The sequence below is a fragment of the Peromyscus eremicus genome, chromosome 6 (genome assembly GCF_949786415.1).
Source record: "Peromyscus eremicus chromosome 6, PerEre_H2_v1, whole genome shotgun sequence".
Classification (NCBI taxonomy): domain Eukaryota; kingdom Metazoa; phylum Chordata; class Mammalia; order Rodentia; family Cricetidae; genus Peromyscus; species Peromyscus eremicus.
In genome coordinates this window covers 18,786,436-18,858,524 of record NC_081421.1, presented here as the reverse complement: position 1 = coordinate 18,858,524, position 72,089 = coordinate 18,786,436, and the positions used below count along the sequence as shown (strand labels likewise).

Sequence of the window (72,089 nt, the reverse complement as noted above, 5' to 3'; positions counted from 1 at the left end):
ACAAATTTGTAAACTTCTCTTTAGTTTGCAGAACACAACTAGACCCAAGGACCCTGAGAGTTCAGGGCTCAGAGTGTGATGGGAAAAGCCATACATTTTTGCATTAGGGACATGTAGATGAATTTCTAAATGGTCTTATTAAATAAAAAACACAGAGCCAGATATAGGGGTAAAAACCTGAGAGATCAGGAAAATAAGGAAAGCCACAGCTAACTTTACCTCACCAACTCTGCAGGTTCTAAACAAAACTTACTTCCTGTCTACCCACACCTATATGCCTTGCTGTTCTGCCATCTGATTTGCTCTCTCTGTCTAGCTACATCACTTCCTCTTCCTGCCCAGCTCTGTCACTCCTGTCTGTCTGTACAGACCTCCAGACCTCCGTGGTTAATTAGTGTTGGAATTTAAGGCATGTACCACCACACACTGGGCTCTGTTTCCAGTGTGGCCTTGAACTCACAGAGATCCAGACAGATTACTGCCTGCCAAGTGATAGGATCAAAGGTGTTGCTACCATTGCCTGACTTCTTTGTTTACTTATAATGGCTATCCCTATTCCTACGATCTCTGGGCAAGCTTTATTTATTAAAGCACAAGTAAAATATCACCATATTTCAGCACAAATAAAATATCACCACAGGGACTCTCCTGTTTTTGTTTTGTTTGAGTATTCACAGGCATCCATGGTATTTTACCTGAGTCATACTTACACATCTTTCCTCCGGTACAATGTCAGTTTCCCCCTTCTTTACCTAATAAACCAGGATAGGGATCAAAAAGGCTATGTCCCATGTCCTTTGTGACTGCAGAGCTACAGTTTAAATTACAATGTAAGAATTTATTTTATATCTTACATATATAAGATACTGGCATCTCAGAAGTTTTTATTTCAATTAGTCTATGTTCAGTCAAGGAGACTGGTCTCATGCACCTCCACATGTTATTCTTCAAACTTAAAAAGAAGCTCCTAAGCAAATGCTTCTGGTAGCCCTCACCAGCTTCCCAGAGGTTGCCATTCCTTCCTGCTAAATTTCAAGTTAAGATGAATTGATTTTGGCAGTAATTGGTAAAGCTGAGAGCATCTTTAGTTGCTGGGGTTTCAGTTTCCTCTTCTGTATGGTGAAATGAAAGATTGCTCCATAGTCCAGAAAACCACTCATGTGCATTGAGTCTGTGGCAAGTAAAATATACACACAAATTTGGAATATAAAACACAAGCTTTAAAGAATGAATGGATATCATTTACTCACAAGATATCACACTGACTGGGGGTTGGTTTTGCCCCTAAGGAAGGGAAATCGCTTATTTTTCTGATGTTTTGAGCTCTTTCTGCCTACCAGAATCTATGTAAAATGTTTTCATCTGCTTACTCACCTTTCACAAAGTTCAAAAGCACATCTAAGAACTTTAATAACTTATCTGGAGATGTTAATTGCTGAACAAGCTCTCTCTCTTGCAGGCCTTGCTTATACTCCCCCTTTTTCTTTGGCATCCTAGCACTGCTTTTTTCCATGATGTTAAATGGTCCACTTTTTTATTTCCAATTATTGAATGTATTTAATTATAAAATATGGTCAGAAAGTAGAGAGGTAGCAGAAAAGGCTGAGTCACTATATAATTTTTAGACTATTATATAATATGCATAAATATATGTGATATATAACACATATATACATATACACATATAAGTACATTCCAAATCCTCAGAAAATTTCACTGATTTAATAACTTTTTGTTTTAGGAAATGGCTGTGTGCCAAGCATCCAAGCCATAAACAACAGAATTATTATAACATCACAGAAAAGTTTGTTAACAATAAATATTTTGTTAGAATAAATTTTTTCAATAAATGGGTGAAGTATTTTGATTTTCTCAACAGTAATATAGTCATTATTGAATGTTTATTACATGTTAGGCATAATATAAGAAATCTGAGCAGCAGAGAACTATTAAACTGCCATTTTTTAGAAGTAACATAATGACCAAATTTAGTATATAGTTTCAGATAAATATTAAACTTAACTAAATTAAAAGATTTTCACAAAATATTGTCTATAAATATCCAATAGTAATGTAGTAGCTTCTCTGAGAGTGGCTAGGTGTAGGCTTCATTCTTTTGTCCTTGTAGAAAAATAGCACAGCTGATGGTAGGGATGGGTTGTAACATTATGCTTGAATTACACTTTGAATATTTTTTTTCAGTCACTTCCATACTATCTGTTCTGGAGTTTGATAAATTCACAAGTATTCTAAACAAAAATTAGATGCTAACTTACATATTTCACTGATTTCTGAGTTAGAGTAATTTAGAAGTTCACATTGAGAGCAACAACGTGGATAGTAGCTAGGGTAAAACATACAAACATAAAAAAATGTTCTGAAATATTAATAGACAGTGTGTGTGTGTGTGTGTGTGTGTGTGTGTGTGTGTGTGTGTGTTACCCTTCCAAGTATAAATTTTCAGAAAATTAGGATATAGCCAATGAAATGTCACAATTTCTGGTTGGTTTGGGATTCCAACTATATATTTTTCCTTGTTAGCAAGTACTCTTTTGCAGAAGCAAAACAGTCAGAAAACAGAGTCAGTAAAATACAAAAGAACAGTTTCATTATCCTTAGAGAACAATTAATTCACCAAGCATAATTACAGCAATGATATAACTAAGAAACCCTTCAGTATTCTCAATATTCAAGATTTTTATGATAATAACATGACTGGGCTTCAGCCTATATCCAAGGCCTATGGGATCCAACTACAGAACTCATATTATGCATATTTAATTCACTGTCTTGCTTTTTACCCAGTTTTATATTATACTGAACAGTTTTCTATGTCCTTTTTTTCATGGTTATTTTTTAATTTATTACATTCATGCATTTTTTGTTATTTATTTACTTAGGGGGTCAGGAGGATACTTATGCCATGGTATACACAGGGAGATCAGAGAACAACTTGGAGATTCATGTCTGCCCTTCTACCATGTTTGTCCCAGGGATCTGACTTAGGTATCACTCTTGGCAACACTTTGTTTATCACTTTGCCAGCCCTATTCTTTTCACTTTTAACAGTGCATCTTCACTTATAATCACATTTAATAATTATTTAGAACATTTCAGTAGACATTATACTAAACCTTTACAACTTCCTTTTAAAGTAAATTTTAAAATCCTGCACTAGGTAGATTCCCATCAAGAAACTATTTACCCTAGGGACCAACAAACACTATTTTAGCTTTACAGAAGTGTAGAGAGGGAAATAAAAACAAATAAATGGCAATAAATGCCCAGAAACTAACAGTCATGGGAATTATCACCACTATTGGGATTGAAGACATAAAGGGAAGAAATGTTGGTTCTTGAATGCATCAAAAAATAGATCACAGTAAGAGAGCTCCCCAGAGGGTTAGAGTGACAAATATATGTAACTATTTCTAAAGACTCAGTACTTAAGCAAGGACGAAGTCATTGAAGAAGACCCTAGCTTCTCCTTTTGGGTATTCTGCCTTTATGACAATCAGCCAAAAGTTTGAGACACCAGAAATTACTCAAGACAATGCAGCCTCCCATTGGACAAACTAACCCAAAAGTTAAACAAGAGTAAGTAATGCTTCAACTGCTCTGAACTCACAAAGGACAGAGAAGAACAAAACATGGCAGAGCTGCCCTGGACTTCCCTTTTGGACCAGAGGTGAGTGTCCGGGCTCAGTCTAGACCCCATCCCTGGGCACCAGCCACTCCGGGGAAGACCTGCCCAACTTGGCCCCAGGTTCTGACCACTGGGCAGTTTCCCTTCTAGTCATACTGGGAAGGCTCCCCTTCTCCAAGACCCCTGGCAGACCCAGCAATCTCCATGCCCTGCCCCCATGCCCATCAGCCCAAAACCCCAGTCACTTCCTGAGACTTAAAGACCGGCCCCCAGCTCCCATCCTGCCCTTGACTTCCCTTCTGGACAAGAGCTCCCATCCTGCCCCAGACTTCCTGTCTGGACAAGAGCTCCCATCCTGCCCCAGACTTCCCATTTGGACAAAAGAGCTCCCATCTGGAAAAAAGAGAGAGACTCCCTGAATCTGTCAGCTCTGTCTGAACCACTTGTGCTGATAAGACCAAGAATGAACCACAAGGAGATGCGCAGATATCAAGGCAGAAGTACATACAACAAAATGAAGAGCAATACAGCATCACCAGAACCTAGCCCTCCTCCAACATATAGACCTGAACATCAAAAATTGGAAGAAGCAGAAAAAAACAGCCTTATGAATAACATCATGAAGAAGGTAGAGGCTTGTATACAGGAAAAGACAAAAAAATGGGAAGAACACTATAAAAAACTAGAGGAAAGGACAAATAAAGTAGAAGAAAACAATAAAGTCCTGGAAGAAAACAATAAAGCCCTGAAAGAAAATCATGAAAAAACAATAAAACAAATGAAGGAAACAGTCCAAGACCTGAAAAGGGAAATAGAAAAAATGAAGAAGACATAAACAGAGGGAATGCTGGAAATAGAAAATCTAAGTAAATGATCGGGAACTTCAGATGCAAGTATAACCAACAGAATGCAAGACATGTAAGAGAGGATCTCTGGCATTGAAGATACGGTAGAAGAAATAGGTTCATCAGTCAAAGAAAACACTAAAGCCAACAAAGTCATGAACCAAAATGTCCAAGAAATTTGGGACACCATGAAAAGACCAAACCTACAAATAATAGGGATAGAAGAAGGAGAAGAATACCAACTCAAAGTCACAGAAAATATATTCAACAAGATCATAGAAGAAAACTTTCCTAACTTAAAAAAGGAAATGCCTATGAAGATACAAGAAGCCTATAGAACACCAAACAGACTAGACCCTCAAAACAAGTCCCCACACCACATAATAATTAAACAACTAAACGAATATAATAAAGAATATTAAGAGCAGCAAATGAAAAAGGCCAAGTGACTTTTTTAAAGGCAAACCCATCAGAATAACACCTGATTTCTCAATGGAGACTTTGAAAGCCAGAAGGATCTGGACAGATGTAATGCAAACACTAAGAGACCATGGATGCCAGCCTAGACTAATATACCCATCAAAACTTTCAATCATCATAGATGGAGTGAACAAGACATTCCAAGACAAAGCCAGATTTAAACAATACTTATCCACAAACCCAGCCCTACAGAAAGCACTAAAAGGAAAATTCCAACCTAAGGAAGTCAGATACACCTTCGAAAACACAGGCAATAGGTAAAGCCACAGCAGTAAACCCCAATGAAGAGAAGTACACAAACATTACCACCAAAAATAACAGGAATGAACAATCACTGGACATTAATATCCCTCAATATCAATGGACTTAATTCACCTATAAAAAGACATAGGCTTACAGAATGGATATGAAAGCAGGACCCGTCTTTCTGCTGCATACAAGAAACACATCTCAAATTCAAAGATAGACACTACCTAAAAATAAAAGGCGGGGAAAAGACTTTCCAATCAAATGGTCTTAAGAAACAAGCGGGTGTAGCCAACCTGATATCCAGCAAAATAGACTTCAAACTAAAATCAATCAAAAGAGATCAAGAAGGGCATTACATACTCACCACAGGAAAGATGAAGTTTCAATTCTGAACATTTAGGCCCCAAACACAAGGGCACCCACATATGTAAAAGAAACATTACTAAAGCTTAAACCACATATAAAGCCCCACACATTAATAGTGGGAGACCTCAACACCCCACTTTCACCACTGGACAGATCTCCCAAATCAAAACTTAACAGAGAAATAAAGGACTTAACTGATGTCATGACTCAAATGAACTTAATCAATATCTGCAGAACATTCCATCCTAACAAAAAAGAATATACCTTCTTCTCAGCACCCCATGAAACCTTCTCTAAAATCGACCACATACTTGGCCACAAAACAAATCTCAACAGATACAAAACAATTGGAATAACCTCCTGTGCTCTATCAGACCACCATGGTCTAAAGTTAGATTTCAACAACAACAAAAACTGCAGAAAACCTACAATCTCATGGAAACTGAATAATACTCAACTGAATCACCAATGGGTTAAGGAAGAAATAAAGAAAGAAATTAAAGACTTCCTAGAAATCAGCGAAAATGAAGACACCACATACCCAAACCTATGGGACACTATGAAATCAGTGTTAAGAGGGAAATTCATAGCACTAAATGACCACATAAAGACGTTGGAGAAATCTCACACTAGTAACTTAACAGCACACCTGAAAGCTCTAGAACAAGAAGAAGCAAAGTCTCCCAGGAAAAATAGATGCCAGGAAATTATCAAAGTGAGAGCTGAAATCAATAAAATAGAAACAAAGAGAACAATACAAAAAATTAATGAAACAAAGAGTTGGTTCTTTGAGAAAATCAACAAGATAGACAAGCCCTTATCCAAACTCACCAAAAGACAGAGAGATCATCCAAATCAACAAAATCAGAAATGAAAAGGGGGACATAACAACATACATTGAGGAAATCCAGAGAATCATCAGGTCATACTTCAAAAATCTCTACTCCACAAAACTGGAAAACTTAAAAGAAATGGATACCTTTCTGGATAGGTACCACATACCTAAGTTAAATCAAGACCAGATAAACTACTTAAATAGTCCAATAACTTCTAAGGAAAAAGAAACAGTCATTAAAAGTCTCCCAAACAAAAAAAGCCCAGGACCAGATAGTTTCAGTGCAGAATTCTACCAGATCTTCAAAGAAGAGTTAATACCAATACTCTCTAAATTGTTCCACACAATAGAAACAGAAGGAACATTACCAAACTCCTTCTATGAGGCTACATTTACCCTGATTCCTAAACCAAACAAGGATACAACAAAGAAAGAGAACTACAGACCAATCTCCCTCATGAACATTGATACAAAAATACTCAATAAAATACTGGCAAACAGACTCCAAGAACACATCAAAACAATTATCCACCATGATCAAGTAGGCTTCATCCCAGGGATGCAAGGGTGGTTCAACATACAAAAGTCCATCAATATAATACACCATATAAACAAACTCAAAGAAAAAAAAAACATATGATCATCTCACTAGATGCAGAAAGAGCCTTTGACAAAATCCAACACCCCTTCATGATAAAGGTCTTGGAGCGATCAGGAATACAGGAAACATACCTAAATATAACAAAGGCAATTTACAGCAAGCCAATAGCCAACATCAAATTAAATGGAGAGAAACTCAAAGCAATTCCACTAAAATCAGGAACGAGGCAAGGCTGTCCGCTCTCCCCATACTTATTCAATATAGTACTTGAAGTTCTAGCCAGAGCAATAAGACAACATAAGGAGATTAAGGGGATATAAATTGGAAAGGTAGAAGTCAAGCTTTCCCTATTTGCAGATGACATGATAGTATACTTGAGTGACCCCAAAGATTCCACCAAGGAACTGATACAGCTTATAAACACCTTCAGCAACATAGCAGAATACAAGATCAACTCAAAAAAATCAGTAGCCCTCCTATATACAATGGACAAAGAAGCTGAGAAGAAAATCAGAGATACATCACCCTTTAAAATAGCCACAAATGACATTAAATACCTTGGGGTAACACTAACCAAACAAGTGAAAGACCTATATGACAAGAACTTTAAGTCCTGGAAAAAAAAAATTGAAGAAGCTGTCAGAAAATGGAAAGAACTCCCATGCTCATGGATAGGCAGGACTAACATAGTAAAAATGGCAATCTTACCAAAAGCAATCTACAAATTCAATGCAATCCCCATCAAAATACCAACACAATTCTTCACAGACCTGGAAAGAATAATACTCAACTTCATATGGAAAAACAAAAAACCCAGGATAGCCAAAAGAATCCTGTACAATAAAACAGCCTCTGGAGGCATCACAATCCCTGACCTCAAGCTCTACTATAGAGCTACAGTAATAAAAACAGCTTGGTACTGGCATAAAACTGACATGTGGACCAATGGAATCAAATTGAAGACCCTGACATTAATCTGCACACCTATGAAGATATAATTTTTGACAAAGAAGCCAAAAGTGCACAATGGAAAAAAGAAAGCATCTTCAACAGATGGTGCTGGCATAACTGGATGTCAACATGTAGAAGGCTGCAAATAGATCCATATCTATCACCGTGCACAAAACTTAAGTCCAAGTGGATCAAGGACCTCAACATAAATCCAGCTACTCTGAACCTGCTAGAAGAGAAAGTGGGAAGTAGTCTTGAACACATTGGCATAGATCACTTCTTAAATAGAACACCAGTAGCACAGACACTGAGAGAAACAATCAATCAATGGGACCTCTTAAAACTGAGAAGCTTTTGTAGAGCAAAGATACGGTCAACAAGGCAAAGTGACAGCCTGCAGAATGGGAAAAGGTCTTCACCAACCCCACATCTGACAGAAGACTGATATCCAGACTATATAAGGAACTCAAGAAATTAGACATCAAAATGCCCAACAGTCCAATTAAGAAATGGGCTATAGAACTAAACAGAGAATTCTCAACAAAGGAAACTCAAATGGCTGAAAGACATCCCTAGTCATCAGGGAAATGCAAATCAAAACAACTCTGAGATACCACCTTACACCTGTCAGAATGGCTAAGATCAAAAACACTGAAGACACCTTATGCTGGAGAGGATGTGGAGCTAGGGGAACTTTCCTCCACTGCTGGTGGGAATGCAAGCTTGTACAACCACTTTGGAAATCAATATGGCACTTTCTTAGAAAATTGGGAATCAATCTCCCCCAAGATCCAGCTATACCACTCTTGGGCATATACCCAAGAAGTGCTCAATCATACCACAAGAGCACTTGTTCAGCTATGCTCATATCAGCATTGTTTGTAATAGCCAGAACATGGAAACAACCTAGATGACCTTCAACTGAAGAATGGATAAACAAAATGTGATACATATACACAATGGAATACTACTCAGCAGAGAAAAACAATGACATCATGAGGTTTGCAAGCAAATGGATGGACCTAGAAAAAATTATCCTGAGTGAGGTAACCCAGACTCAGAAAGACAAACATGGTATGTACTCACTCAAAGGAGGATACTAGATGTGGAACAAAGATGACTGGACTGTTACTCACATCACCAGGGAGGCTACCTGGAAAACAGGACCCCAAGAAAGACACGGAGATGGCCCAATGATGGAGAAATGGAAGAGATCTACATGAACAGCCTGGACATGAGTGGGGGTAATGAAGGGTGAGGGTCGAGGGAAAGAGAGCTTGGGGGAGCAGGAGATCCTAGCTGGATCAAGAACAAAGAGGGAGAACAAGGAATAGGAGACCATGGTAAATGAAGACCACATGAGAATAGGAAGAAGCAAAGTGCTAGAGAGGCCCACAGAAATCCACAAAGATACCTCCACAATAGACTGCTGGCAATGGTCGAGAGACAGCCCGAACTGACCTGCTCTGGTGATGGGATGGCCAAACACCCTAATTGTCGTGCTAGAAACCCCATCCAACGACTGAGGGATCTGGATGCAGAGATCCATGGCTAGACCCCGGGTGGAGCTCTGGGAGTCCAATTAGTGAGAAAGAGGAGGGTTTGTTTATATGAACAAGAATTGTTGAGACCAAGGTTGGATAAAGCACAGAGACAAATAGCCAAACGAATGGAAACACATGAACTATGAACCAATGGCTGAGGGGTCCCCAACTGGATCAGGCCCTCTGAATGGGTGAGACAGTTGATTGGCTTGATCTGTTTGGGAAACATCCAGGCAGTGGGACTGGGTCCTGTGCTCATTGCATGAGTTGGCTGTTTGAAACCTGGGGCCTATGCAGGGTCGCTTGGCTCGGCCTGGGTGGAGGGGACTGGACCTGCCTGGACTGAGTCTACTAGGTTGATCTCAGTCTGTGGGGGAGGCTTTGCCCTGGAGGAGGTGGGAATGGGGGGTGGGGGGGCAACTGAGGGGGGCGGGAGCGGGGAGAACAAGGGAATCTGTGGCTGACCCTTTGTATCAGATGGTGGGTTAGTGGACCCAGTCTGGTGACATGCTTCCAGGTCCTAGGAGATACTTCTGTGAGTCCTAACTGCCAGCCAGGACCGTCTTCCTGAAAACGAACCTCCACTTTTCCTTCAGAGTTTCGGATGCCCTGAGTTAATTTGAGAAAGTACCAGAAGTGGTTTGAGAATGTGAGGGTGAATAAATTTTAGATAGTGCTGTTTTTAAAAATAAATAAAATTGTGTGTATGATGATTCTGAAAATACTTCCAATATCACCTTTTCTAATTACTGCCTTTAATGTTGCTGAGTAAAGAAAGTTTGGAGTAAAAAAAAAAAATAGCTATGTGAAATAGTGTCATGAATTAAAGAAATCTCCATGAAAATGAAAATAAATTTAACTCTTGCTAGTGTAATTAAAAAAAAAAACACTGTTTCAGGAAAACTTGCTCTTCAGAAGACAACTTTATCCCAATTCTGCCTCCACCACTGGACTCTAAGTAGCATGTATTCGCTGATCTTAGCATATCTCCCAAGTAGCTGTTGCTCAAAGATTGCTAATAAGTGCTTTTGTCCCTGTCCTTCTTTTCTTAAAAACAGGTTATTTTCTCATGCAATATGTCCTGATTATAGTACCCCTCCCTCTGTTCTTCCCAGTTCCTGCTTACATCCCCTCCCAGCTGAATCCACTTCTTTTCTATCTCTCATTAGAAAAGAGCAGGCTTCTAAAAGAAAACAACAAAATAAAATATAATAAGATAAAACAAAAACCATCAGATTGAAGTTGGGCAAGGCAATCCAACAGAAAGAAAAGAGCCCAAGAGATGGTATAAGAATCAGAGATCCACTTGTTCACAGATTCAGTATCCCATAAAAAGACACTAAAATCAAAGCTGTAATATATTCACCGAGGACCTGGTGCAGACCCTGTGCATGCTGCTTCAGTATCGATGAGTTCAGATGAGCTTTGCTCAGTTGATTTAGAGGACTTTGTTTTTCTGTTTCCTCCATCCCCTCTGGATCTAACACTCTTTCTGCATCCTCTTCTGTGGGGTTCTCTGAGCTCTGAGGGGAAGGATTTGATGGAGACATCCCATTAGAGCTGAATGTTCTCTTTCTGTATAATGTCTGGCTATGGGTCTCTATATTTGTTTTCATCTGCTGCAGAAGGATGCATCTCTGATGATGGCTGACTAAGGCACTGATATGTGAGTATAGCAGAATATCATTGGGAGTAATTTTATTACTACTTTCTAAAAAATTTTAAAGACCAGTAGTATTTGGTTTTACCCTAGATTGTTGGGTTATCTAGTTTCTGGTTGTTGGTCACTCAAGCAGTGTTAGGTATGTGTTCCATTTCATGGAGTAAGGCTTAAATCAAATCAGACATTGGTTGGCTGATCTCACAAGCTTTGTGCCACTATTTCCTAGCTATTTTTCAGGCAGGACAGATTGTAGATCAAAGGGTTTGTGTCTGGGTTGGTGTTTATATTTCTCTTCTGGAAGCCTGCAAAGTACCTTCCCAAACCAAAGACACTAGAATGTAATGATGGTTTTAAGTAAGCACTAGCTCCATCTCTCCGTGTTCAATGAGTGGTGTGGGTGTGGTCTTCAGCAGTGGGTCCTCACTGTCAGTGTCTGGAGAACAACCTATTGTTTTGGCAACAGCTTAGGTTGTTTAGGGATTTCCATGAAATCCCTTTGGACAGCGACTCCACTGGATACAACCCAATCCTGGTACTGAAAGCTTCCTTCTGTAACATGAGATGTCCAGTTGGGACTCAGTCTCCTTCATTATTTAGAGAGTTCTTTAGGATTGCCTTCATACATATTGGGAAGTTTCCTCTGAACTAGATTTCCATACCATCCTTCAAATGCTGCTCAATTCTAGCTGTCTCTACCCACATTTACTCCCTCACACCCTCTCAACTCCCTCTCCCCACTTGATACTTCCCTTCCCATCTTCCCAACCCCAATATATCCAAAATATCTATTCTTTTTCACCCTCATAGGGAGCTCCATGTGTCCCTCTAGTTCCTTCCTCCACATTTAACCTCTTTGGGTCTAAGGATTGTAGCTCATTTATCAAAGTAAATATGTACCATATTTATCTTTCTGAATCTGGGTTACCTCACTCAGGATGATGTTTTTCTACTTCCATCCATTTGACTGCAAATTTCATGATGTCATTTTTTAACAGTTGAGTAACACTTTATTGTGTTAATGTACCACATTTTCTTAATCATCTATTCTGGTGAAGGACATCTAAGTTGTTTTCAAGTCCTACTTATTATGAATAGAGCAGCAGTGAACATGATTGAGCAAGTGTCCTTTTGGAAGGATGAAGCATCATGTGGGTATGTATCCAAGATGGTATAGCTGGATCTTGAGGTAGATCAACCCCCATCATTCTGAGGAACCACCACACTGATTTCCATAGCGGCTGTACAAGTTTGCTCTCCGGCCAACAATAGAGGAATGTTTCTCTTGCTTCACGTCCTTATCAGCATGAGCTGTCACTTGTATTATTGATTCAGACAGGTGTAAGATGGAATCTCAGAGTAGTTTTGATTTGCAATTCCCTGATGGCTAAGGATTTTGACCATTTCTTTAAGTGCTTCTCTGCCTTTCGAGTTTCCTGTGCTGAGAATTCTCTGTTTAGGTCTGTATTCCATTTTAAATTTGCATTATTTAGCTTTTTGTTACCTAGTTTCTTGAGTTCTTTATATATTTTGGATATTAGCGCTCTATTGAATTTGGAGTTTGTAAAAATCTTTTCCAATTCTTTAGTCTGTTGCTTTGTCCAAATGACTGTGTCCTTTGCCATACAGAAGCTTCTCAATTTCATAAGGCCACATTTATTAATTGTTGATCTTACTGCATGTGCTAATGGTATTCTGTTCAGGAAGTCTTCTCCTGTGCTAATGAGTTTAAAGTCATTTCCCACTTTGTCATGTTCAGGGTATACAGTTTTATGTTGAGGTCTTTGATCCATCTGGAGTTGAGTTTTATACAGGGTGATAAGTATGGACCTAGTTGCATTCTTCAACATGCACCCACCCAGTTTGACCAGCACCATTTCTTGAAGATTCTGTCTTTTTCCAGTGTGTACTTCTAGATTCCTGATTTTAAAAAAAGGTGTCCATAGGTGTGTGGACTTTTATCATAAAGGCATGGTGGATTGTGATTAGGGCTTTTTCTGCATCTAATAAGATGATCGTGTGGGGTTTTTTTTCTTTCAGTTTGTTTGTATGGTGGATTAAATTTATTGATTTTTGTATATTGAACCATCTCTTCATCTCTGGGATGAAGCCTACTTGATCATTTATGGTAGATAATCTTTTTGATGTGTTCTTGGATTTGGTTCACATGTATTTAAGGAGTATTTTGAATCTATGTTCATAAAGGAAATTGGTCTGTAAGGCTCTTAACTTCATTGAGTCTGTGGGGTTTGGGTTTCAGAGTAACTATGACTTCATAAAATAAATTTGACAATGTTCTTTTTGTTTCAGTTTTGTGGAATAATTAACTCTTCTTTGAAAGTTGAGTAGAATTCTATTCTAAAACCATCTACCCCTGAACTTATTTTTAATTAAGGAATTTTTTATTCATTTTACATACCAACCACAGATTTCCCTCTCTTTCCTCTTCCCACTCCTGCAGCCTCCCCACCTACAACCCGCTCCCCATTTCCTCCTCCAATAAGGTATGGCTTCCCATGGGGAGTCAACAGAGCCTGGTACGTTCAGCAGAGGGAGGTCCAATTTGACCCCCTGCATCAAGGCTGTGCAAGGTGTCCTACCGTAGGTAGTGGGCTCCAAAAAGCCAGGTCATGCACCAACCCCTGGGCTTGCTTGCTTATTTATTTATTTATTTATTTATTTATTTATTTATTTAGGTTTTGTTTTTCAAGACAGGGTTTTTCTGTGCAGCCCTAGCTGTCCAGGAATTCACTCTGTAGACCAGTCTGGCCTCAAACTCAGATCTACCTGCCTCTGCCTCCCATGTGCTGGGACTAAAGGCATGTGCCACCACTGCCTTATCTATTGACTACTTCCATTTCACTAGAGGTTATAGGTCAGTTTCAATTGCTTATGTGATCTTGATTTAACTTTGATGAGTGGAACTTATTGAGAAAATTATCCATTTCTTTTGGTTTTCCAATTTGATGGAATATAAGATTTTAAAATATAGTCTTATGATGCTCTGGATTTCTTCTGTTGTTAACGTCTTCCTTTTCATTTCTGATTTTGTTAACTTAGATATTCTTTCTTAGCTTTTTAGTTAATTTGGATAAGAGTTTGCCAGTATTATTAATTTTCTCAAAGAAATTACTCTTTGTTTCATTGATTTTTTTTGTTTATATTATATTATATTATATTGGGTTTTTTGTTTGTTTATTTGTTTCTAGTTTATTGATTTAAGTTCTGAGTTTTATTATTTCTTGCTGACTACTTCTTTTAGGTGTAATTTCTTTGTTGTTGTTGTTGTTGTTCTAGAGCAGTAATTCCCAACCTGTGGGTCATATATAAAATATCATGCATATCATATACATTATGATTCATAACAGTAGCAAAAAAAACAATTATAAAGTTGCAACAAAATAATTTTATGGATGGGGGTCACCACAACATGAGAAACTGTATTTTTTTTAAGATTTATTTATTTATTATGTATCCAGTGTTCTGTCTGCATGTATGTCTGGAGGCCAGAAGAGGGCACCAGCCCCGGGTGGAGCTCTGGGAGTCCAATTAGTAAGAAAGAGGAGGGTTTATATGAGCAAGAATTGTTGAGACCAAGGTTGGATAAAGCACAGGGACAAATAGCCAAACGAATGGAAACACATGAACTATGAACCAATGGCTGAGGGGTCCCCAACTGGATCAGGCCCTCTGAATGGGTGAGACAGTTGATTGGCTTGATCTGTTTGGGAAGCATCCAGGCAGTGGGACTGGGTCCTGTGCTCATTGCATGAGTTGGCTGTTTGAAACCTGGGGCCTATGCGGGTTCGCTTGGCTCGGCCTGGACCTGCCTGGACTGAGTCTACCAGGTTAATCTCAGTCCTCAGGGGAGGCTTTGCCCTGGAGGAGGTGGGAATAGAGGGTGGGCTGGGGGGAAGGTGAGGGGGGCAGGAGAGGGGAGAACAAAGGAATTCATGGCTGATATATAGAACTGAACTGTATTGCAAAATAAAAAAAATTTTAAAAAAAATGAAAGAAATGTTTAAAAAAAAAAGAGGGCACCAGATCTTGTTACAGATGGTTGTGAACCACTATGTGGTTGCTGGAAATTGAACTCAGGACCTCTGAAAGAACAGCCAGTGCTCTTAACCTCTGAGCCATCTCTCCAGCCCAAGGAACTGTATTAAAGTGTCACAGCAGTAGGAAGGTTAAGAATCTCTGTTCTAGAGCTTTCAGGTGTGCTATTAAGTTGCTAGTATGAGATCTCTCCAGTATATTCATGTAGTCACTTAGTGGTATGAACTTGCTTCTTATAACCACTTTCACTGTGTCCTATAAGTTTTGGGTATGCTGTGTATTCATTTTCATTTCAATTCTATAAAGTCTTTAATTTCTTTCTTAACTTCTATATTGACCCATTTTTCATTCTTTAGAGAGTTTTTCAGTTGATAGTTCTTTTCAACCTAACCAAACATAGCAGCCTATGAAGGCAATCTTTGTGAAAAACTCTAGGATGAAATTTTAGATGATGTCCTGAAAAGATGACAGCTGATAGCAATCTAGGGCCTGCATATAAGTATATTGTTTACTTTTTTTTCTTAAAAAATTTTTATTACTTGTTTTAGAATTTCCTATAGCGTAGTTTTATCCTGTTCATTTCAACTCTATCTGCTAACTTACCCCAGATCTGTCCCTACCACTCCATCCCCCAACTTTGTAATTCTCTCTCTGTCTTTAAATTAATAATCTATTGACTTCAATTTGTGTTGACCATATACTTCTTGGGGTGGGGCATTCACTGGAGCTTATTAGACCTATCAGGAGCCACAGCCTTAAAGAAGACTGGTTCTCTATCTCCAGAAGCCATTGTTCCTCAGTATTTATGTTTTTAAAAACATATATATAATTTATGTTAAGAGCTCAAAACAACAAGAAGGGTCTGAAAGGAGTTATACTGTGGAGTCAAGGTAAAATTCTAAATGAACTTTATTTGCCAGGGGCTTCCTCTAAATGAACAGAGCTCAGGTTGCTGCAAATATCTAAAAAGACATGCCTTTCACTGGTCAGCAAAGAACTGACTTAGAAACAAAATGGTGAAATCTACAGAGAAATTTGTTAAACAGTGGCATCATCAAGGTGTCCAGATACCAAAACCACTGTCCTAATTGGCCTAATATCATGGATAAAGCATAATTGTGTGAATAATCTGTTGTTTGGAAGAGGATACCTTCCAAAATTGAACCAGTGTGAGAAACAAAGTAGAAAATATTTGGGATGTATCACTCAGTGGAGACACCTGGTCCTCTTTATCATTCCTCATCAAATATAGTCCAAACATAATTTTGTAAATGTCACCCATTTTTGTAAAGTTTTTAAGTTGGAAGTCTGTTAGTTTTATTACCTGGGTGAAAATATGCATGTTTCACCATCCTGAATCCTTTCCCATCATACCCCTTCCTTCAGTGCTTAAGCTCATTATACATTCTTCTATGAATGTAAGTTCCTGTGCTCAGAGCACATTCTTATTCAATGATTATCAATAGTTCTGCCCTTAGGTTTCCAACATGTGAGGCAGCTCTCCTCCTGACAATTAAAATTTTATAGTATTTTTCATTATTTCCTATTATCAATAAAATTTTTTAGTGATTAAGTGTAATGACTTGTCTATTGTGAAAATATGACATTAATTCAGTTCTAAAGGGACTGAGCCATCATTTACTTAAGTTATGTCTAAACACAAAACAACATTAATTCCTGTTAGTTTTCTCCTCTTTCCTCATGAATATTTAATATTTTAAAAAATAGTTAACTCATAGATAAAGCGAATATAACTTGGAAAAAGACAATTTAGTATCTTAGCTTCTTTCAAGCTTTTGTGGATATTATTATGTTTACCATCCTATTGGACAGTACTAAAAATACCTTATATTCTGGTCAATTAAATGTCCATACTTTATACATGAAGTTGACAAAAATAGTGGAAATCCTGCCTAATCACCTGTGACATTTAGAATTTCATTTTTTAAAGAGGTTACCTTTATAAAATATAGAAAAATCAAAGTGTAAAGTGGTTATTTACTTACTCTTTAAGATATTTGCTTCTGACAGCACAACATTGTTAAACTGCTATATTAATAAGACTAAGAATATGCCCAGTCAGGTGTATTCAGTAGTGCTACGCTTTGTTTGCTTGTTTGATTTTTTGTCCAACTTCTCTCTCCTCTACATTCTTGTAAAACTTTTGGAAAAGTATATTGAATAAGATTTCCTTTTCTCCAAATGCTTTTCAGATTTTAGAATTTTCATCTCAGGCTTTGGACTATTGTTTGTACAAATGAGATGTAATAGAGAAGAGACTCAGTTCTGAACAGGAAATTAAACTGATTCATGCATGTTTTATACATATAGCCAGAATGTAGCTCTGGACAATACTTTATAAGTAATCTTGGGCATAATGCAAAGTTTCTTGGTGTGGATTTTCCACTATCATATTATATCAGCGCTTATAAAATATTGAGTTTAGACTGTTTCAGGTTCTGGATTTTTCACATTAAGGGTGTTTGACCTGTACTAGAAAAGTCCAGCTTGAGCCCTGCAGCCAATCCATCGCAATAGTAATGATGGCATTGTGCTGCCAGCCACAGGAATACGAAGTAGGAATTCAGCTAATATTGGCAAACCTATTACCTGGAAAAAGTTATGGACTTTTCCAGAAAAGAAGCAAGACTTAAGAAGTCTTGGTGATATTGGCTTTTGAATGTATTGGCTGTATCCTGCAATGAATTTCTTGTGTGCTATTGGAGTTTCCCCCCATTCGACTTTTCCTTCAAGAACTTATAATAGTATGATTGATCATGAATTGGTCACAACTCTCCTTATATATTTGAGGTAATTGAATAAATTTCTCCAGTTGTGTTTATTCTTCATTAGCTTACATCAGGCCAGGGCCATTCTCTGGACAAAAGTATTTCAACAACGATACCTTTTTTATCTAAGGATAAGCTGCACATAAATAAGAATTAGCTCATCTCACTTACAGATGAGAGAAAATAACTACTAACAAGTAAATCCTCTTTACCTTCATCTCTGTTTATTTACACAAGATCCTAATTTAAGAGATTTACGGCTCACAATTCTCGGATGATTTTTTAGCCATCTGCTAGTTACTGAGTTAAGGTAGTTACTTCCCACTGACCCAAGGAGATTTCTGACCAAGGCCAGGCAGATGATAGCTGACAAGCTTTGTTTCTTGTGCAAATTAAGATTTTTATCCTCTCCCTTTTATCTCAGCCAGGTGCTATTCCAAGATTTCCTCCTTAGCTATTACTCAAAGGGAAAAGGGCTTTTACTAACCAAATGCTACATGCTAGGATGTAGATTGCCTAGCAACTGAGCATACATCTCCCACCCTTCCAGAAAGTAGCTGCAGCTGGGAAAAACAGAGAAAAAAGCAGTGCTGAAAACAGTTTTACTTTTCTAGTGACTTACTGACATTTAGAGACCACTAACATTCTACCTAGCCACTTCTAGATTATAGTTTGAGCACATAAATTACTTTTTAGAATTCCCTAATTGATCTTAGCCTTTAGTTGACCTTACCAGAGAACTCCCCTTTACTCACTCCTCCTTTTGGGTTATAATTGGAAGTTGACAATTATTTATGTGTGGATCCTTATCACCTCTCTCAGTGACCCTGAAAACTTCAAGCCTCGAATTGCATAGCCAAAGAAATACTGCTTGTGTATATACTGGTTCCCTTACAACAGGGGAATGGATTTAGAAGAACAAAGATGAGGATGAAGATGAAAAGAACTAGATAGAGATTGAGAGAACAGCAGAAGGGGCTGAGACCAGAAGGGACTGAGAGGAGCTAAGTATGAGAACAGAAAAGAAACTGTGTAGATAGAATTGATTTAGAAGAATAAAGTAAATGGACTAAAGAACTCAGTGTGCTTATATTCATTTAATATCCCTCAGATCAGTATCATAGCTGCTTGTAGTTTCTGTTCCGGACCCTGGTAGAAATCTCCTCAGGGCAGGCACCTGTGGAGAATTCATTAGCATTGATTTCTTGGAATGACTCCTTCCCATCTGCTTGTTTCTGATGGAATCAAACCTCACTCTCCTGGGAGATTTCAGCTAACACAGTATTAAGTCTCTGGGAAAGTTCAAGTCCAGGAAACTATAATCATATTTCAAATTAACTTGAAACTGAGTTCAGGCGTAGGATCAATGAAATTAATTAATTAAGTCAGTAAGTACATTTTACAAGATTAAGATTTCCCAAATCTTTACAAACACAGGGGCATTCCCTATTTTCATTCACAGTCTCTAGATTTTGGCTGTTACTCACTTCTAGCTTCTGTACAAAGGATTTATGGATGATAAATGATTCTAAATCTGTGGCACTCTGAGGCAACCCTCCTGAAGGGTCTAGCTGAAAAACTGAGCCAACAACTAAGTGAATGCCTAGGGGAAGATGTAGAGTTAGATAATGTTTTGTCTCTTGCCCCACAAACCTGTGCTTAGATTACTCTGTATTCCTGGACTACTCCTCCAGCCCACCCCTCCTGCAAAAACCACCTCTTTTCCCATGACTTAGCACAGCACCAAATATAAAGATGTCCAGTAAATATCTTTCAAATAAACAATACAGGAGGGACACGTGAAAGCAATATTCACAGGAATGTATGGCATAAATAAAAATATTTTAAGTGTAAACATTAGTGGAGAGAGGGATGTCACACAAGATAACATACATACATATTTTTATAAGATGAACAAAATTTGGAAATCAAACTGTAGGGGAGAATCATGGCAAGACACACATACATATGTGTGTATGTGTATATATACATGTATATACATTTATATATGAATATATACATAAATATGTGTATGTGTCATAAATATGTATAGGTGTTTATATTCCTGAAAACCCAGACTTTAGTAGACCCCCATACCTTAGCACAACTGACTCCATGATGGAAGTACCATCCAGGCCATAGAACTCAGCATGTAGATAGTACCACCTCCCAAAGCTAAAACAAAGGATTAATCCATCAAAGTCCATAGTTCTGGGAAAGTTTCTAAATCTTGCTTTTGCCCTCTTTAGTTCTGCTTCTGGCTAACTGTTCTTGTTAACTGAAGTATGTCAATCCAGTATGTCAACAGAGAATATGGGTTTTGTGTTTAAAAGCTCACCCTAAAAAAGGCTCAATGCTACACTGGATTCCTAATCTTGCAAAGTAGTCACTGGCCAGTTAATAAAGATGTTCTATAGGTTTATACCTATGATTAAGCAGTCTTCCCTGGTGAATATCTTACATCAAGCATATCATTACTTTCTAGTTTTCCTCAAACTACCATACCCAAAGGTACCCTCATGCCCTGGGCAACACCCTCCAACTATGCTCTTTACCCTGGATCATCTATCCTCTTCTCTTGGCCTCCTCCACTATTTCACAGCTCCTTTGCTTGCTGTGTTCTTACTACCTGTTGCCTGTTGTCTCTCCCCTCTCTGTTTATGCTTCTCTGCATTTTACATCCAGGACAATGTGTCCCCTGATTGCATCACACTGTCTTTGCACAGCCCGGCTTCTTAGAATGTGGGTTTTTGCAGCTTCATCACATTTCTCTGATTCCAGTGTTCTCACAGCTTTGGATCTCATTTCTGTTCACATTAATCATGAAAAAGTGGCAAGTCTTTAAAAGTTATTGAAACCCATTAACAACCCCTCAACAATCTCAGGTAAAACTCAACAGTCCGTCCCAGAGGGAAAAAAGTCTTACCACCTCCACCACTGCTGGGCGTGGTGGCACACATCTTTAATCCCAGCATTTGGGAGGCAGAGGCAGGCAGATCTCTGTGAAATTGAAGCCAACCTGGTATACAAATCCAGTTCCAAGACAGCCAGGGCTGTTACACAGAGAACTCCTGTCTCGAAAAACCAAAGAAAAGAAAGTTTTAGCACCTACCATACCCCCACACACACTACCTACCACATCACACACACACACACACACACACACACACACACAGGCACACGTACACCATCTACCACACCATACACAATGCTCACACCATATACACATATCACAGCATGTCACATACACAACCTACAACATCATATAACATACGCATCACCTACTATATCACATACACACTAACTCACCTATCATACTACACCACACACACACACACACACACACACACACACACACACACACACCAGCACCACCAACACCACCACCAGCACCTCTTACACACACACAAAGTTAGTCATGGAGATATCGGTGCAAGACTTAAATGTATAAACTCCAGCAGCTGCCTCTCCTAATTAGTTTAATGTATCCATCCAGCCTTTGAGTGCCTTCTGTAATTCTTTTTTGGTTTGTTTGTTTGTTTGTTTGTTTGTTTGTTTTGAGACAGGGTTTCTCTGTGTAGCTTTGGTGCCTGTCCTGGATCTCACTCTGTAGACCAGGCTGGTCTTGAACTTGCAGAGATCTGCCTGGCTCTGCCTCCCGAGTGCTGGGATTAAAAGCATGTACCACCATTGCCTGGCCCCTTCTGTAATTCTTTACTGTCTTTTGACAGTGTTTCTAGCACCAATTGATTTCATTTTTATGTATTCCTTGTGTTTCACGTCTAGCCTAGTCCACTGTATTTCTCTTCTACTTATTTCTGCTTATAAATGCCCATAATTCAAATCCACTCTACACATTAGGCTCATTCTCACTAGAAAAAGAAAAAGTCTATTCCTAAATATTCTTATTCTCTTGACTAATGGTAAATGAAATTGTTGCCTTAATTTCATTTTGGGGTAAGTGGGGTTGAGACAGAGTTACACTCTGTAGACTAGGCTGGCCTGGAACTCATGATGCAGTACAGGCTGGCCTCAAGCTTGCCTCACTCAGCATTCTGAATGCTAAGATTACAAACCTGAGTTTACCACACCCAATTTTATTTTTTGATTGTTCATTGTTAGTGTTTAAAATACAAAAGGTTTTTCTATATTGGTTGCATATTAAGACACTTTGTTCAACTCTTTATTAGCTTTGATAGTTTGTTTGTAACCTTAGGTTTTCTAAACACAAAATCGTGTCAACTACAAACAGTAAAGTCTTGAGTTTCTTTCTTGTCTGTGGACATTTATAATTTCTTTTTTTTACCTGAGTACAAGATTGGGTACAAGTTGAGAGACCAAGGGTCCTTGTGTTGTTCCTAATCTTAGGCACAAATCAATGGTCATTCAATATTAAGTATGACATTACTGACTTTTCAATACTTTCATAAGAATAATTTTAATGAATAAAACTCAACGAGTTTCATAAAATAGATGAAAATCTGCCCTTTTATTTTGTGCAACCCTGGAATTAATCCATGCCATCTATGACCCACAGCGGCATTGTCAAATTTTGATTTAGTACCATAAAAGACAAGGAAGTGCCCTGATTCTTCCTTGAAAGTTTTTTCTTTTTTTTCAACCTAGAAAGGGAGCCTGTGGAGAACAAAAGAAACAAGTAAACAAAAGAAAAGAAAGGATGTTTATCTCTGCCGTTAGTAATGTTGTTTGAGCCCACCCAGCTCCTTTCCTCTTCAAAACTCTCTCTAGGGGATGCTGAGTTTCAGCTCAGGTGAATCTGCATCTGGTAGGTGACTCTGAGGGACAGTGGTGTCATCCTTTCCTTGGTCAGAATCTACCAAGGGAGGGGCCGGAAGGGTCTTTACTAGGGGCGGGCTAGGAGGGAAGGCAAACTCAGCCTTGGAACTCAGCGGCAACGCCCCTTTGCTATATTTGTCTCAGCTTGGATTCCAGCTGCAGGCAACCTGGATCCCAGGCAGCAGCAGTGACAGAGACCGGACAGGACTGCACACAGTTCGCAGCCAGCGCTGAAAGTGGGCTAGGGAGGAGCTAGAAGGCGTGAGAAAAGCCGGGAGCTGGACACAGAGCGGGTGAGTCCCAGCAGATAGCCTCGCCAACTCGGGAACACAGCGGGTGGGAGGCGACTTAATTTCTAGGGTCCTGAGAATCCAGGGGCTCCAGCACATTGTCTGTCAGCGCCCTTCCCAGAACTGGTCACCGTCCCTAGAACAGATGAGAGACTTCAGGGATCGGTGTGGGTTACTCTGAAGCTTACTCCAAATTTTAATGTTCAAGAAGCAAGCCAGCAAATTTCTTCTTCACCCTAGTGAGTCTAAACTGTAACCTGAAGCTTGTGTGGACACTGGGGTGTCATGTGAAAGTTATGCCACTTTTAGGTAAAGTTAAGGGGAGCTTCGTCCTGTCCCCTACTTCCCAGATATGCTTCTCCTCTTTCCTAGCTCTTGGTAAACACTACAAGTGGGTCCTTGGTATCAGACCCTGGAGGTACTTGGGAAAAAATTAGTCACTTTGAAGTGTTTCGGGAAGTCCTTTGATTCACTGATGTAACAGAGGTGCAGAAGCACAGGCACTAACTCCAACTGGTGCAGCCTTGACCTTTGCACGTCTGCAATTGAGGTTGGATTTTAGCCAAGGTCTGTGTTTCTGGGCCCTCCATTCCTCTTCATCTAGCATCCCGTCTTTTAGTTCTTTGTCTCCAGACTCCTGCCAATCTTCCCCAAGGCCTTTCTTGTCTTACTGTCTTTGGACAAGCATCAGAGAGCTGAATATTGACTCCTTGTTTGCTATCCCCTCACTGAGTGTCAATATCCCATAAGCCACACATCCCTACTGTGCCCTATAATCGTACATAGGAAGTTGATCATGTTTAGTTTAATTTCAGGAAGACAAAGTAACTGTGAGGGAGGCAAGAAGCCTCTCCACCCCCACATTATAACCCTGGAGCCACTTGTGTTACCTTTAGAAGATACTTCAGCCCCCAAATGATTCTCCTAGTAGTTGCCTCGGGAGGCTCCTAAATGAAGGTGTTAATTTTCCTCCCATTTCCTGGGGTTAAAACAAACAAACAAGCAAATAAAACAAACAAAAAAAAACACTTGCCATGCCTGCCACAGTGTTTCCCTAGCTATAAATGCCCCGTCTCAGCAAGGAAGCAAAGGGAGTAGAGAATGAAGACGTCCTCTGAACTAGCTGTGTGGCATGAAAGGTGCTTTTCAGCAACTGACCCATTTGTCTGCTCTTAGGGTCTCTTTTGTTATAAATTCTCTTAGCAAGGCTTAGTGTCATGTACCTGTCATTCCAGCACTCAGATGATGCAGGCAGAGGATTAGGAGTTGAAGACCAAACTTGACTACACAGCAAATTCCAAGTCTTCCTGCTCTGTCTTAAAAAAACAAATAGGCAAGAAAATAAGCTCAAAGCCTTGATGCTTTTTGTTTTTAATTTTTGTTTTAAAAAATTAAAGTGTGAAATAATTACCCTGGTTAGCAGCCCATATTTGGAGTCTTCAAAACTGTCCAGTTCTGTTGCTATGTTACCTGTTCTGGATAAAGATTCAGTTTTCTGGTGATGGTTATAAGTGGTCCCTCCCTAAATCATGAATGGCAGTTCCTATAATGCAGCTTATAGTTCAGGTAGTCACCCAAATGTGGAAGTGTCAGCATTGGCTAAAGTTTCATGATTGTAAGTTTCAAATCTGCAACCTTGTGGACTCATTTTCTCCCTGACTGCATCATTCTTTGATCCTCTCATGGTGTCTTGATTTTTAGTTCTGCTTACTTTAAACTGAGTAAGTTCCTCACGAACTCCCAACTCAGGGATTGTGGGCTCTGGGGAAGACTTTGCTATTTTGCTATCTAAACTCCAGAGTCTAGAGTGCCATTCTGTCACTGTCGTTCTGGCAGTTATTAGACTTTTCTCTGTCTTACTCTGGATCAATGTTTAAAGAATAAGCTTATTTATGAATCATGCAGCTTTCTCACTTTGCCTTTCTAGTTTGGAGTCAAGCTATATTTATGTGCTCATGTGCATTTGTGCAGCCGGGGATCACCACCCTTTTGCTGCTATGAATAGTGAATAGCAGTAACTGTTATCTGTGTTGAGTTTGAGGGACAACAGAAAAGGGATGGTTAATCTGCTACTTGCCAGGAATCTGAAGCACTGTTTAACTGCCACCCATGAGTCCCCTCTGCGCTCTCACTGTGTACTTTTCAAGAAAACAGCCTAGAGGGGTTATATTTTACTTCCAAGCCTATACTATGAACAGAGATGTAATTCCTCCTTCATTTACATGTTTTGGCTGCCAAGTACAGACTCCTGTTTCTAGGCCTCATACTTACCACTGAATCTAGTCCTTTTCCTGCTCAGTCACATGTGCTGAATATCAAAGAATTTCCCAAGCAAACTAGTAACTTAAAATTTTGTTTAAGTCTGAATATTGCTAAAATTAAAAAGCTGACTTTAAGGCACACAATGAGGCAAAACAATAAACACAATGAAAATATCTAAGATCAGTTTAGAAGTGTTTTATTATTTTTAATGATTTATTGTTATTATTATCATTATTATTATTATTTACATTCCCAACCACAGTTTCCCCTCCTTCCTCTCCTCCCAGCCACTCTCCCCCACATTCCCGCTGCCTGCTTCCCATTCCCCCATCCCCATCCACTCCTTTGTTTCTATTCAGAAAAGGGCTGGCATCAGCCCAACATGGTATAACAAATTGCAATGAAAATAGGCACCATCTCTCCTAGTAAGGCTAAACTAGGCAACTTGGTAGGAGGAAAGGGTCCCAGAAGCAGGCAACAGAGTCAGAGACAGCCTCTGCTCCCACTGTTAGGAGTCCCACAAGAAGACTAAGCTACACAATTGTCACATATATGCAGAGGGCCTAGGTCAGTCTTGCAGGCTTCCTGGTTCTTTGATCAGTCTCTTTGAGCCTCTAAGAACCCAGGTTAGTTAATTCTGTGGGTTTTCTTGTTGTGTCCTTGACCCCTCTGGCTCCTTCGAAAGGATTCCCCCAAGCTCTGCCTAATGTTTGGCTGTGGTTCTCTGCATGTTTCCATCAGTTGCTGGGTGAAGCCTCTCTGATGACAGTTGGGCTAGGTACAATCTATGAATGTAGTAGAATCTCATTAGGCATCATTACACTGACTTTTTTTTCCAGTAGTGTTTGGTTCTATCCTAGGTCTCTGGGCTCTTCGTCCTCTGGATCATGGTGTTGCAGGCAGTGTCAGGGTGGACTCTCTCTCATGGCATGGGTCTCAGGCTGGACCAGTCATTGTTTGACCCATCCCAAAATTTCTGTGCCACCTTTACCCAGCACATCTTGTAAGCAGAACAAATTGTAGGTTGAAGGTTTTGTGGTTGGGTTGGTGTCCCAATCCTTTCACTGGAAGTCTTGCCTGGTTACAGGAGATGGCCAGTTCAGATTACATAGGGAACACACATTACATAAAGTTTCTACCTCACGCCAAAATGCCCTCCTTTTCTAGTTGTCTCTTCTTATAACCACCCCACCTGATCCCTCCTGTTGCCATCCTCACCGGCCTCCAGTCCACACGTGAAATCTATTTCCCCTTCCAAGGGAGATCCAAGTGTCCCTCCGTTAGCCCTTTAGGAATGTTTTAATCCCATGTTATTTTGCAAACTGGACACATTGACTTTTCAATTCCTCACTGCTGGAAAGCATTATCATTTTTCTTCAAAATAGTTTGAAGAGTATTCTTTAAAAATTAACTGAAATCATTGGGTGAGATGGCCTGTGTTTCACACTAAAGCTCTTATAAACAAAAGTAAGCTGTGTTTGATTTATATACTAAATTTACCTATATGTACAGTTTCTATTACATTCATGGGCTGAATTTTAGCTCCTTAAAAACAACTTTTTAATGAATTACTATCTAACAACACTTTAACACATTAGCGTCTACAAAAATTTAAAGTAGTATTCAATTTGACAAATGACTACAACTCATTTACTATTGTTCTAAAGTACATAATTCTATTATGTGGAAAACATAAAGAACCATAAACATTCCAGATATTTCACTAAAGCGTTATTTCTTTAGTGTCGTGTTTGACAGTTGGAAAAAAGAAACAAAGTGAGTTTAGAACACTTGTGGTTTGTGGGTATGCCAAGTGGATATTGTATTAAAATTAAATGTTGTCTGATCTTTCACTTTTTCTTTTCATAGCAGATGTTCATAAGTGGGGAAAGTTCCTTTGCATATGAAAACTAAATAAAATGTTGTGTGATTACCTTATTTTAAATTATTTTTGTAGGTAAATTTAGAAGTCTTTACTTTTGCTTCAGTTTGGTTTGCTCAGTTCCTCAGTAGGCCAAAGAGTCTCTAAGGCAGGCTAGTAAATTAAGAATTTTGTTTAGAAGTTTACGTCTAAATATTGCAAAGATAAAATAGCTGTCTTGAGGGCAGCATCTTGAGTCAGAGTGGATGTCTAGAATCTGCTGGTACTATTGAAGCGTTCTTCCCATATGCAAGAAAATGTTCAGTTGCTTGCCCAGTCTGACTTTTAAAGTACTGAGGTTGTGAAGAGGGGAAGCAGTGAATGCAAGGCTGCTCCAGCTGCAGTGAATGCAAGGCTGCTGCAGCTGCAGTGTATCTTTTTAGCTCAAGTTTCTACTGGCAATGTCTTCAAATTTTAAATTACAGAATTAATAATTCTTCAGTTCGGGTCAACTTCTTTATGATTTGTCATCCATTTTGTGTACATAAAATATATCTTGATCTTTACCAAACTGTTGAAAATCTTCTTTAGATCAATTTGTTTAAGTATCAGTGACTAACTAGAAGATCAATATGGTTGTGTACTCTTAAACAGTTCATGACTGCTAATGGGCCTTGCATGCTGATTTATGTTTCCTCATTTTGTACTAATCAAAGTTCCTCTTCTCTGCTTTGTAAAAATGAAGAGTTATGCATGTGAGATCTATCTATCAGTGGTACCAGATTCTTGCGAAGGGAATAGTATAGATCAGATGACAAGATGACACATCAAAGAAGAGTGATTATTGCCCAATACAGTTGTCAGGCAAGCGAAGAAAGGAAAGTTTTTGAAAATCACCACTTCTTTTGTTCTACCTTTCAGGCCAGACTGAATGTGCATCGTGGCTGTGTTGTGCAGTTCTCACCACTTTTGTGATAACTACTGCTTCTTTCCCCATCTCCTAAGACATCCACTACTTCAGTAACAGGAACCAGAGCAATGTATTATTAACACTGTTATGATTTATTATGCGGGGGCTCCCAAGGTTATCCCAAGCATGCAGGGAAACATGCTGGCATGCTGGGCAGATGCAGCAGCGGGCTGGCAGGCAACCCACTCCATACAGGCATGGTGGCAGAGCATCAGGTGGACATTCACAACGCAGATGCTACATCCATGAGGAAATGGTTTATTATAATAGAGAGATGGAGAGAAGAGAGGAAAGAAGAAAGAGAGAGAGAAAAAGAGAGAGAGGGGATCGAGGGGTGCACACCTCATGGGAGTGGAGGGAGAGGAGAAAGAGAGAGAGAAAAGGAACAGAGTTTTTTCCTTAAGAAGAGATTTTTACATCAGGACACAGGGTGGCATCAAGGGGTGGAATCAGAATATTAACATTTCTCCATTTTGATTATTATAAAAAAGAGGTGAGTTATGAGAGCAAGTAGGGGAACAAGGGCGCTGAATTCTTGAGACTACTTCAAGTTGGAAAGGGGTAAAGTGGGGAGGGGTGACCCAGGAGTTACACATGGTGGGAGGCATGAGTGAAGAAGTATTGTTAGCTGTCCCCATGGAAATCTCTGGCATGGAGATATCAGGCATCTGGTCCTTGAGGTTGCTAGGAATAAATATAGATAGTTGTCATTAGTCCTATGAGCTGTGCTAGCCATGGGTAGAGTGATAACTGCCAGAAAAAAAAATGGAACAGGGAAGTGCTCTGGTTATACAGCAGAGGCAAGGGTGAACAGATTCCAGTTGCTGAGCAGATGCCTGCCTGAGCCTGGAGAGGTGGTACTGGCAGTAAATTGAAGGATGTGTTCTTCAGGATTATAGGAGACATCATGTCTGTCATTTCTCTGGAGGTGGGGGTACTTCCATCCCAGTTGGCATCCTCAGTTGGAGGTTGGCATCCTTAGAGCTGGTGCCAGCTGGTGCAGGGGCTGGCGTATCTGGAGAGCCCCTTGGCCCAGGCAGGAGGAGGGAAACTGCAGTCTCATTGTGTCTATGAATTGTATTTCATTATTCATCTGTCTTTTGATGCATATCTAGACTGATTCCATTTTCTGGCTATTGGAAATAAGGCAGCAACAAGCACGGATGACAAATGTCTCTGTAGTGGGATTTGGGTCTTTTGGATTACATGCCCAGGAGTGGAATGGTTGGGTCATATGGCATTTCTAATTTTAGTGTTTTGAGAAACTACCACACTGGTTTATATATTGTCTGTATCAGTTCATACTCCCACCAATAGCAAATAAGGATAAAATTATCTATGGATTCAATGGACTCCTCGACAAAATCCTGACATCATTTTTCAGAGAAGTAAATTCATATTTTGATAAAACTAAAATTAACTGAGCTGGTGTTGACCTTTACTTAATCTTCACAAAAACTCTGTGGGATAATCTCTAATTTGTTCTCATTTTATTATCTGGAATACTGAAAATAAGATAAATAACTCTCCTAAGTGTAATAACTGATAAAGTAAAAATTTAAACAGAATGTTTCTAATCCCAAACCCTGCTCTTAGCTTCAACGCACAGTCTATTCTCTACTCTAGGCTACTTATGTTTATATATATATATATATATATATATATATATATATATATATATATAAAATTTTATTTTACAACATAATTTAATTCTACATATCAACCACAGATTCCCTTGTTCTCCCCTCTCCCGCCCCCCTTCCCTTCCCCCCAGCCCACCCCCCATTCCCACCTCCTCCAGGGCAAAGCTTCCCCCGCGCGGACTGAGATCAACCTGGTAGACTCAGTCCAGGCAGGTCCAGTCCCCTCTCCCAGGCCCAGCCAAGCGACCCTGCATAGGCCCCAGGTTTCAAACAGCCAACTCATGCAATGAGCACAGGACCCAGTCCCACTGCCTGGATGCCTCCCAAACAGATCAAGCCAATCAACTGTCCCACCCATTCAGAGGGCCTGATCCAGTTGGGGACCCCTCAGCCATTGGTTCATAGTTCATGTGTTTCCGTTTGTTTGGCTATTTGTCTCTGTGCTTTATCCAACCTTGGTCTCAACAATTCTTGCTCCTATAAACCCTCCTCATTCTTGCCAATTGGACTCCCAGAGCTCCACCTGGGGTCTAGCCATGGATCTCTGCATCCAGATCCCTCAGTCGTTGGATGGGGTTTCTAGCACGACAATTAGGGTGTTTGGCCATCCCATCACCAGAGCAGGTCAGTTCGGGCTGTCTCTCGACCATTGCCAGCAGTCTGTCGTGGGGGTATCTTTGTGGATTTCTGTGGGCCTCTCTAGCACTTTGCTTCTTCCTATTCTCATGTGGTCTTCATTTACCATGGTCTCCTATTCCTTGTTCTCCCTCTCTGTTCTGGATCCAGCTGGGATCTCCTGTTCCCGCAAGCTCTCTTTCCCTCGACCCTAGCCCTTCATTACCCCCACTCATGTCCAGGCTGTTCATGTAGATCTCATCCATTTCTCTCTGTCATTGGGCAATCCCTGTGTCTTTCTTGGGGTCCTGTTTTCCAGGTAGCCTCCCTGGTGTTGTGAGTAACAGTCCAGTCATCCTTGTTCCACATCTAGTATCCTCCTATGAGTGAGTACATACCATGGCTACTTATGTTTTAATGAAAGCTAAATATTTGAAAATTGAAAGTTAAAATTTAAAATCACTTGCTATTTTATTTATTTGGAAAAAAACCTACAAGATCTATTCTATTTTATTTAAAACATGTGACCATAAGTACACTGATGAAGAATTCTAGTTTCATCTGGAAAAACACTAAAATTAGGACAGCTCATTCAAACTCACTAGTTTGAATATGTGGGTCAGGTGGGGGGATGTGTATACACCAGTTTACCTTAGTCTGGCTTTTTGCAAAGAAATGGTAGGTGGTCCCTGTGTCACATGTCTAGCTTAACTACATGGGAAATAGAGACAGGAAGATTCCTTCCATCTGATAATTGACATCACCCTGGGCAACTAAGAAAAATGTTCTAAAACTATAAAAGGAAAATAAATGATGGCATAGTTTAGACACTTTTTGTTATCTCAACTAAAATTTTCTATTTAACTTTTAGGATGCTAATGTTAAAAGTGGCCTCTTGGGCAAGTCGCATAAATTGTTCACTATGCCAACTTAAATTAGCAATTGCTTTTTTTTAGCTGTTACTATAAATGCTCATTTACCTCAAGCATGGTTTTGTAATAAATAAATAAGCCATAGTTGACTACAGACCCTCAAGCAAATAATGAATTATTTTAAGCTCATGACTTCCACAGTGATTCAGTCTCTGAATTCTTCATCTCAGTACATGCAGATTTTCTGGAAACTTTCAGGTGGACTGGCCCAAAAGTTTCTCATTTGGAAATTGGCTCCTTGGTGATTGTCAAAAGACTAAACTGAACCTAGGTTTTTTTTAGGTCATTGCTGAGGAGAGGTGTGCCCTCCACCTTAATCAGTCACAATTTTCTCAAAGATAAACAATTAGCGACCTCTTGGATCTAGGACTATAGCATTCTGGAATCCCTCAAAGGTATGTAACAGTTAAGTTAAAGGTTAGAGCACCATCGTGCTCTGTAGGATGACTGGGAAGGGAAATAGCACCAAGGAGAGGCTGTGGAAAACAAAGTTTCTATAGTGTTAACAAAATGAGAAAGTACCAATGACCATCCCCTTTGGCCATTTAGAGTCCTGCTGGACTCACCAAGCCCAATTTGTGAACATAGTTGAACACAACCTATAGCAAGTTTCTTTACCCCAAACAGGTTGAAAATAAATTTATGAAGAAGTGATTCTTTCAGCAAGTGTCATACACTCAAAATAATTTTATCATACTTTATTTTTGACTCAAATTCTTATTATTATTAAACTTGAATGCGTTATTACATGCTTCTAAATCAATGTGGTATTTCTCTAGGACAGGAGCATTCCATTAACCTAAAGTCAATAACTTTCTCCATTCAAGTGATGTCACTGTACATGAGACATATCATACCATGATGTCCCCTAGCCCTTTACGTGCTCAAAACTAATTACTGTCTCTTTATCTGGAGTGGAAAAAACTTCTATGTGTTTCCAGCATGACTGCTTGAATGTGTCCCTGCCTTTGGTCTGCGAAGAGAAGTCTTGTCAGCTGGACTGAGCAGCCACAGTAATGAGCCATATAATGGAAATGGAAGCAGTTATAATATATTTAATATAAATATATATCGCATATAATTTAATGTCTTAGTTACTTTTCGGTTGCTGGAAAAAGACACCATAACCAAGGCAACTTAGAAAGCATTTAAATCGGGGCTTGGTTACAGTTTCAGAAGGTGAGTCGAAGACCATCATGGTGGGGAGCATGGCAGCCTACAGGCAGACATGGCTCAGGAGCAGTTGTTGAGAGCCTATATCATATACTGAAGTTGGAGCAGAGAGGTTGACTAGGTCTGGCATGAACTTTTGAAATGTCAGAGCCCACACCCAGTGACACATCTCCAACAAAGCCACACCTCTTAATCCTTCTCCAAACAGTTCTACCAATTAGGGACCAAGCACTATGTGAGCCTACAGAGGCCATTCTCATTCAAACCACTACAATATTTAATGAGAAGATAATCATAAGTGAATAAATCAGTATACAAAATATAAATCACAAGCACCATTCTATTTCTATATGTCTTATTGATTCTTATCCAAGGGCTATTAGGCTCTGACTTGGGTTCTCGGTGTTCTAGTGAAAGGAACTGAGTCATGTTTTTAATGGCTTTTGACCAAAATCACTCATTTTATTTTTAAATGTCTGAATAAAAGAAAGACTAAGAAAAATACAAAAAAAACTGTGAAGTTTTTGAATATTACTAATTTCAGATCTGAATTTGTCTGTCTTCTCTATGTGCCTTTAGTAATTCCTCATTTTGTTTTTATCTTTCCACTTGCCATTTATCCTGAGTTACTAAAGTATGTCCATCTGTGTACTGATGACAAACTGTGTGAGAGTCTACAGCTCTTTGACAAAGACTCTTCAGTCCTGTTGTTATGTAAAGTTTGGAAAGACCTGCCAGGAAGTGACTGTGTTCCCTCAGCAGAAACAACCAGAATTTTAGTTTGAGACAACCACCACCTGAAGAATAGTACTACAGTTGAACCTTCTATACTTTGTTTTCTTGAAGTTGGTAGAGCCCACAGCCTTAGTATTTTGTAGTCAGAAGATTTCCTGATTATAACTGCATAACCATGGCCTATGACTCAAGCTTCTTGCCAGCTAGTTCTTATATCTTAAATTAGGCCATAACTATTAATCTATGTATCACCACATGTTCTGTGGCTTTACCTGTGTCCCATTACATGTTGCTCCTTGGGCGGCGTGCTGGTATCTCCTCTGTCCTTCCTGTCTCTCTCTTTGAATTTCCCGGCCGCCTTTAAAGTGCCTTGTAGCACATATTCGCAGCATACAGAAAGACATTCCACAATTAGTATTTTGTAGGAGAACCTACCTTACGGGAAATACACTTTGTTTTCTGGAAGTTTGGTAGTGTCCACAGCCTTTATTATCTTAGTATTTTATAGGAGAACCCACTTTATGGGAAATATACTTTGTTTTTTGGAAGTTTGGTAGAGTCTACAGCCTTTATTATCTTATCCCACCTCATGGGAAATATCATTTGATAATATTTGTAAATGCCAAGATTCTTTCATATTACAGCACTGTGTTAAAAGTGACATAATATATGTATGTAATGTTTAACTTACCTGTGTGTTATCCCCTTAAGAACTCTTAAAGTTCAAATAATCCTATTTTTAAAATGTTTCAAGTCCACAGTGAAAAATATTAATTAATTAGTATTAATTAATTAGCATTTGTGGACTGGCTAGATGGCTCTAAAAGCTAATAAAAAGCACTTGCCACCAAGCCTGAACACCTGAGTTTGACAACCTGGACTCACGTGGTAGAACCTAGAAGTTATCATGTGACCTCCACATGTATGCAATGGCATTCAAGAGCACACGCCTCTCCAAACACAAATAAATAAATGTATTGAAAACGGATGGTTATGTAGTGAAAAGTAGTATAAGTAAGTTCCTGGGAAACCCAAAGAAGCTGTTTAACATACAAAATATTAGTTTCTGTGATGTGGCATGAGCTTTCTAATACAAGAAACCGGGCACAGCTCAATTAAAACTAAGCAATGGTGATAGCAGAGCAAAACAGCAGAAGAAAACTATCTGAAAATATCAAGAAAGTGAAAGTAACTTCCAGTTATTTCCAAGTTAAAGAAATGCCAATCCAATCAAACAATGGACTCAGAAAAAAATATTTCATGAAATCTAAATTTTCAACATCAAACTTTTGTTGGAAACTTTATAGAGGTGAACTTGTAAATACTTACAAAGAAATTAAGAATATACAGTTTGGTCCAATAAGGCTGTTTTAGATTTGTCCTACTGATACATTTATGCAAGTACAAAAGTGCTTATGTACAAATGAGATGTGAACACTGAGACATTTTTGTGGCAGATAAAGGGGAAATTGGGGGAAAAGCCTGAGGCTCAATAAAGTTGGTTAGTTAAATTATCTTCAAGAAAATTATCAAGACATATAATACTACATAGTTATTAATGAGGTTGCTTTATGTGTGTTAATGGAGAAAGTTCTGTTAGACATAGTTGTGAGTAGAATTAAAAAGTGACAGAAGTGAACAGAGTACTAAAATGAGTATTAAGAAAGAACATGTAGGCTAGGGATGTGGCTCAGTGGCAGAACAGTTGCCTAGAATGTGTGAGTCACTGAGTTATATTCCAGGCACAGAAGTTGGGAAATGGGGAGAGAGAGAGAGAATAATATGTGCATGTACTATGCTTTTTAAAGTATTAGAAAAATAAGGAAGAGATTGCAAGTTTAATGACCTATACAAGGTAAATCCAGAGACAAAATGAGATAGAGTAAGGAGACATTAATTTTTATTTTAAATTTCTCTATAACAACATTTATGTTACCTGAAGTTACAACTTGCATGAAGAAGTAAAACAGAAAAATATTTTTACAGGGCTATTTTTTAAATAATTTTTAATTTATTATTTTCTATTTATGGGTGTTTTGCCAGCATGCATGTCTGTATACCATGTACATGCAGTGTTCACAGCATCCAGAGAGGGCATTGGATCCCCTGGAACTGGAGTTAGAGATGGTTGTGAGCCATCATGTGAGCTGGGAAATGAACCTGGGTCCTGTACAAGAGCAGCCAGTGCTCTTAACCATTGAGCCATCTCTTCAACTATTACAGTGGTATTTTAAAATTATGTTTTGATACCACTGGTAAAAACTTTGAGCTAAAAATAAAAAATCATTTAGCCAAATTTAACTGTGGATTTAAAAGTAAAACTCCATCTTTTACCATGTTTTTTTAACTTAGTGTCTGTGTCTCCAGAGAGCATTTAGAGTAAGATTACATTGTTTTACCATGAAACATTTTTTCTCTTTCTGTAGTGTTTGGATATTTGGAAGGATGCTGAACATAAATCAGAAAGAATATGAGAGTTCTGTGACAGTCACTTAGAGCTTCCTACCTCTACATAAGGAAAAATATGTCCTCAAAGTCTCAATGGTGGTTTTATTCTTCCAAAAAACATTCTTAATATGTAATGTTAATAATTATTATGTAAATTAATAGAAACCTGACCACATTTATAAATCATTTTAAGTTTTTTCTTTCTGATTGAATATAGGATAAATTGATATAAAATAGCTTATGATTAATCTGAGTAAGTCATTGCAACCATCCCAGAGGCCAGGAAAAGGTCTTACAGCTTCAACATTGTATCTGTAGGTCGTTTGCCCTAATCTTTAATAGTGAGTAGCATAAGAAGACACACACACACACACTCCAACTCACACACGTGTACACACATACACATGCATATAACATACACACACACATTCAAACTCACACACATGTATACACATATACATGCATGTACACATACACACACACACTCAAACTCACACACGTGTGTACACATACACATGCATGTACACATACACACACACATTCAAACTCACACATGTATACACATACACATGCATATACACATATACACACACATACCACACATACACTTACTCTGTGAAAAAAACAGAGAAATAAAAAACTAAAATGCCAGCCTCACTCTTTTCTCTTGAATATGCAGATTAAGAAAATATGCATTTCAGAGCTGCGAGCCCAGTTCCAATCTACAAAACACCCCCACATCTAAAGCTCAGGTAACGTTGCAGAGGAGGGGGAAGAAACATTGTAAGAGTCAGAGGATGACTTTGCTGTGAGATTGTGTCGCCTAGTAACATCATGAAGTTTCACTGACGTGATTGCCCAAACATGACCTGAACGAAGATGACACCAATGAACATGTCAGACTGGAGTGGGGGAAGCCTATGATACCACAACCCTACAGAAAGAACTACAGGCAAATGAGAAAAGCTGGGAGTGGGACTGGTGGTTTTCCCTGTGGAAGAACACACCAATTGGTTATCCTGAAAACATACATACAAATAACATTATGTAGACTGAGCAGGTTATATTTAGGAATATAACTGAAAAGAGGCCATGAATTTGGAGGAGAGTGGGAAGGGAATATGATAGGGTTTGGAGGGAGGGAAGGGAAAAGAAAAATGTTGTAATTATAATCTCAAAAAAGAATATATGCATTTATGTAATGTTAAATGTATATAGTGTGAGAATTGCTGAGATATATCCCCTTATACTGATGACAAATCATGTGAGACATACCCAACTCCCTAGCAAAGACCCTTTCTGTCCGCAAGTGATTTCTCTGAGCTGCATTCTTGTCACTATGTAAAGTTTGTCAAGATCAGCCGGTGACTTCTCTTCAGCAACCTATGTTGCTACTTTCTGCTAGATCACAGACCTTTACATTTGACCTGCTTCCCTTCAGAAAACCTGCATATCTCATTCCTGAAAACTTCTCCTTTACTCCAGTGACAAGATAAGTGAAAAAGTAACATCCAGTCAGAGGGGTCCCTGGAGCCTGGTGCAGTTTAACCCTGTAATAGATGTGAGGGCCACAAAGTCACACTCGGTGTCCATCTCCAGAGAGCAACAGAGTGGCCTGGGGCTTTTTCAACCCATCCCTCATGAGCCTCTATGATATTTTTCATGACAGGAATTTTTGATGTTCCTGACTAGCAGGGGTAAGGGACCTTCAATGAGCAAGCCCTCTGCTCTTCATTCTCTTCAGGAAAAGAAAAAGTGACTCTGGGTGTTGTAATTCCCTTCTATTGAAGTTGAGACTAGGTAGGTGCTAGGTGAGCAGATAAATACTACAGGTAACTCTGTTCCTTGCCTGACAGGCAAGTCGGACACTTTTTCTAAGGCACTCCAGAGTAGTGGTGTGAGGAAGCTATATAAAATTGCTTTAATTTTGGTGATTAAAAAAAATAGTTACATTTTACAGGGTTCTGTCACTGGGTAATTTTAGGGTTTGTTTTTGTTTTTTTATTTTGATGTGTGTGCTTGTTTGTGTGTTTTAAGGTGTAGAAAAGCTTGGAGTCTGGGCTTTGCATATTTTAAATTTTTAAAAAATCAGCTTTAGAAACAATTGCAATAAAATACTTCAAACACCAGTTAGGAAAATGGTAAGACTAGATGCATTTTTTTTTTCAAATCTGGACCTTGAACCCAGGGCCTTGAATAACTAGGCAATTGTCAAACCTCTAACTCTTCCTTTTATTTTTTATTTTGAAACAGGCACAGTCACATGAATTTATTCAGGTACCCCTTCAACCTGGGATCCTCTTTTCTGGCCTCCTCCTGCACAGCTAGAATGACAGGCTGCACCACCAGGCTTGAGAGGCAAGATGCACTTCACAGGAGTACTTCCTGCTCTGTAGCCCATAAGCCTCTCAAATGGCAGAAAGCAGATAGCTACTCTAGGGGAAATCCTGCTAAAAGTGATATTAGGACCTGCCTACCTTGTATGTTTCAAAAGTATTCAGTTTCTACCATTTTCATGTTTGGGGCAAAACTTCCAAAATGGCATTTTGATATAGAATAACCAAAAATAGAAGTCATACTTTAATCATTTTAGCTTTTTTCAAACATTTAGGTTAATAAACCAAACTTACTTCACATGGTGCTCTTCTACTCCTAGCACTAACTAACAACCAGGGCCTTAGTTTCCTGTAATCCCCAAAGTCCCATCCTATGCTATGGACTTAATGCCAATGTATAGGAAGAATGCATTAATCTGCAAAACTCACTAACATCTCTTTAAAACTCTTACCAATTTATGACTAACAATAACCGTGGAAAGCCTAATTAATAGGGAGGAATAAAGAATCACATTTATTGGCTTAAAATCTATAGACTTGCACCATATAGATAGAAGACATTGGCCACATGTGGGTATTGAAATGTATAGATATGTCAGTTACAATTAAGTATGGAAGATTCAGTTCCTTGGTGCTCACTAGACACATGCAGTTAGTGACAATGTGACTGTAGGACGTATCTATACTCATGGAAAGTTCTATTACACAGAGCTGTGTAAACAAATTTGTTTGTAATGCACTAGATATCCATTGCCAGTTGGTAGAAAACTTTGATGCTCTATTTAACTTACACAGACATTTTAAAATCCCAATTTCTTAGTCCCTTCATTATCTGGAATATTGCTGACACACACCCCCTTTTTAACTTTTATTCTTCCCTAATATATTGCATCCTGACTACAGTTTCCCCTCTCTTCACTCCTCCTAGTCCCTCCCCCTACTTCTCCTCTCCCCCAGATTAACTCCTCCTCTGTTTCTCTTAAGAGAGAGAGAGAGAGAGAGAGAGAGAGAGAGAGAGAGAGAGAGAGAGAGAAACAGTGTAACATGAATTACTAAATGGTCTTATTAATAAAAAAAAAAAAACCCAGAGCCAGATATTGGGGTGAAAGCCAAAAGATCAGAGGAATAAAACAAGCCAGCCACAAGTTCTAACCACTAGGAAATCTTCAGCCCAAGAGAGAGCTACTTCCTGTATACTCATGCTGATATACCTTTCTGTACCCTGCCATCTTACTTCCTCTTTCCGCCCAGCTCTGTCACTTCCTGTCTGACTGTACAGACCTCTAGACCTCTATGGCTAACTAGTGCTCGGATTAAAGACTTGTGCCACCACACTTGACTCTGTTCCCAGTGTGGCCTTGAACTCACAGAGATCTAGATAAATCTCTGCCCCCTGAATGCTAGGATTAAAGGCATGTGCCACCACTGCCTGATCTCTGTGTTTAATATAGTGGCTGGCTTTGTCCTCTGATCCCCAGACAAGCTTTATTTGTTAGAGCACAAATAAAATAACACCACAAACAAGCCTCCCAAGTATACCATCGAACATGACCTAACATGATACAGTAAGACTAGGCATAAACCCTTATATCACAGCTGAATTTGGCAAGCCAGTAGGAAGAAAAGGGTCGCAAGATAGGCAAAAGAGTCAGAGTCACCCCCTACTCCCATTGTTGGGAGTCCCACAATAACACCAAACTACACAACAAAACCATAAGGTATATGCAGAGGACCTAGCTCAGACCATACAGGGACCATGTTTGTCGCTTCTGTTTCAGTGAGCACCTATAATCTCTGGTTAGTTGATTCTGTGGAAGGTGCTCTGACTCTTACCATCCTTCCTCCCACCTCTTCCACTGGGTTCCCCTGACTCCACCTAGTATTTGGCTGTGAGTTTCTGCATCTGTTCCCATTGGTTGCTGTATGACACCCATCTGATGGCAATTGGGCTAGGTACTGATCTATGAGTATAGATCAGGAATCATTTCATTAACTTTTTTTTTTTTTTTTGGCCTGTTGCATTTGGTTATATCCTGGGTCTCTGGGCTCTCTTGCATCTAGATCCTGGTCATCCAGTGACACAATCCTCTTTATTCTTTTATGATTCACATATTTTAATATAAAATTTTGAGGATTTTATGTATCTTTTGTCTTTTATTAATGACTGAAATTTTCATATTTCTCCCATTAACTAATCAGAATTTTTGTTTGGAATTCTTGATTTCTTTAAACACTGTGAAAAAAGATACCTAAAATTTTACTGAGTGGAGGACTATGTTATGTGGCTGTTGGTTGATTTGCTTACATCCATGTCATTTCAAAATAAATAGGGCTTTTGTAAGGTTAAAATCTGACAACAGTAGATACTCACCAATTGTATCAACTTAAAGTTGATTTGTGTTTCAGAAATAATTTAAGGATACAAAGTAAATTGTAGAATATTTTTCTCTTTCATGAGACTGTAGGTGATGCACACACGTACACACATAAAATTGTGATATATATGTATATATATTTAACACAATTAATAATAGTTTGCTTTTACTTTAAAAATCAATTCCTATTATAATCAGCTCTTAAAGTTCTTGGTCATTTTCTACTAAAGGACTATTAGCAAATGTTAACCTCCATTACGTTCAAGTCATTCATATCCAGTGGTTCACTTATATTTGTTTGTGAGACTGATAGGTGCATGGAAAAAGTATTAACAACAAATTTGTCTTAAGTGATGGAAGTGTAGGATTTGAGATTGTTGTAAAGCTGGCTGTGAGAGGGGGACATAATATCTGGCTGAATTCCCCTTTAATATTTAGTCATACATTTCAGTGAAACAGTAAGTAGTAGAAGTTTAGATCTTGCTAAGAATCTTAAAATGTGAGTCCTAGAACCTTATCATTGGGGAAAAACATAGCATATTTTAGCTGTATGTGGATTTATTTTTAATAAACAAAAAACATAATTTGATTCATATGGTAAATGGAATTATTCTAAGTAATCCATCTATCGTAACATGATTCCTTTAGTTCTTACTCAGTTCTTTTAGTTCTCACAGAACTAAAAGAAGCTCTGGACATGGAGTTGGGTTAATTTGACAGAAATGTAGGAGGTTTAGTTCTGAATTGCTTTGTGCTGATTTGTTTTATGTCAACTTGACACAAGCTAGAGTCATTTTGGAAGAGGGAACCTCAATTGAGAAAATTTCCCCACCAGACTGGCCTATGGACATACCTGTGCTGCATTTTCTTAATTGATGGTTGATATAGGAGGGCTTAACTCACTGTGAGTGGTACTTCCCCTGGGCTGGTCATCCTGGGAGCTATAAGAAAGCAGGCTGAGCAAACCATGGGGAACAAGCTGATAAGCAGCATTCTCCTATGACTTCTACATCATCTCCTACCACCAGGTTCCTGCCTTGAGTTCCTGTCCTGACTTCCTTCAGTGATGGATTGTTACCTAAAAGTTGTAACCTGAAATAAATCTTTTCCTCCCAAGTTGCTTTTGGTCATGGTGTTTTTCACAGCAATAGAAATCTAAGACAACTATCAGAATGTGGCTGGCTCACTAAACTGAAATCTGACTCAAAAGCATTTCTGGCAGAATTCCCAGTCCTGGACCAGTTAATTATACAAATGCAGTCATTTATTTATAAATATTCTGGAATTTATTTTCCAGTACCATTCCTAATACTGACATCAAATAAAAGCAGCCTTTTAAGGAGGTAGAAGGTTTTGAGAATATAGAGTATGTGACTTTATATGATGAGCTTTCTCCTTCTCACACAAAGACAGAAAAACTGGCTCCAGTTGACTTGAACATACTAGATTTAACTGCTCCAAAGGAAACAAGAAATAAATTAGATACTTTGTAAATCAATAGTTTTCAATACAGTGGCCATATGGTAACAAAGAACCATGATCCATGTTCCTCAGGGTTCCCTGGGTAACAAATGATGAGTCAGTAATTGTTCCAATTCTGGGGAAGGAGTTTCAAGTCATAATGCAAAGAAGACAGGCCTAAGCAAATCTTGAAGTATCCCTAAGCTGGGGGGATGAAGTCCAGAGATGTCAACGAGGCTTGGGTCTACAAAATAGAAGAGCAGAGAGTGGACAGATGCACTGAGAAAATGCCTGGAGATCTATCAAGGGCCCTGGGGGGTTCATAATACATGGGTGTTATGTATTATGAACCCCCCCAGAAAATAATCCTGTACTTAACATTGCTCTTATATAACTACCATGCATACAAAGAAGAAATCACAGTTTGTTAAAATGAAAAATAGCAGAAGAAATGTCATAATGGCATAAATAACAAAATTATCACAGGAAGACATTAAATGTCTTCATAACTGTATTCTTTGTATTTAGGAAGCTGGATGAAAGCATGGACATGGTAAGTAGAGACACAGAAAACGTAAGAGTATTGACATTATGCTTCTAGAGCAAAGACACAAATGGGGCCATGTGCTTTGATCATAGCTGCTATACTTTCTTCAGAGGGTCCTTAGCTTCAGCCCAGACACATTTGCTTAATACTAGGACTCTTTTTAAAAGCTGCTTTTAGAGGAGGGTTAACCACAATCTAACTCCATCTTACATGGAATCTCCTGCCTTGTCCTCTCAGATTCTACTCCCTTCTTTGTCTAGAATTCCTTCACTCCTAATTGGCTTTCCTTGGAAAAGTAGCCACTAATAGTCCTCAATGTGGCAACTTCTGAGTTGTTACAAGAAATTTGATATTATGAGGCCACACTCTTCCTACCATGTTCTCTGTTTCACTCTGAAAACTCCAGTTTGATAAAGCCTGAAATGTTATCTTTTCATGTGAAATATAATAGCATGGAAATTAGCACTTTTTTATATTTCTTTTTTATTTAAAGATTTTGAGAATTATCATTTTACACTCCATTGTCCCCTCTGACTCCTTCTGTGTCTCCACTCCCTCTTGAATTCATGGCCTTTTTGTCTTTATTACTGAAAAATATACATACACACATGCACACTCATATAAATGCATGTGTGAGTCCTTTTACTGTTTCTTCTGTGTACATGTGTGTAATGACTGATTCTTTGTCAGCTTGACACAAGCTAGAGCCATGTAGGAACAGGAAATATCAATTGAGGAATTGCCTCCATCAGATTGGCCTATAGGCAAGGTAGTGGAGCATTTTCTTCACTAATGATTATGTGGGAGGGCTCAGGCTATTGTGGGTTGTACCACCCCTGAGCAGGTGGTTCTACTTTATATAAGAAAGCAGATTGAACATGACATGAGGACCAAACCAATAAGTGGTCTTTTTCCATGGTTCTTTCCTGCTTCTGAGTTCCTGCTCCAAGTGCATGCCATAGCTTCCCTTCATGAACTCTAACTTGTAAGATGTTATAAACCCATTCCATCTCAAGTTGATTTTCCTCATGGTATTTATAACAGAAGGCAAACTAAGACAATGTATTTGGAGCTGATCACTTGGGTCTCATGGGACAGGCTCTACCACTTGACTAACCACTTGGTTTTGGAGAAAACTGATCTCCCTCCATTGATTGCCTATAGCTCTTCATCTATGGGTGGAGCCTTGTGAGATTTCCTCTAGCCACTTTGACATATCAACCTATGTTATTATGTAGGTCTTAATAAGTGACCATATTGTTGAGAGCTAACGGGTGTAGCCTTCCTGTTGTTTCTAGAAGATACTGACATCAGGCATCCTTGTCCTTTACCTCTTTACAGTCTTTCTATCCTTTATTCTATGGTCCCTTAGCTTTAGGTTGTAGATGTTGCATTACAGATGTATCAACTGAGGTTGGACATCTCATAAAATTAGCACATTTACAGCTCCCTACAATTCTTTTTTTTTTTTTTTTTTTTTTTTTTTTTTTTGGTTTTTCGAGACAGGGTTTCTCTGTGTAGCTTTGCGCCTTTCCTGTGACTCACTTGGTAGCCCAGGCTGGCCTCGAACTCACAGAGATCCGCCTGGCTCTGCCTCCCGAGTGCTGGGATTAAAGGCGTGCGCCATCCCTACAATTCTTATCCAAGGTATAAGTCAAAAGATTAGTAACTATGTTATTCCAGCTAATTAAGCAAAAATATAATGTTATCATTTTATAAAACTTGGAATGTGCTTATGAAAATTAGGCTACTTTTTCTCCAACAAAGCCTAAAAGTCAAGTGACTTATTCAGAATGTTTTATTAGGACTAGATATACAAACAATGTATATGCTAGCCAACTGTCACTAGTAATCAAAAACACAACTTATTCATTAATTATTAATCTCATGTAAGTCCTTGTTCAATGAATCTACTTAATTAAAAGCCAATAAGTTCTCCTTATGTATTTTTTTTTCTTCATCTGTGTTCCAAAACCTGAAGGAAATATACTTTTGCCAAAACCACAAATATAGCCTTCTGGAGTAAGTTGTAGATAATTCCATAGCAGGGTCATGAAGTTCATCTTAGGATATGTGACAATAAAACACTCAAAAGTAAGATTTTCAAAGATATTAAAATGTTTTAAACTTATCCATCCTCATCATTATATAGCAATAGTTTCCTTCACTACTAATGACCTATGAAGACCAAAAGACATTAATTGAACAAATAAAATAACAAGTGCACATGCCTCACTCTCGGATTTTTTTCCTGCACCTGCCCCCTAGATTATTTCACTTTAGTGAAATGTAACTTGAAGACACACACAGCATCTTTGACAGTATAGGAAAAGTATAAATGAAAAATGAATGGCTGACAGGGACAACAGAAGAAATGGTGGTGGAGTGAGGCTCAGGCTGTCGTCTGAAGTGGTTTCCGACAGGGCCAAGCTCATCTCAGGCACAAGCAGAGTAGTCTGGCTTTCTCAGAGTGCTCCCCAGCTCTGTCCCATGAATGTTTGTTTCCCATAACCTCCAAACCATGGGCCAAGGATTAATGTTGAATGTAGAAATTAAAACAAGGCTATATAGTATTTACCACAAGTATTTGTTATCATGTGAAAATGTTTGAAAGGTGTATGTAGCATCTTTCTAAAGCTTCAAATTTGTTTTCTCAGATGTAAAATTATGTGGTTGAATTAGGCCATAAATAGCAAGTTGGCAGCCCTAGAACCAAATCCTATTGAAGAAGAGTTCTGTTTAGTTCTATAGTGTTTGTTTGCTCTCATTTGCACTAGTGAAAATATTTCCAGAAAAGATATTTCACATAAAATATGTAATTCCATCTTGCTTTTAAAAATCAGGTTGGCACATGAATTCTTTGGCTCTCTTCAAAAATGAGCCTGGCCTTCCCTTCACCACCATGCACACTTTTACATTTCCGTTATTTCCAGATACTGTAAGTATTTGAATATAAGACTCCTGGAGCTCCAAATTTCTATGATTCATTACAAAATTAAATGCCAAGAATCTCTGATTTAAGTTTTTAAGAGAAGCAAAAGACTTAAAGAATAGCAGTTCAACTACATACTTTAAATACTAAAGGAGTCTTTGCTTGGATAGCCAAAACAGCATCAATAATACTATATCTGTTTTTACCAATAAAGGGCATACATTGATCCCCATACTTCTCTGAAAATGAAAACAGTAAGTTTGACTTTCTGCTCTGTATCAAAATAAACCTACTACTGAAGCCCAAGTCAACATGGCATAAGCTGCAGATTAGGGTTTTTTGTAAGCATTTTTGTGTTGGGTATAACATAAAGAAAGCATTACATATCTAGGGCATAATTAAAGCCAAACATGCTTTTTATGCACAGCTATGGCTACTGGGATAGACTGGTTTTCCAAAACATATTTTGTGTGTGTAAATTGGAGTTTGTCATACCAAGATGTCCAAAATAATCTGCATATTGTATTATTCTCACAAAATTCCATTGAACCTCACATATCTGCCTGCCCTGGTATAAAGATATTTAGCTTAATTTGTTTTTGCATTATTTTATGTAGCAATAAGGTAATATCAAAATAATACTAGCAGGAAAATATAGTATTATATAATTATTAGAAAGTGGAACCTCTGAAATATTAAATAGCTATCTTGGGGGCTACAGAGATGGCTCAGGGGCTAGGAGCACTGGCTGCTCTTCCAGAGGACCTGGGTTCAATTCCCGACACCCACGTGGCAGCTCATAACTGTCTGTAACTCTAGTTGTAGGGGATTTAACTTCTCAACAACAATGCACTCAAAATAAAGATAAATAAATTATTTATAAAAAATAGCAATTTCTAAGCCGGGCGGTGGTGGCGCACGCCTTTAATCCCAGCACTTGGGAGGCAGAGCCAGGCGGATCTCTGTGAGTTCGAGGCCAGCCTGGTCTCCAAAGCGAGCTCCAGGAAAGGCGCAAAGCTACACAGAGAAACCCTGTCTTGAAAAACCAAAAAAAAAAAAAAAAAAAAAAAAAGCAATTTCTACATGTTAAGTGAGAAATTCAACAAAGAGATAGAAATACTTGTAGCCAGACTTTTCTTTGGGCCATCAGCTCACAAATAATGACATGGAGACTTATTATTAACTATGAAAGCTTGGCCTTAGCTTAGGCTTTTTACCAAGTAGTTCTTGTAACTTAAATTAACCTGTTTTTTATTTTAATCTACATTCTGCCACATGGCTTGGTTACCTCTCCTCTGTACCATATGTTGGACTTCTTCAGTGTCTCCCTGTGGTCTCTCCTCCCTTCTTCTTCCCAGACTTCCTCTCTCTCCCTGGAAGTCCTGCCCATTCTCTCCTGTGTAGCTATTAGCCATTCAGTTTTTTATTAAACCAATCATAATGACACATATTCATACAGTGTAAACAAATATCCTGCAAAAATACTAGAGCAGGTGTAGGCAAGGGAAGTTTTGTACTCTGCATATTGTATTTCTAAGGAAAAATTTTTAATTTAATTAGTTTAAGTTGATTCACCCACCAAAGGTGGGTAATGATTTGCTTTTGTTCCTTCAACTTGATCTTACAAATATCTATACTTAAAATGTTTCTTCTTTAATTTCTTAAAAATTGATTTTATAATTTGCTTTAAGTAATTAATAGCAGATTATATCAGCACATAATCTGATTAAAAGCTTTTAACAATTTCAATCAATATATTGGCCATATGTAGTACTGTAAGTTGCACATAAAAGGTAAAATTATATTGGATAACTTAGTATATGTATGAGGACATAGGAAAATATATTTAGAATGTAAATATAATGGAAGTTACAATCAATAACATTTGTTGTATATTTAGTATGTAGCAACCTTTCTCCCCACATTTTATTTAACTCTCATGCTCACAGTACACAGTTGGTTTTTATCCCACTTCAAACAGAAGAAACTAAGGCTAGAAAGAATGAATAAATTCTTGGTCAATCAGATGATTAATGAGAGATTGTAGCAGGATGACTGTCATGCTTATTATGGCTGTTTTGCTTCCTATGATACGGCAACCAATAGCCTACATCAGCTAAATCAATATTCTCTTTTAATGTTCTTAATGCTGGTGCTAGGGATTCGATTCAGTGGTAGTGTGCTTGAGTGAACAGAGCTCTGAGCTCAATCCCAGCATCACCCAGCCCATGTGTGCTGTACACATTTGTAATCCCATTACTCAGGAAATAAAAGCAGAAGGATCAAAAAGTCAAGGTTGTCCTCAGCTACACAACAAGTTCAAAGCCAGTCTGTGCTACATGATACCCTGCTTTAAAATAAAAAAATTCTAAATGCTTAATAGCTATTACTATGTATTTTAATGTATATATTGGCTTTCCATGCCAGCAATTTACTAAACTTGCTTTTATTCTTGCCTAGTCCATCCATGCTGAATGTATATAACATCCTATATCTTGAAGAAATTATTTTAAATACATTATCCAATTTTGACTTGAAAGTTAAGAACATTTGCTGCTTCATGTCTCATGAGGGCGATGAGACGCTGCAACATTCGGGCTTGAGCCCAACATGGCAGATTCTCACTGCTGTATACAGTAGCGTCTCCAAGCTGCACAGACCACTGCTTGGCAGATTTAGCTTTTGCTAGTACAGAAAAAAAAGAGGTTTCTGGGCAACAGGCTGCTTTGATGGAAGCATAGACCCACTGCCTTCCAGAGTTGGCAGACAGCATGGCTCCCAGAGCTGGCAGTGAATTACCTCCACCATGTTGAAAAGCTGAAGTGGGCAGAGTCAGCAGCCAAGGCTGCTGCTTCAGTCCTAAAAATGAAGTTTAGCAGTTTAAAGTCTCTCCTGGACAGAAAAGGATTATAGATTCAGAATAAGACAAACGCAGATGAAATAAACCCTAAACAGTTTACAATGTGTGTAAAAATGTATGTAGGCTTAAAAGAGAGAGGAAAAGAAATACAGACAGTTATATAAAGAAATAGAAAGTTTTAAAAATAAAGTCGTTAAATAGACAGTAAAGGTAATATAAAAATAAGCCACGAAAAGATGGATATTACACAGAGAGTCTGGATTGTGTTGTCCTTGATATTTTTAACTGCAGAAAGACATTTGATTGAAAATGCTGTTAAGTTAAAATCTATATATGTATTTTAAAGGTATCTTGATTTCAAAATTTGGATCTAAGGATATGTTGCTTTGGAAAGGAGGCTCTGCTTTTGTTTCCACAGAGAGCAAGAGACTATGGATTTGTTCCAGATTAAGATACATCAGGCTTGACCAGCCAAGATCCCCTGAAAGGCCTCTGATGACACCATGGCCCAAATGATCCAACATCCAGAATGGTTTCAAGGCAACTGGCTCAGACATTGCAGCCTTACAGACTATTTCAGTCAGGACTTGACCATAATTCTTAAATTTCTCAGGATCCCCATAAGAATATAGCACCCTTTATCAGAAGGAAGTAGCCTAGAAAACTATGCTTACATTCCCAAAAAATGGATTATGGATCTTTGTTTAGGTTGTTGGTTACAAATTATTATTGGTCATAGTCAATATTTTCTAAAAGAAGAAAGGGGATATGATATGGAAATATAAGCTATAGATATAATAGGATAAAAGGGTAGATTGTTGAACCTACTTTTAAAGAGTAACTTGTTTAAAATGTTTTACATTGGTATAGATTTTAGTTTATTGATACAAATTTAAAGTTAATTTTGTTATACTGTATGTATATTTCTACACTTGTTCAAGGTATTATATTTTTGCAGCTCATTTAAATTGTAATGGATAATTAAAAAATACAGATTAATAATTAGTTTTCTATGATAGTCAAACTTAATAGTCATGTTAAGTTTTCTAGGTACACATAGACATAATTTAATTAGGTAGATAATCTTCAAATACTTCCAAGACCTACAGAATATGGCATTTTAAATGTTTTAAAAACTTAGACTTTCTGGACAATGAGACACATCTACTCCTGGCAGCACCGATTTACTTCAAAAAGAAAGATGGGCATCAAAGACACTCCATATGGACTTTTTCTTCTTCTTGGCAAAAATAGCCATTTGGGCAAGAAACTGTTCTTGCCTGAACTGCTTGTACTGACTGCACATGCAGGACCCATAGAAAGATGCCCACTGAACTTTGCAAGGCAAAATGGTCCTTCAGGTTCCTTCTTCGCAGAAGAAACTGCCAGACATTCTACAGGACACAGAGAGAAATGACTGAAATACTCTAGGCCTATGGACTGAAGATAGATGCCCCAATATTACAGAAGAACTTTGGATGACTGTCCAGGCAGACAGCTGTCTCTGTCATTCTAGATTTTGGAATTTGCTTACAATTCTCTTCCTGTTTACTTAGGTAATATTATATTCTTCTGAGGTCTTTGATGTAGTTGAAGACTAGATAGTTATAATTGTAATTTTTCTTAGATATAAATGATAAATTAGATATGAAACCTTAGATTCACAAATATAGGATAGATAAAATATTTTCTTTAATTTTACAAAATACAAATAGACTACATATTGTAACTGTAATTCTTGCTTGATAACTGTTTGTTTTATATAATTTTACTATGTTAAAGTTAAAACCTTCCTTTTTAATTAAACAGAAAAGAGGAAATTCTGTGGGATAATGCTTTTGTACACTGGTTTAATAAAATGCCAATTGGCCAGTAGCCAGGCAGGAAGTATAGGTGGGATAAGCAGACAAAGAGAATTCTGGGGAGAGGAAGGCTGAGTCAGGAGACTCCAGCACACCATCCAGGGAGCACATAGGTAAAGCCACAGAACATGTGGCAACATACAGATTAACAGAAATGGGCTGAGTTTAAGTGTAAAAGCTAGTCAGCAATTAGCCTGAGCTAATGGCCAAGCAGTTTTAACTAATATAAGCCTCTGTGTATTTACTTGGATCTGAGAGGTTGTGGGACTTCGAGGCTGCAGGAGCCAGGTGGGACCAGGAAAACTTCAGCTACAGAGTTGTTTATCCTGATTTCAGCCTCACCAAAATGTTACCCATTTGGCTCTAGCATACACAAGAAGTTGCCTTCTGATAAGAATTCAGTGACTTTTCCATAGTAAGAGAATGGAGGTTTCCTCACCACTACCCAGGCCTCAGTCATGCTGGGCAACTGCTTTATCACTGAGCTACAGGCCCAACCCTGAGAAAACAAAACTCTTTTTTGTTTTTTCAAGACAAGGTTTCTCTGTGTAGCTTTGGAGCCTGTCCTGGAACTTGCTCTGTAGACCAGGATGGCCTCAAACTCACAGAGATCCACCTGCCTCTGCCTCCTGAGTGCTGGAATTAAAGGCATGTGTCACCACCACCCAGCAAGAACAGAACTCTTAATACTAAAGATGGGAGTGTATAATTCCCTCCAAGTTCAGCTGATTTAAAAGGAATAAACCATTATAACTACAACTATACATGTCTATCTAATGATACTGCTATTGGGAAGGTTTTCTTCAGTAATGTTCTTTGGGAAAAAATCATTACATCAGAAAAGCAGCTTTCTGTAGTAGAAGCAAGTAAGAGAAAATCAAGCTAAACCATTAAACTCTGCTTGACCAATTGCTAGGCAATTTGTTCCTTGGTATGCTTAACTTTTCTCATCCTCATTTTTCTCTAATGAGTTTCATTACAATTAGAACATTACTGACATGTTTATTCAACAAGCTATTCCATAGAAAAGAACTTAAAAGTAAATGTGAACCCGAATTTATTTGTGACTATTAAATAGCAGTTCAGATCTGACAGGTGCAAGACCGACCCTCTGTGACCCTGAGTCTGACACCATGTGTCTGTGAACATGATGCCAGCAGAGGGCAGGATTTGACCTCCTATCACTCCATTCTTGTGGAAAACTTGGGCTAGGACAAGAGTAATCAAGCTCCTTGAAGCGCCTGCAAACAAGTCACTCAAGTCCCTCTGCCTGTGTTGAATAGAGAATCCCTGAGAGTGTAGTTTCTAGTATTATTTCATAAAAAAAAAAAATGTTTAGTCAATTCCTACAGTCAGAGCTCCTACTGTAAGTACCTAACTCCATCTTGGACTTTTGAAGAGTTATCCCAAAGGATCTGATCCCTTGGGGAAATTTGAAATATTCCTGGGAAGATACAATACTGAAGTAAAAGATTCTAATAAAATACACTTAGTAGATAACTTATTCAATAAAAGTAAAAGAAAGAATAAGGACCAGAGCAGTGCTTCTCAATTTGGCACATATTTATCATGGGTGTCCCCTTTATCATAAAATAATTGACATTACCCCTAGCCTCTAAGTACTAAATGTTAACAGCCGTCCTCCTTCAACTTATTCTGTTGTAAAAATGTAATATGTGTTAATGTTACCAAATGCCCTAAAATAGCAAAATAAAAGCACCTGCTCAAGAGCTTATATATTCACCTGAAGTATGGAGGTTGCCATGTCTTCCTCATAGGGCTCACAGTACTTGGGATATAATAAATATTCATTTCATTTAATCATAAATAATATATGTTACTACTAATAGGAATCCACTATTCCTATTAACTATTCCTTGGAGATTTTTATCTGAATCTGATTCTTGCAGAAGTTCACAGAAGAATAAAGTATTACACAGTAAATGAGCTTGATTGGACCCCTGTACATCACTTTATGCTGAAGTCAGGTAACTGGCAGAATAAAATTGACCATTCCCCAAATACCATGGCTAGTCATCTCAAGGATGATCTGTCTTCTTTTATGTGAAAGTCAAAGATTAGGAGCTCTTCCACTAGGAAGTCTGAAGAATAGCTAATGATCTGGATATAAACTTCTAAGTGCTTTGGGAGCTTTCTACATATAGATAAGTCTTTGTAAACATTTCCCTACAGGAAGGTCTGAAATGATCATTTCCTCTCACCCTCTTAATTTGATTTGTAATTTTACCCATCTCACAGGCAATAAAAATCAAAATTAATTGGGGAGAAAAACAAATAGATGATTCTAAACTGCCATGGTATTTAGCTGGAAGTGAGCAATTGCAGGTTGCGAAGAAACTGAGCTGAATAAATGTTTGTAAAAAACTAGAGTGTTAGATATTTCTAGCCTACCAGTTTATTGTTTGAAATGTCTGTTGACTCATAGAAAATGGTGTTCTATTTCCTATTGGAGGGTCCCTAACGAAGCTGTAGTGGGTAGCCATTCTAACCTTGATCTGGAAGTTCCAATCCCCATTGAGGCTTCAGTAACTGTCACACCTACAAGGCGGGGCCAAGAGATGACCCTGAAGACCCGAAATCTGGATGCATCAGCTCTCTTGGTTCCTGGACCCTGGACACTGGAGGTAGACCAAGCAGAGTTCTCCAGAGAAAACCGCCGGACTGCGCTACATCTTTCCCAAACCCTGCAACCTACCTATCCCTTCATTTGTAAATTACGCCCCTAAATAAACCTCCCTTTTAACTACATGGAGTGGCCTTAATAATTTCACCAATACCAAGCATAATTGCTTTGGTATTGAAAGCTGTATCTTTGAGGAGTGTTGGTTGAGCTAGCTGGAAAAACAAGAGAGTATTAATATTTCAGGAATAAAGGAAAGCACAAATAAGTTTGCTATCAGAGTCAAGTTCAGGAACTGATCTGAGCAGGTTTGTTGCTGGCAATAAAAGTAGAAACCCATCCGTGAATTAGCAGTGATAAAATGAGAATTTGCTATGACAAAGTTTAAAACAAGAGGAGATGGTAGTCTTGGTGTATATAGAACAACATCTTCTCTTGACCCTTAAGTATTTAGTGCTTTATGAACTATATACCACCGTACTATGAAGTTCTTTTAGGCAGAAATGCTCTTTCCAATTGATAAACCAAGCAATGCATTTTATTTTTATCTTATTTTACATTGTGTAGAAGAAAAACTATCCAGAAGACAAAAATGGTACATTATTGCAAACCTCTTGGGATGAACACAATTTTAACTCCTAAGACTATATACAAATCCTGGGAATATATTTTAATTTTAGACCTGATGAGTGACATCTGTTAAATTGTTTATTACTAGTGAAATTTTCATAGGAAGCAGCACTTACCAGTAACTCTTATTTTTCTGTTGGCAATGGGTTCTTTACTTTTTATCAGCTCAGCATTCTTAGCTCTTATCACAGGCTGTTTAGTTAGAAAGTGAAAGAAGCCGAATATAGAAAAGAGAAGGAAGGACACATCACAGTAAGGAACAAGGTTTATTACAGTTAGTGGCATTGTTTCATTTTAATTTACATAGAATTCAAAAGGACTTAGTGAAGCTGGAAAACCTGTCCAATTAGGCAGTGTTTTATTGATGCCTTTCAGTTCCCCACCCACTGTTTTACCCCTTGTTTATACTTTAGTTTCTTTTACTTCTAGTGCACAATGTATCCTAATCTGTCTTTACCAAATTTGCTTGCAGTAGAGGCAATTAATCATTTAAATTAGTGTGAATCTAACAGTATCAACCGAAGTCCAAAAGCTCTATAATCTCATAGGATCTCCCCACATGCCATCATATTTAATGTTTCTACCAGTCTTCCAAGCCAGAGTAAACATATACTTACAGCTTCATCCTCATCCATTACTTTCCAGATAAAGACAATGAGTCACAGGTGACTGAAATCCCAGCTCCATGCCAAAGGAAATAAACATAACCTGGATCTAGATGTTGTGGATGCCATCCCTGTGCACCCCCGTGGCCTTACCAACTTGGGCTCATTGGAGTCATTGTGTCCTCGGGTAGATTGAGGAGTTCTAGGGTAGTTCTAAGTGTGTTGTGGAAGTAGTACACAATCTTGCTCAAGGTGACGGCATTGTAGATAGATGGGAATACGTGAAAAAGATATTTTATCAGATAACATTCTGCTGGGCATACGTGGATTCCACAATTCCTGAATGTATGAAAGAAATACAGAATGTAATGAGTAATTCTTAAGCTGTACATAGCAGCTTCTCCTGCTGTCATTTTTTAACCCATCCAGAGGTCAGATGAAAACATTCTATCTGAGGTAATTTTGTTACTCATTGGACTTGAGTTTGCCTATTAATCATTATTATTGGCAGCTATGCCATATTTGGAAACTTAGATGTCTATACTATAGTGTTTTCTAATTATTAGTATGCATCAAAATCACCTGTTTGCCCAACCCACTGTTTCTGATTCAGTGGGTCTAGGTGGTGCCTGAGTCTTGCTTGCACTGTGAATAAGCCCTGAATGATACTGAAGCAGGGACTTTGCTCAAGCAGTCATGGAGCCTGCATGGATGTTTGTGAGCCAAGCTATGCTGTTGTTTACAACAGCAGCTATCTCAAGTATGGGGAGCATTTGATCATGGCTAGTCTCAAGTGAGATGTGCTGGAAACATAAGTTATGTATCACTCTTTGACAAAATGATGCAATGAGATGCAAACTATCTAGTAATTGCTTAGATTTTTTGGGTTTTTTTCCTTTGTATTGAGAATAGATTTTTTTGTTTATTTATTTATTTTTACATCCCAACCAGTTTCCCCTCCTTCCCCTCTTGCCAGTTCCTGTCCCTCCCCTCTGCTCCCCACCTCTCCTCCATCCCATCTACTCCTCCTTCTCTGCTTCTCTTCAGATAGAGGTGAACATCTCATGGATATCTGCCAGCCATGGTATATCAAGTTACAGTGAAACTAGGCACCTCCTCTTCTATTAAGGCTGAATGAGGCAATCCAGTAGGAAGAATGGGTCCCAAAAGCCAACAACAGAGTCAGAGACATCCCCTGCTCTCGTTGTTAGGAGTCCCTCAAGAAGACCAAGTTACACACTGCAACACATATGCAAAGAGCCTAGGTCAGTCCCATGCAGACTCCCTGGTTGTTGGTTCAGTCTCTGTGAGCCCCTATGAACCCAGGTTAGTTGGTTTTGTGTTTTTCTTATGGTGTCCTTCATACCACTTGGCCCTCCAACCTTTCCTCCCCTTCTTCCACAGGATTCCCAGAGTTCTGCCAAATGGTTAGTTGTGGGTCTCTACATCTGTTTCCATCAGTAGCTGGGTGAAGCCTCTCTGATGACAGTTGGACTAGGCATCAATCTATGAGTATATCAGAATATCGTTAGGAAACATTTCATTGACTTTTTTTTTAACCATTTGTGATTGGTTCTGTCCTAGGTCTCTAAGCTATCCATCCTCCAGGTCTTGGCCCTCAAGGGGGGACTCCCTCTCAGGGTATAGGTCTCACACTATGCCAGTCATTAGTTGGTCGCTCTCACCATTTCTGCACCATCTTTACCCCAGCACATCATGTAGGCAGGACAAATTGTAGGTCTAAGGGTTTGTGGCTGAGCTGGTGTCCTAGCCCCTCCACTAGAAGTTTTGCCTGGTTACAGGAGATGGCTGATTCAGCTTCCCTACCGGCTATTGCTAGGAGTCTTAGCTGGGATCACCCTCATAGATTCCTGGGAGTTTCCATTGCTCTAGGTTTCTAGCTCATCCCAGAGATGCCCCTAGATTCCAGCTTTCTCTCTTAACTCTCTCCCTTCCTCCGCCCCTCCCCCCACCTGATCCTTCCTGTTCCCATCCCTATTCCCCCTTCCAGGTCCGTCTCCCCCCACCCCCCCACCCCCCGTTCACTGGCAATGTCCATTCTATTTGCCCTTCACAGTGCAATTCGTACATCACTTCCGCATCCATCCTTCACACATACATACCTCCCGCCTTGAGCCCTCTTTGTTACTTAGCTTCTCTAGGCCTGCAGGTTGTAGCATGTTTTTCCTTTACTTTACAGCTAGTATTCAATTATGAGTGAGTACATACCAAGTTTGTCTTCTGGATCTGGGTTACCTCACTGAGGATGACCTCAAGACCCATATATACCATTCCTGAGCATATACCCAGAGGACACCCCACCATACCACAAGGACACTTGCACAACTATATTCATAGAAGCTTTATTCATAATAGCCAGAAACTGGAAACAATCTAGATGTCACTCAACTGAAGAATGGATAAAGAAAATGTGATACATTTACACAATGGAGTATTACTCAGCTGTTAAAAACAGTGACATCAAGAACTTTGCAGGCAAATGGATGGAACTAGAAAAGTTCATAGCTTAGATTTAGTTAATTATATTATTAAAATTAATTTCATTTATTATCAGTTTGATTTGATTTGATTTCTTAATGTGTCCACTACTAAGATTGTGCTTACATATGTGGTTCATATTTCACTTTTAGAGCGTACTGTCCAATATAAAGGACTAAAAATAAAATAGAGATTAGTTAACAACAGAAGATTCACCCCGCAAAAAAAACACTTTGCAGTGAGGTCAGAAAAGCAAAGAAATGCTACATGTTGGTTAAGATTTTGCCTGAAGGTCCCAGTTTGTACCTCAGCACTTGTCACTAGTTTTAATGTACAAATTACACAATATCCACCAGCCACATGTCATTCATCTTTAATTCTTAAAACCAGCCTGGTGAGATGGCTTAGCTAGTAAAGGCTCTTGTCTTACTGTGAAGTGAGCTCGGTCCTCAGAGACCACATGGTGGAAGGAGAGAACTGACTCCTGAAAGTTGTCCTCTGACCTTTACACATATGTGCAAAAACCCACATATACACAACATAAACACTAAATTAATTAATTAATCAATTAATAATAAGATATAGTAATTCTTTTTTTTTTTTTTTTTTTTTTTTTTGGTTTTTCGAGACAGGGTTTCTCTGTGTAGCTTTGCGCCTTTCCTGGAACTCACTTGGTAGCCCAGGCTGGCCTCGAACTCACAGAGATCCGCCTGGCTCTGCCTCCCGAGTGCTGGGATTAAAGGCGTGCGCCACCACCGCCCGGCTCAAGATATAGTAATTCTTAAAAATAGACTTAAGATTAAATAGCAAATGTTTCTATTGAGTTTAAAAATTAAAAATTTTCCCCAATCTTTTTTTTTTTTTTTGGTTTTTCGAGACAGGGTTTCTCTGTGTAGCTTTGCGCCTTCCCTGGAACTCACTTGGTAGCCCAGGCTGGCCTCGAACTCACAGAGATCCACCTGGCTCTGCCTCCCGAGTGCTGGGATTAAAGGCGTGCGCCACCACCGCCCGGCTTTTATATTTTCCCCAATCTTTAAAGCTCAAAGTTGTCTTTACTTCAATTGACATGACTTGCCCTTGAATAACCTTATAAAAGGTTATATTTTCAATGTGTATTTGTCTTCCAACCCTTCCACTTTTTACCTGTAGCAAATATGAAAAAGAAGTAAGAACAGGTGGTGACATTCCCAGTTTTAGCACCTTGTAATGTTTAAGGAATGACAAAACAGGAGATTGAATTGCTGCTTAGAGGTGATTGATGAGTAAAAAAACAGACTTTTCTGGAACTCCAGTCTTATCCAACTTTACTTGGGTCCTACAACTTCTGTAGCATTTTAATATTTAAAAACAAAAATAAAACTTTGAGCTAGAGAAAAGGCTCAGTAGTTAAGAGTACTTGTTGCTCTTGCAGAGGACCTGATCCAATTCCCAGCACCCACATAGCAGCTCACAAACATCTATAACTCCAGTCCCAGGAGATCTAACACCCTCATCTGACTACAAAGGCACTGCACACATGCAATGCAAATATATTCATGTAGGTAAAACACTTATACAATGAAATAAAGGAAATCTAAAAATTTTAAAAACTTATGAAAAGAATAATATATACAAGTACATGGTCCCAAAAACTGTATCTAGGACAAAATCAGATAACCTGAATGTCCTTCATGACATTCATTCTTTTAGGACAGCAGGTCCTGAAGTTCTCAAAATGCTGAATCCTCAAAATGATTGAATCCTTCAAATGCTACATGATGTGAATCCAGGTAGGATCTAGACTTGTCACCTCTACTTTATTATCCTAAGGCTTCAACATGGAAAGAGCATTTCTTTGAGTGGTAACTTTATAAAGAAAGAATGAAATTGTTACTATATAGATTGTATGTGGAATTTCTTCATTTATCCTGAAAGTCTTTTGATTTTGTTGTTCTTAATTATAATTAAGTATAAAAGACTTAATTATAACTAATCCTTTAATACAGGATTTTATTAATATAGGCTATAACCTAAATTTATACATAAAGAACTGACTTAATAACATATTCTGCTTGCCATGCCAAGTTGCCTTCATCTTCAAAAGATGCATATCCTTTCAAAAAAATCTGAGAATTCTCTTAAGTATATGATCTCCCTTGAGGTTGCAGAAGCCTAAAGCCTCCAAGTCGAGGGCTTGGATCAAGTTCACCCAGCTAGCAAAAGGAAAAGCCACAATCAGAACTTCCTCTTTGTCCATGGCTGGTTTGCAGACAGTAGTTTCAAGAGTATTCCTACTGTATTAAAAAAAAAAAAAAAAAAAAAAACACATTTGGACAAATGTATGCAGTATATTATATATTTTCTGCTTTTACATTTAAATGTTGTAGCTATGAAGTTTATGTACTTAAAACCTTAATCTAAAATTATGTCATGCAGGCAATAATGCCTAGAAGAAAACTTGTGATACATATACATTCTACAGTTTCAGAAGGGTCTAAATCAGCACTGTCTTGCCTGACTAGCCACTTCACCTTCCCTTTAAAGTGAGGTTTTAAAATGAAATAAAACAGTTTCATTAATTGAATCAGGTTTCACAAAAAAATCTGGGGTGTTGGGGCTAGAGAGCATCAAAGTTTCTCGCAGAGGAAAGTTTCCATTCCCAGCACATACATCAGACAACTGCCCTTGATCTGGCTCCAGAAGAGCGGATCACCCTACTTCCGACCCTTGAACACCTGTATTCACATGCATGTACCCACAGAGATGCACAAATGATAACAAATAAATGAAACTGCATTCACACATCGAAGGACAAAGATATTACTGAGAAGCTGATAGTGGTTATTGCCTTGTCTTCCTTTGACTAGGACTGCCCTAATCAGGTTTCAGGACCACATCAGAACTGTTTCGTTCCCCATGGCCAGGCTGCTTACCTAATCAAGTGTGGTGATCATAGTGGAAAAACTCTGTGAACTCATAAGCCTGAAGAATTCAACTGTGAAAAAGATAGGAATCAGTTTACTGGCAGGCTTTCATCTAGTTTTTTATTTTCTTCCTCTTCTTTTCTTTTTTTTTTTTTTTTTTTTTTTTTTTTTTTTTTTTTTTTTTTTTAGAGTCAGAACACTTTATTCAGAGGCTTGGGGAAAGGGTGGAGAGGCCCACGCTGTCTGCTGTCTTCCGCTGGGCAGATCTTCGAGGTCTGCCGGGCGCTAAGAGCATTTTCTTCCTTTTCTAACATCCGGGACTCTCACCTCTTCTTACTCCTTAACATACAGAGAATATTTTCAGCTGACACCAGAGTGGCAAAGGGAAAATTTTTTTAAGCACAATAATTAGACTTGTTCACTTATCTTTGATCTCTATTGATTTCTTTTTTCTTTTTGAAATAAAAAATGAACAAAATGCAACCAAGAGTTTGGGATAATTGGGAGGAGGTGCTTGGGACATGTGTTATTTTGACTGTAATTCAAAGTAAGTAGGGTTTTTTAGATAAAGGGACTTATCTTATTTCTGGGAAACTGAGATATAGGATTAGTATTTTACTTTTATCAACATGCATATCCTAGTTTAAAAGGAACTTCTGCATTTCCTTTTGTAAAGCTAGAGTCTAGGCCAGTGAGATGGCCTAGTGGGTAAAGGATGTGGGCACCAAACTCAATGACCCAAGTTAAATCACCAGGATCTACACAGTAGAAAAAGAGAATGAACTTTCTTAAGTTGTCCTCTGACCTCCACTTGTGTGCTTGTGGCATGTACACACACACACACACACACACACACACACACACACACACAAATGCAAGACTTGAAACAGTCAAGCAGGAATTCTTAATACACAGGCAATCAAAATGTTTGAGGAATAAAGGAACACACAGCAGCCATAAAATAGGTACAAATTGTTAAGAAATAAGAGCACATAGTTTTGTTTTGTTTTATATTTTAAAGAAACTAGTAGACTAAAATTTTAGTGCCAACTTCTGTGAGTTAATGAATTCACAGTGAATAATTACTGGCAGTTGTTCCCTGAAATGTTGCTGGGGAAGATGGACATATAAAAAAAAGAAAGGGCTGCTTTCTAATGTCTGATTTGTAAAACATACACAAGAAAGAAAGTGGGTTTATCGACCTGTCCAAAACTGCAAATGACTTGTAAACATGTCTATTCCTTTTATATATGAGCTACTTGTAAAGAAGAATTGAAATACAACTGTTTGACCTTTGAGCTCTATCATCATTAGCATAGGAAACTATGGAGTATGTTTTCTTTAAAATGCAAACTCATTAAAAATAAAGCAACCGCAATCAGAAGTATTGGAGACTCTTTTATACTAAGGAAGAAAGAAGAACAACCTTTTGTCTTCTGCTTGCTTCAGGGAACCAAGGAAAATGTGAAGAAACACAAATACCTACAAGAGCAAGCAGACTGAAGGTCCCACCTGACTCATGGCAAATTTGTTCAGCTGCTTCTAATTACATTTTACCCATACTCCTTGAAAAACAGCTTGGAGTTTTTAAGCCTTTTAATGGCAACATGACAAATTTACAACTGATAAACCTGTTTTGTATTCTCTCATGATTTCCTTACCGATAGGTGTTCTGAGTCAATGCTTGCCTTGCATATATAAAAAAAGTAAAGTTTCAAATAAAATATTTATTAAACATGATTTGAAATTAATACTGGTACTTTCACATAATCTCATGTAATTGTATGTTTCATGTTCAAAAAGAATCACACCCCATATTACAGATGATGAGACCAGGGCTAACATCCAGAGAAATGGTATGACATAACCAGAGTCACACTGTTCTAGAAATGACAAAGAGTAAACTATTAGAAGTATTTCTGCTCCAAATCCTTCCTCCCCAGCCTACGGAAAAATGGCGCATAAAATTCCTGTACACCACAGAGTATGCGCAAAAACAATAACAAGACCTAAAGTTAGAAAGGCTTTCCCCTTGGCTCTTTAATCCTTATTGAAAAATTTAACTGCTACATAAATCCAAAATATATCCATATGGCTATAGTGCCATGATATTCCAATATGTGTACCCATTGTGTGATGACTAAATGGGGCCAAATCTTTCTATCTCCTCAAATATTTCTCATTCTCATTTCTGTATGAGAAAAACATTCAGAATCCTTTCTTTCAGCTTCTTGAGATGTACAGTACTCAATCATCATCTAAGTCACCTTACTATGTCATAGAACAATAGAATTGCTTACTGCTACCTGACTGTTCCTTAATACCTATTTGATGTTACTATTGTCAGCATTCTTTTTTTTTTTTTTTCAGAATCCAGCTCAGAGGGTGCAAGTAGAAATGCAGCTACTTTCTGTGTCTTACAATTTTCATTTTCCTAATGTATCACAGCTCTTCCTCCTTAAGATTCTTACCCAAACAGCTCCCTTTTAGCTTAAAAAAAAAAAAAAGAGCCCCAATAACACTCTTCTTTTATCCTCAATGAAGGCAGGTGCCAATTACAGGAGTTCCTGTATAAACTGATGACATGATTGTTCTATGGCATGGTTAAGGGGAAGGTTTTTTATTGCAGACAGGAGAGAGATAACAGCCAGAGACTGTTATCGAGAGTCCAGAGCAGAGAGGGAGAAAGAAGTAGATTAACCTGGCCATAAGAGAAGCAGGAGCAGAGCAAAAAGAGTGAGAGAGAATGAGGGAGGGGGAGAAAGAGGGGAGAGGTAGAGAAAGGAAGAAAGAGAAGGGGTAGACAAAGAAGAGAGAGGAGGAGAGAGACAGAGAGAGCTTATCTAAAATAACAGTGTTATAAGGGTTATGAGTAGCTGAGGGGAGGGAAATGTGTGAAGTGGAAGGAGTTTAAAGTAGGGGAGAAGGGATAGGAGACCAGCATGGACTTTGAAATGTGTAATAGGCACTTAAGCTACTGAAGGAGCCTAGAGGCCAGCATGCACTTTGGTATGCTAATAGATATGACAGATAGGCATTTATCTCTTCTGTCATTTGGAATTTGGGAAATAGAATTTCCTATGGACCTGACAGTTCAACTTTTCACTCTTCTATAAGCTCCATGTTTCTCTAGGAAGGCTTATCAAAGTAGTATGATGGGAGACAGTGTGAAGCTTGGTCTATTTGAGGGACCCCTAGCAGTGGGATGAGGATCTATCCCCGGTGCATGAGCGGGCTTTTTGGAGTCCATTACCTATGGTGGGACGCCTTGCTCAGCCTTGACTAGGGGGTTGGGGGTGAAGGTGGGGGGCTTGGTTCTGCCTTAACTGAATGTACCAGGCTTTGCTGACTTCCCATGAGAAGCCTACCTTTTTGAATGAGGGAGTGGGGGACAGGCTGGGGGAGAAGACTGGGTGGGGCAGAGGGAGGAGGGATTTGAGGGGGATCTGTGGTTGGTATGTAAAATGAATAAAAAAATTCTTAAATAAAAAAAAGGAAAAGAACAAAGTAGTGTGAATGCAGAATGGAGAGTGTCATGGCACTCTTCCATTCAGAAAGGCCCAGTGAACATTTGGACCAACATTTTGAAGAGGTTATTTAGCATCTGTAAATTCATAACAGCCAAGTCCCAGAGATGTGTTGTAGGCAAATGTAAAGAGCGAAACGTGCAAGCTGTAGAGCTTCATCTCAACTACCTCTTGGCTGGCCAGTTTGCTGCCTTTAAGTTTTTGCTGTTCTCTTTCTCCCTCACCTTCCATAATCTAAATGCTTTCTCTAAGTTTTGCTCCCCTTTTCATGCTCTATACTGGGAAACTATAAACAGAGAACATCCCACATGCCCTGGAACATAGTGGAGATGATTGGATCCCTAAGGCCCCTGTCCCCCTGCTAGAAGTGACAATTTAAAGGAAGAAGACTCTGCCTATGCTCATTTGCATATTTGACAGGATATGAACATAGCAGGTGTTGGGGACTGTGATAGATAAGTGAGAGCTTACAGAATATATCTGTCCATATTTATTTTCCTTTTTTCTTGTCCCCTAAAATTCCTCTTTCCTCCTTATATTCTTTTTTTTGTTTGTTTGGTTGGTTTTTTTTTGTTTGTTTCTTTTGTTTTTTGAGACAGGGTTTCTCTGTGTAGCTTTGGTGCCTGTCCTGGATCTCACTTTGTAGACCAGGCTGGCCTTGAACTCACAGAGATCTGCCTTCTTCTGTCTCTGATCTGCTGGGATTAAAGGCATGCACCACCACCACACAGCCCCTCCTTATATTCTAGAGAAATGTATTTCCTTGTTAGGTGACTCTTGTGTCCAGGTCATAAGACCCCCCAAGCAAGACCACCACAGAGCCAATATCGATGCAAGCACACAGAGGTTTTTTAATAACAAAACAAGCAAGCCCTGGGCTTGGTCCACACCCAACATCCGACACAGCACAGTGGGTGGAGGAGGACATCCCTGAGCACTCACTTGAAGGGGTTTATATAGGAAAGGTTTACATGCAGTTTGGGATTGGATGAGGGGGCTAGGGGTAAGGTAGTTCTTTCAAGTTACTGGCTGAACTATAAGCATGAGGTTACTGATGGCAAACAGGATTCAGGGTATCTACAGAGACATAAATTTTTTACTCCCTATGTCCTGCTTTTGCTGAACCCAGGATAGATACATTCAGATTTATTGTTCCAGTCCTATTCTCTGTTAAGTTCAATTTCTGGTCAGTTGAGTCCATTACTCCCCATATTCTGTTTTACCAAGTCCAGGATATATAGATTTCAGCCTTATCTTCCCATGAGTTCAACTTCTGGTCAGTTCTAAAACTGCTGGTCAGCAAATACCTTTAGAGGAGGTGAGGAGAGAGCATCTCTCAAGATGGCTACTGATTTTTCCCTTTTAGTAACAAGTCTTGATCCTAATTCAAATAGTCATGGAATTGTTCTGATTAGTATATTCAGTCCTGTATCTAGAGTCTGTCAAGTAATACACTCATTAATTAATCAAGACCTTATTAAAATTTCCAAGAATGCTCCCTGTCTTGGTCAGGGTTTCTATTGCTGAGATGAAACATCCTGGCCAAAGCCACTTGAGGAGAAAGGGTTTCTTTCATCTTACAGTTTGTAGTCCCTCCTCCAAGGGAAGTCAGAGCAGAAGAGTTCCCCCCCAGGGAACCTGGAGGCAGGAACTGATTCAGAGGTATCAGAGGGGTGATGCTTACTGGCTTGCTCCTGTAGCTTGTTCACCCTGCTTTCTTTTAGAGGCCAGGGCCATCTGCCCAGGGACGGCACCACCAACAATGGGCCAAATCAATCACTAATTAAGAAATGCCCTACAGGCTTGGCTACAGGCCAGTCTTATAGAGATATTTTCTCAGTTATGTTTCCCTCTTCTCAGATAACCCAAGCTTTTGTTGAATTAACAACAATAAATCATCCAGGACACTCCCCTAGCTCTTCAGAGCAATCCTTTGCACCTTAACTACTAGCTGATGTAAATCATTTGAAATGCAGGAGAAGCAGACCTCAGCTTGTAAATTAGATTCCAAATCTACACTTACAAATTTGTCCTTTCAAATGCAGACGTTTTCCCTGTTTATTCTAAGCTGAGTAGTCTCAGACTAGTCAGTACAGTTTTACTGACTCCAAACAAAATTAATGGAACCAACTGATTTGTGTGATGTCAAAGTAGGGTCAAGAGGGGAAGAGGGAGGAGGGGAGAGTTTCTTCCTTGCTCTAGCAATTCAGGACTCCCAAGAGATGGTCATACTTTAAGTGAATTTCTTTCTATTTTTTGTTGTCCTTATTCTTAAGCCAAGCCAAATATTCCTACTCTTGGTACAGAGTTCAATCTGGCCTCTTTCGTTTTTTAAACATTTGTTAACCTTGACATTTCTAAATATTTTCCTGAGCAAAATCTAACTACTTCCAACTACATATGAGAGTAACAGCACAGAGGTAAATTAATCTTTACTACGGTTTGAATAACTACTAGTTCATGAAAGTTTTATGAAGTAATCAACTTTCATAAAGAATATTTATCTAAGGAAATTATACTGTTAGACTGGTGTAAGTTCCATAACTATAACAAAAGCAATGAAAAGGTAACCGATGCAAAGGGAAGTCCTCCTGATTGAGAAAGACTTAAGCTTATCTCTCTCAAAGCCATGGGTTCTGTCAAGTTATTTTTTTCCTTGCAATTTGTACTGTTTTATAAACCACATATGTCTATGGTTCTTCTGCCCATTGTTTTCATTTTCTTGTTAATATTGCCAAGTTGACACTGTACCTATTCCATGAGACTCTATGAGCAAGCAAGAGCATAAATTGGGGCTAATGAATCCTATAGAAAGTTGTCTCAGTCCTATACACTCACAACATACATACCACTTGCCATTCACTCTCAATCACGGGACCTTCATCAGTCAAGTGGTGAGGGTATGTCAAGATCCTTAGAGGGTCAAAACACATGTCCAAAGTTCCAAGACTATTTGGAAAAGTTGAGAAAATTTCACAGAAAATATGGCACATGGAGTAGGTAATGCCTATGTGTAGTTGCTAATATTCCTATCAGTGAAAGGAGTAAGGGGTTTAAATTATATAAAGCTGTATGCAAAGGAAAAGACAATGAAGGTAGAACTTAGACCCTTAAAGAAAGAAAATAGCTTTAACTACTCAGGAAATATAAAAAGATCCCTTCTCTTCTAGAGTGTTATCCTCTCAAATCCAGTAACTGAAGTCTCCTACATTGTACTTTGACAGACAATGTACAGAGGCCAAACACAGCCATACAGAGAAGAAAAATAGAACTATATTCCTGTTCCTTTTCTTCCCCAGGGCACATTGTCAAAGCAAAATGCACTGTCACATGCTTGTAGGAATCTGATTATGACATCATAACAGAATCTGTGTAATGAATAGCATGGCCTGTCAGAGCACTCCAGCTCGACACCCTGCCATACTACTCTTACTTACTTACTACTTCCTGATGGATTTACATAAGACAGAATGTATGGAATTTTAAAACAACATAGGTGAACAGCTGAAGTGTTGATCATGTGAAATGTTGGGAAAATATCCACAAAAGTCTCTATGGAACTCCTTTCTAAGCATCTAAACATCTGAATACCATAAACAACCATCCCTGTTCTTCGGTCCTTACTAGAGATATATCTTGGAAATAATTCTAGCCTAATCTGTTCATTTGACACCCTTACTAGTCAAATAGCAAATTAAATAGTTAACTTTAGCATTAAGTCCAGAAAGAGCCAACAGGAATGAAAGTCCAAAAAGGCATTTTGGTAGTCTGAGTTTGGAATTTAAAAAATAGAAAGTTTCATCCTGAAGCAGCCTGAAAACTCATGGAAGGAATTTTATTCCCCAAAGCATTGAACTCTCCTTATACTACCCCTCTTAAGTCTATTCCCACAGTGACCAACAGCAGCTGACTGCTTAAGAGAAAACATTAGTGCTAAATAATAATGCTAAATACCCAAGCAAAGATCGAGAGATGAAATAAATTAGTTAAAGAATAAGATATGTATGCACAACATTCTTAAGGTTAAAGATCTGTTAATCAGCCCTGCTCAGCCCAGGAATAGCTCTCAAGTCATTCACAATAGCTAATTTAGTTTGGCAGTATTTTTAAATGTTGTTGTCAATCAACTTGGAAGCTAGGATTTACCAACTACAGAGATCTAATGTATGATCTAATATTTTTCCAAAGACTAAAGATGAATTACTAGAGTTGTAATTGAGAATTAAAATTGCTCATTTACAATAGAAACTTACACTTTTTAAAATAAATCTTTGTTTTCTCCAGGTGCGTTTTGAATAGTGTCTGATAACAAGTCACCCCAAAAGAGCAATATGATCCTTAACTCCTCTACTGAAGATGGAATTAAACGAATTCAAGATGATTGCCCCAAGGCTGGCAGACACAATTACATTTTTGTCATGATCCCTACACTCTACAGCATCATCTTTGTGGTGGGAATATTTGGAAACAGCTTGGTGGTAATTGTCATTTACTTTTACATGAAGCTGAAGACCGTGGCCAGTGTTTTTCTTCTGAATCTTGCCCTGGCTGATTTATGCTTTTTGTTGACTTTGCCACTGTGGGCTGTCTACACCGCTATGGAATACCGATGGCCCTTTGGCAATCACCTTTGTAAGATCGCATCAGGCAGTGTCAGTTTCAACCTTTATGCCAGTGTGTTCCTGCTCACCTGTCTCAGCATCGATCGCTACCTGGCCATTGTCCACCCAATGAAGTCTCGCCTCCGCCGCACAATGCTGGTGGCCAAAGTCACTTGCATCATCATCTGGCTGCTGGCTGGCTTGGCCAGTTTGCCAGTCGTCATCCACCGAAATGTATTTTTCATTGAGAACACCAATATCACAGTATGTGCTTTCCATTATGAGTCTCAGAACTCAACACTCCCTGTTGGGTTGGGCCTGACCAAAAACATTCTGGGCTTCCTGTTCCCTTTTCTGATTATTCTCACCAGCTATACTCTAATTTGGAGAGCCCTAAAGAAGGCTTATGACATTCAGAAGAACAAGCCAAGAAATGATGATATCTTTAGGATAATTATGGCTATTGTGCTTTTCTTTTTCTTTTCCTGGGTTCCCCACCAAATATTCACTTTTCTGGATGTGCTCATTCAGCTGGGCATTATCCGAAACTGTAAAATCGCTGACATCGTGGACACTGCTATGCCTATCACCATCTGCATAGCTTATTTTAATAATTGCCTGAACCCTCTGTTTTACGGGTTTCTGGGAAAAAAATTTAAAAAATATTTCCTTCAGCTTCTGAAGTACATTCCCCCAAAGTCCAAGTCCCACTCAGGCCTGTCAACAAAGATGAGCACTCTTTCCTACCGAACTTCAGACAACATGAGCTCATTGGCCAAGAAGCCTGTGTCTTGTTTTGAGGTGGAGTAAGATGTTCAAAGCCTGCTGGTAAAATGATCACCTGATAGAAGAAGCCAGAGCAGCATTTGGCTAGACAGCTCACTACCAAAGAAATGTTCAACCCCCACCGCTTTCAGCATTGAAGCAGAGAATGATGGATTTGGTGGACTATACATGCTTTCTAAAGCAATAAACAAAAGCTTCTCTTTTCCTTTAGAACAAATAGGAGCAAAGACACTGTTCACCACCTTTTTCAATGACTGGAAAGCTGCTCTAAGGAAAATGTCAAAAACTGAGTGACTATTGATTATGAAAAAATGTACTGGCAGAAAAACAATGTCTCCTGTCTCTTCTCATTCTGTTACTTTTGATTTCCACATGAAAGTATTTAGAATTAATATTAAATCTGTAGACAAGCAATAAGGAGATGGGAGGTCATCAGTTTCCAAGGGGCAGAGAAGCTTTCCCAACTGTTTAGCTACTAATGACTATGGTATCATTGTCCCTGCGGTTTGCTAGGCAGTAGTCATCAAGTTTCAAGACGTTTGTGAAGTTCTACCAGTAACTTAAGAAACACTTAAGTAACTTAAGAAACACTACCAAAACAGTGCCCACAAAACAGCTTGCCTATATAATGGTGTTACAGCAGTCACACACCAAAGTTGAACCACTTGTGAAGCTATGATTCTGTCTCAAGTAATTGTGTCTTCCTAGGACGACCAGTTTTATTTCTTATCTGAGAATTGTATAGTCTTTAAGCAGATTTGTCATAAAATATGTCTTACAGTTCTGTATATATATATTCTATGTGTATATGTATAGCTATATCTCTAAGCTGTTGTTTGATTAAAATCTAGCAAACATATTTATCTTGAAATAAAAATTTATCATAATGTATTTAATCTTCACTACTTAAAACATACATTGATTTATTTTTTAATTAAACTAAGTGTAAACATGAAGATATTTTGTTTGTTTTAGTTATAACTTAATATGGGTAGTTATAAACTTTCCATTTTTTTATTACACTTATTTATTGTGGGGCATACACACACCACAGCATACATGTGGAAGTCAGAGGATAACTTGTGGGAGTCAGTTCTCTCTGCCTGCCATGTAGGTTCCCAGGATCCAATTTAAGTCATCAAACTTGGAGGCAAGAACCTTTAACCACTGAACCATTTCAATGGACACTATACATTTTTAAATCTCACTTTTGAAAAGATATAGAAGGAAACACTTCATTATAATGAATAACATGGAATAAACACATCCTTATGAAATTTTCAAAGTTATTCTGTACAACAGAAAAAAACATCCATTCTTTATAACATAAAGTAATACATTTTTACCCATAATTTTTTAATATTGGGATTTGTCTATTTATGTGACCACTGTAGAAAAAATTATAAGATACATAAAACTGATAAAATAATAAAAGTGCCCCAATGCAAACAAAAAAATGATCTTATTAACATTTCAATCCATTTGCTACTGATATTCTGTGCTCAGATACACACATAAATTATTACATTGAATCATAATAAGCATAGAACTTTATATTTTTCACTCAGGGTGATAGCACAGTAGCTTCCTACCCTAATAAGTTTTTCTCAATCATTGTATATTTGATTGTTATCAGATAAAGACATGCTTTCATGTAGTTAGCTAGTCACCAACCTGGGACCTTTTGTTTTGCTTTCAGCATTGTGAGTTTCACTAAGATGAACACTGAAGAACATGGATATGACAGATTTCTTATTCTCTAAGTAGTGTAAATGAGTATAAAGAGTATACAGTTGTAAACATTACTCAGTGTTTTCTGAAATATATAAAATAAGTTATGTTGTCAACTGTTTGACTCAGTGATATGAGATATTTACAAAATTTCATTAGAAAGTTTATTGTAAGGATTCACATGCCACATGGAAGGGTGAGGACTTGACTATATCTGAAGAACATGCTGTAACATAATGTTCCTATCTGGCAATTATATCATTCTTCAACCTAGAGACTTCAACTGCTCATGAGGTCAACCACAGAAGGCTAAGATGCCAACTCTTGTCCTAACCCCCAAAAAAAACTGTCACCAAAGATTTAGTGATATATAAACTAGTTGATAAAGACTGTGAAGAAGGAATTCCTTTAGAGAGGTTCTGGTGCACAAGGCAGAATGTCTTCTAATAGCCTCTTGCATTCATTCTCATTGCATAAAGAGTTCTTTGCTGAATAGGTGGTTACGCACACCTCTTGTTATCTTTTCTGAATTATTTTAAATTATGCTAATATAATGTCTGCCATCTACCAATGTTCTTTTATTTTCACAAAGAATTACCTCCAAACATTAAATACTTGCTCACCTTCTAATTATATTTGAAATATCCTCCTGATCTATTTTATACCATGTTATCTTTTTTCAATTGTTATTACAGCTCAAGTGATCACAAGCATTTCATGCTTGCTAACCCACTGCATAATTATATTTGATAAAATTTCTGGAAGATAATTCTGTATTAACAAGCATGAATGTCATGTTATATGTCTCATTTTTGTTTTAATTTTAACAAATTGCCCAAGGGAAAAGGTAGGCTAATTTCAGACCTTCACCTCTTCCTCTTCTCCTCCATATCCAATCCTTGAGTCTCATCCCCAGTTCTGTAGCAGAACACCTACTGCAGCCTCCCTTTCCCCTGTACCCATCTCTAGTGGATCAAACAGATCTCCACCACCTCATAAACTCCATTTCCCACACATTACTTTATCTAAGTCCCCAACTCCAGTAAGCATTCCCTGAGAACAACATGACACTCTGACAAAGCAAGCAAGTAAGGTGACTGCAGATTTTCACTCTCCCTCAATTCCCCCAAGTTCAATCACCTGGCTCATCCTCAGCTCTATAGCAGACCTGCTGTGCCCTCTCCTCATTCTCTGTCCTCATTCCTAGGGAACTAAGCAGATCCTGGTGGAACACACTGCATTTCTCCCTTCTGTGGAGCCCTTCAGCACCCCACTCCTAGTCCATGCTCATTCCTAAATATGAGCACCCAATAACAGAAACACATTTTTTTTTTGAGACAGGGTTTCTCTGTGTAGTTTTGGTGCCTTTCCTGGATCTCGCTTTGTAGACCAGGCTGGCATCGAACTCTGTGATCCGCCTGGCTCTGCCTCCCCGAGTGCTGGGATTAAAGGTGTGCACCACCACTGCCCGGCCCAGAAACATTTTATCAGAAATCTCCAGAGGCCACAACTCTCAGAATTTCATAAAAAATTTCCTACCAGACAACACACAGCCACCACACTTTTCTAAGAATCACAGAAGGCAATAGAAACAAAGAAACAATACAGCCACCCAACAAAGATGAGACCACCTATCTTCACCTAGAATTACAATTTTCCCAATCCTAGATAAACAGACAACAGCATAAAAGCACAATCAATAACTGTTGGAACAATATGTATCCACTGAAGCCCAGCAACCCTGCCACATGAGGCCTTGAGTAACCCAACACTTCTGAAACACACACACACACAAAAAAAAAATCCTTAAATACCCTTTATTCATATGATAGAGATACTTAAAAAGCAAATGATAAATCCCTTAAACACATCTATGAAAACACAAACAAACAGTGGAAGGAAATTAATAAAATGGTTAAAGACATGAAAGTGGAAACAGGAGCAATTAAAAAAATAATCCTCAAACTGAAGGAAATCTAGAAACAGAAAATACAGGAACTTAAACAGGAACTTCAGAGGCAAGCATTACCAACAAGAATACAAGA

General features: G+C 38.5%; 1 protein-coding gene across 1 annotated transcript; it reads left to right on the top strand.

Moving 5' to 3' along the window:
• The first annotated feature begins 22,975 nt into the window (after positions 1-22,975).
• Positions 22,976-69,136, top strand: Agtr1 (angiotensin II receptor type 1). The gene is made up of 2 exons (XM_059265274.1): positions 22,976-23,112; positions 67,211-69,136. Exon 2 carries the CDS (start codon positions 67,258-67,260, stop codon positions 68,335-68,337), a length of 1,080 nt encoding a protein of 359 aa, XP_059121257.1. The 5' UTR covers positions 22,976-23,112; positions 67,211-67,257; the 3' UTR covers positions 68,338-69,136.
• The last annotated feature ends 2,953 nt before the right edge of the window (positions 69,137-72,089 follow it).

Bases quoted from the DNA above. Each gene is read 5' to 3' on its own strand.
- Agtr1 (XM_059265274.1), top strand. From the start codon at position 67,258: ATGATCCTTAACTCCTCTACTGAAGATGGAATTAAACGAATTCAAGAT.